Raw genomic sequence first — 72,089 nt, 5'->3', positions numbered from 1 at the left:
CCATGGACTCGGACTTGGAGGTGCTGATTCCCATCCCAGTCGCTTCACACTCGGCTGCGAACCGATCCAGTGAGAGCTGAAGATCTTGGCCAGATGAAGCCATCAGGACCACATCATCTGCAAAAAGCAGAGAATGAAACTTGTCAGACACTTATTTCAGTATTCAGTCAGTTAAAAGACATTCTTACAGAGATCTCTGGACAATTGACCACACACATGTCACCACGTTTGTTGGATCATGTGGAGGCAGGAGCGCCTTTGTTTAAAACTTATGTGTTTTTACTAGGGCTGTGAATCTTTGGGCACCACACAATTCGATTTGATTCTTGGGGGGTAATGATTCGATTCAGAATCAATTCTCAATTCATAATCAATACTTTAAATGAAATCGACAACCAGCTCTGATAAATGATAGTCACCTATCTGTACAGCATAAATGGGCATCTACGTCAACAATATGATTTGCCTGGCTGGAAAGGACAGATGAAAAAAACTATAAAAATCAATTTTTGATTTTCTTCGAAATCGATTGAGAATCGTTACAAATAAGAATCGCGATTCATTCGAAAATCAATTTTTTTTTGACACCCCTAGTTTTTATACCAAAGACAAAAAGTGGCAGTTGCATTGCGGTGTACGCACGGACTTTGCTTTGTTCATGAACGAACTTCACATACTTTGCTTTAGTCCAGGGATTTCAAAGTCAAATACATCAGAGGGCCAAAAAACAAATTTGCTACAAGCTGGACGGCCGGACTGGTTCAATGTTTATTAAAACATATTAAAATGATTGCACATAATCTATTGAACCAAGACCGTAACACATTTCAAGTGAAAACATTTTTCAACTGGCTCACAGACAAAAACAAGCTTCCTTCAAAGAAAATTCACATGTCCTGTACATTAAATGAATAAAGCAATATTTCATTGAGAGGCGGTACCTCTGGATTGGCAGACCGGGGTGGTGGTTCCTCTCTTTAAGAAGGGGAACCGGAGGGTGTGTTCCAACTATCGTGAGATCACACTCCTCAGCCTTCCCGGTAAGGTATATTCAGGTGTACTGGAGAGGAGGCTGCGCCGGATGGTCGAACCTTGGATTCAGGAGGAACAGTGTGGTTTTCGTCCTGGTCGTGGAGCTGTGGACCGGCTCTGTACTCTCGGCGGGGTCTTTGAGGGTGTATGAGAGTTTGCACAACCAGTCTACATGTGCTTTGTGGACTTGGAGAAGGCATTCGACCGTGTACCCTGGGAAGTCCTGTGGGGAGTGCTCAGAGAGTATGGGGTAACGGACTGTCTTATTGTGGCGGTCCTCTCCCTGTATAATCAGTGTCAGAGCTTGGTCCGCATTGTCAGCAGTAAGTCGGACCCGTTTCCAGTGAGGGTTGGACTCCGCCAAGGCTGCCCTTTGTCACCGATTCTGTTCATAACTTTTATGGACAGAATTTCTAGACGCAGTTGAGGGTATCTGGTTTGGTGGCTGCAAGATTAGATCTCTGCTATTTGCAGATGATGTGGTCCTGATGGCTTCATCTGGCCAAGATCTTCAGCTCTCACTGGATCGGTTCGCAGCCGAGTGTGAAGCAACTGGGATGAGAATCAGCACCTCCAAGTCCGAGTCCATGGTTCTCGCCCGGAAAAGGGTGGAGTGCCATCTTCGGGTTGGGGAGGAGATCTTGCCCCAAGTGGAGGAGTTCAAGTACCTCGGAGTCTTGTTCACGAGTGAGGGAAGAGTGGATCGTGAGATCGACAGGTGGATCGGTGCGGCGTCTTCAGTAATGCGGACGCAGTATCGATCCGTTGTGGTGAAGAAGGAGCTGAGCCGGAAGGCAAAGCTCTCGATTTACCGGTCGATCTACGTTCCCATCCTCACCTATGGTCATGAGCTTTGGGTCATGACCGAAAGGACAAGATCATGGGTACAAGCGGCCGAAATTAGTTTCTTCCGCCGGGTGGTGGGTCTCTCCCTTAGAGATAGGGTGAGAAGCTCTGTCATCCGGGAGGAGCTCAAAGTAAAGCCGCTGCTCCTCCACATCAAGAGGAGCCAGATGAGGTGGTTCGAGCATCTGGTCAGGATACCACCCCAACGCCTCCCTAGGGAGGTGTTTCGGGCACGTTCGACCGGTAGGAGGCCACGGGGAAGACCCAGGACACGTTGGGAAGACTATCTCTCCCGGCTGGCCTGGGAACGCCTCGGGATCCCCCGGGAAGAGCTGGACGAAGTGGCTGGGGAGAGGGAAGTCTGGGCGTCCCTGCTTAGGCTGCTGCCCCCGCGACCCGACCTCGGATAAGCGGAAGAAGATGGATGGATGTATGGATTCATTGAGAAATGTTGTTCTTAAACTGTTCGACAATTTGCTCACGCATTTGTTCACAAAGTGGTGACCCTTGCCCCAACCTTGTTTGCTAATCACTGACCATTTCATTGAAGCTGCTTTTATACCCAATCATGGCACCCACCTGTTCCCAATTAGCCTGTTCATCTGTGTGATGTTCCAAATAAGTGTTTGTTGAGCATTCCTCAACTTTCTCAGTCTTTTTTGAAACACGTCGCAGGCATCAAATTCCAAATGAGCTAATATTTGCAAAAAATAACAATGTTTTTCCAGTTCGAACGTCTTCTCAGTCTATTCAATTGAATATAGGTTGAAAAGGATTAGCAAATCATTGTATTCCGTTTTCATTTATGATTTACACAACGTGCTAACTTCACTGGTTTTGGGTTTTGTATATTAATTGTGTGTTTTTTTTTTTTTTAATGTTTAAGTGTATGCTCAGCAAAGGCTCACTCATCGCCTTCTTCCAGCAGACCTTGGGTGGCCGATGTCATGTGTGCATATTTGCGCCTGATTAAAAGCAAAAACAAAACAAAAAAACACACACCTCTGCTTTTTCTCTAAACGTATCAGCGTATGGTTTCTAGACCTCACAGAGTGCGCCTACAACAAAGTGAGAAACACCGAGGCTCTTGGAAAACCTCCGTTAAGGTCATCCGTGGCAGCTGGCATTCAACGCGGCCTACAATAATACACAATCCATCCCTCCTGATGGCCGTCCGTACACACTTGTACAGTCACGGCAGGGTAATAGCACACGCTTGCGCTGACATCTCCAGACAGTGAAAAATAAACGGAAAAGAAGGGAAAAAGAAGATACATAATGAATTCCAGCGCGCTGAGAGAAAGGAAAGCTGTTCCTTGACCATCGTACGCGACGACGTCCATGCGCCGAGTATTATCGCGTCAGAATGAACTCGCAGGGCCTCCTAAGTTGAGTCGTTGGCATCCCCGAGTGCCACTTTGCAACAGGACCATGAACACAGCGGTCGTTAAAATACCTTTGAGAATACGGGATGCTTATCAAATAATACGAACCACATTGCCCCGTAGTATGGGAGGGTTTCTGGTTTCTGGTTTGGGGTAGACAACTGTACTTTTTTTAGGTGTTCTTTGATGTCTGGACCATGCAACATATTTCTGGGAGACATACAGGTTAAGCACAGTGGAGCTTCGGCTTCTGTGTAATTCATAACCTACACTGGAAGCCTGGAATACAATCTTTTGCCGGTAGATTTATGCAACAGACCTTCCCTCCGTGTTGTTGCAGGTCCTGATTAGACCACAGGACGAACGCAGCGCTCTGTAAAAACACCAATCATCATTTCCTCCTAATAAACTGAAGAGACGGATGGTCGGGATGAGAAGTATTTTCCATTATGCTAAGACGAGGGCATCGGTTTATGAATTGGGAGCCAAGGTCATGCAAATCAGTTAATACTTCCTGGCCGTGTAGCATAATATTTTCATTCTTTGACTTAGACTGCATTTGTCTGAAAATTGGAGATGATAGTGTTATTGAAAAGGGTGGGTCGAATTTGAAAGACATCTCAAATTAATCATGCTCCTTGTTTTCATTCATAAGATTCACAGATTTTCTCAAAATTGAAACAACTCCAGTACTCACTTGATCTGTTTCCCAACTCCAGCTATGGAAACATGAAAATATCGACTCATTACAAAACTTATTTCCAAAATACAAAACACAGCAACATTTTTCTTGGTCACTTGTTGCTATGCAGAATACAATCATCTATTTTCCAAAGCCCTTGCATAGTTGCAGTTCAACCTGACCATGCAGGAACTGCTGATCAGGTTCTACACATCCGTCATTCAGGCTATCCATCACTCTCTGGTTTGGATCTGCAACCAGGCTGGACTGGCACAGACTGCAACGGATTTAGGACTGCAGAAAAGATCATCGGTGTTGACCGGGAGTTATCCCAGTCCAGGGTCAGGAAACGGGCAGGTAGCATCACTGCAGACCCCTCACACCCTGGTCACAAACTGTTCAAACTACCCCCCCTCACTGTATTCCAAAACAACCCAGTATAAGAACAGTTTCTTCCGCCAAGCTATCAATCTGACGAACACTGTGAAATATTCCTGGAACTAATCTGTCACTGTGAATGTACTAACTCAGGTTCACGTCATCACATCTTTTTGGTTTGCTCTATTGACCAATGCAGTATTATTTATTAGCCTTGCCAATATTAGTTATTTTAGGTAGTTGTTTATACTTTATTTCATCTTTAATATGTATTCTTTATATTGAACAAGAGAGCAGAGGGTCAACCAAATCAAATTCCTTGTGTGTGTATGTATATATATATATATATATATATATATATATATATATATATATATATATATATATATATATATATAAATATATGTATATATATATATACACATATATATATATACATATATATATATATATATATATATATATATATATATAAATATATGTATATATATATATATACATATATATATATATATATATATATAAATATATGTATATATATATATATATATGTATATATATATATATATATATATATATATAAATATATGTATATATATATATGTGTATATATATATATACACATATATACATATACATATGTATATACATATATATATATATATATATATATATATATATATATATGTGTGTGTATATATATATATATATATATATACAGTATGTATATATATATATATATATATATACTGTATATATATATATATATATATATATGTGTGTGTGTATATATATATATATATATACATATATATATGTATATATATATATATATATACATATACACAAATAATTTCATTTGAATTTATATATATATATTTACTATATATATGTATATATATGGGTATATATATGTGTATATACTGTATATATGTATATATATGGGTATATATACGTGTGTATATATATATATATACATATACATGTGTGTATATATACTGTATATATGTATATATATATATATATATATATGCAGAGGTGGGTAGAGTAGCCAGAAATTGTACTCAAGTAAGAGTACTGTTACTTTAGAGATTTATTACTCAAGTAAAAGTAAGGAGTAGTCACCCAAATATTTACTTGAGTAAAAGTAAAAAGTATGTTGTGAAAAAACTACTCAAGTACTGAGTAACTGATGAGTAACATACACACACACACACACACACACACACACATATATATATATATATATATATATATATATATATATATATATATATATATATGTATGTGTGGGAAAAAAAATCACAAGACTATTTCATCTCTACAGGCCTGTTTCATGAGGGGGGGGTTCCCTCAATCATCAGGAGATTTTAATGGGAGCATTCACATACCGTGGATTATATAGGGCACAGAGTGGGTGGGTACAGGCTGGTGTAGGGGCGTGGTGATTGGCTCATGTGTTACCTAGGAGGTGTTTCCGTCTGTGGCGGCATGCTGTTACAATTTCGCTGCGCTTGTTGAGGGATGACAGGTCTGGACGGTAAATAATAAACAGTTTTTCTTTCAAGCATAGGTTGCATCTTTTATTACCACTATTGTAAGGTGTGCTGGATGCAAGAATTTGCCATGTTATTGAATATTCAACATTATTGTCTTTGAGGTCCCAAATTTGTTTGCTGAGTTCTGTGGTATTCCGCAGGTTTTGGTTCCTGAAAGAAGCCTTGTGATTGTTCCATCTGGTTTTGAACTCTCCCTCAATTAATCCTACATATGTGTCGGATGTGTTAATGTCCTTGCGTGTTACCTTAGATTGGTAGACAACTGATGTTTGTAAGCACCCCCCGTTGAGAGGGCAATCAGGTTTCTTTCGACAGTTGCAACCTTTGTTGGTTTTGGAGTCGCTCTGTCCGGGGGCCGACGGCTCATTTGCAATTGTTTTGTTGTGGTTTGAGATGATTTGTCGTATATTGTTCATACAGCTGTAGCTCAATTTAATGTTGTTCTTGTTGAATACTTTTCTTAGGGTGTTGTCTTTGGGAAAGTGTTTGTCAATCAGATTGAGGAATTTGTGTCCAATGTTAGTTGAGACGTTTTTGCTGTATGGGGGGTTGTACCAGATGATGTCGTTTCGTTTTCTGTTCTTTTTCGGTTGGTTTCCTGGCGTGGGTTCATAGGTGAGGGTGAAATTGTATCCGCTTTCATCAAGGGCTTTTTGGTACGGGGGGGTTGCTTGGTCAAATTCAGCTTTGCTAGATGACAGCATCGATAGCCTTTTATTATTTCCGGTAGGTATTCTTTTCGTGGTGGTGGGTGGATGGTTGCTGTCATGGTGCACGTATTGGAGTGTTGTGTTGGGTTTCGTGAATGGTTGGTAGCTGTTATTTCTCAGGTTGAAAGTGACGTCAAGGAAGTTGACGGTTTGCTTGTTGGCTTCAATCGTGATCCGTAGGCCGTTCTCTTTGAAAATTTGGCATATGCGCTTCTTGGTATTCTCGCTGCTCCTTGGCGAGGCGCGACACACTGCCAGTCCGTCATCACGGTAAATACCAAGGTTCAGATTGAGGCTGGCGAGCTGGGAGAGGAGGAAACTCCCAATGAGTTCACACGTTTCTGCTCCGTCAAAACTTCCCATAGTGACGTCAAATGTTGCATTGTTCTTTTTTTGCCATGGTGTACTGTTGTGGATGAGAATGGAGTTTTTTGCGTGGATGATGATGTTTCTTTCGTTGCCTGTGATTGAGTCGTAGTCTGAGGCGAAGTCTAGTGCTTGAGTCAGTAGGTCTTGCGTGATGGAAGGGTAAAATTCTTCGATATCAAAGGAGATAAAGTTGTGCTGTTGTTTGTCTTGGATGTTGTTGAACCATTTGATTACTGCTGCTGTATTTCTCCATTGGTTGAGTGGTGTTTTGTCCTTGATTTTTGTGTTGACTCTGTCCAGGATTATTTTGCTGATTTTTCCTATTTCAGATTTAGTTGGGTTTATTAGTCGGCATGTTGGGTTATTTGCGAAGTTGGGTTTGTGGTCCTTCAATGTGATGAAGGCTTCCTTGTTGGCTGTGGCGTCCACCCTGTCCTCAATGTCCAGTTCAGCCGCGATCCTTTTATTTTCCAGGTGTATGTTCTGTAAGGTGTTGGGTTGTGCTTTTTTGTATGATTTGGTGATGCTTCTGTCCAGTAAGGTGTGATGTTCTGGTATGTCCATTCTGTAGAAGTTTGTGGTTTTATCGGCAGCTATGATGAGGTTGTTTACTTTCTTGATGCGCTCCTTGTCATTTTTCAGCTTGGTGAGGAGTGGGTTGCGGATTGGCTTGAATTTGACTGATTGTATCATTTTGAGCATGTCGTTCTCAAAATCCTTTAGTTCCTCGACTGTGGGTGGGTTCTTGGTAGATTTGAATCCGTAAGTTTTCTTTTGCGTTCCTTTTGTTTCAGGGTGGAGGAAAAAATGTGCTTTCCACCGCATCCTTCTTATATATATATATATATATACACACACACATATATACACATATATACACACATATATATATATATATATATATATATATATATATATATATATATATATATATATATATATATATATATATATATATATATATATATATATATATGAATACATTGATATATACAGTATATAATTTATATTTATTTATTTTGCCGTTTTTGTTTACATGTTAAAGGTGTTTTAATGAATATACATGCATGTTTAACATACAGATTCCTTTCTTTCATGAAGACAAGAATATAAGTTGGTGTATTACCTGATTCTGATGACTTGCATTGATTGTAATCAGACAGTAGTGCTGATAGCGTCCACGTTTTCAAATGGAGGAGAAAAAAAAGTTCCTCCTTTCTGTCTAATATCACATGAAAGTGGTTGGTTTTTGGCATCTAATTTGTCCAGCTTCCATATTCGTTTTTATACACTTTACAAGAAATACATTGGCGGCAAACTCCGTAGCTTGCTTGCTTGTTTGCGCTGGCTTTCGGAGACTCTTATTTTGAAAGCGCATGCGCGATGGAGCGGCACTTTTATTGTGAAGACAGGAACTGTGCAGTCAGTCTTTAGGCTTTTGACGGGAAGTACGGTTGAAATAAAAAAGGGTCTTTTTTCCTTCACAATTTTGATTGATTGATTGGAACTTTTATTAGTAGATTGCACAGTACAGTATATATTCCGTACAATTGACCACTAAATGGTAACACCCGAATACGTTTTTCAACTTGTTTAAGTCAGGTCATGTGACCCCTGGCTCTGTTTGATTGGTCCAACGTCACCAGTGACTGCATCTGATTGGTGGAACGGAGTGAACGTCACCAGTGACTGCATCTGATTGGTGAAACGCAGGCACTATGAAGGTCTGTCTGACAGACCAAAACAAACAAAGCGTGCATTAACAGATCGATAAAAATCAGTAGCGAGTAGCGAGCTGAATGTAGATAAAAGTAGCGGAGTAAAAGTAGCGTTTCTTCTCTATAAATATACTCAAGTAAAAGTAAAAGTATGTTGCATTAAAACTACTCTTAGAAGTACAATTTATCACAAAAGTTACTCAAGTAGATGTAACGGAGTAAATGTAGCGCGTTACTACCCACCTCTGTATATATGTGTGTGTGTATATATATATATACATATATATATATATATATATATATATATATATATATACAAGGCGCACATATTGCCAGCCTCTTCCAGTGATAGAAATAAAACTGCAAATGTCCCATGGCGCATAGCGTTAGTCCTGGACTTGTAAGAAATTGCACTGGGTTGGAATCCCAATCTGAGATGTGTCAGGAAGGTTTACAAGTTTACACTTTATTACGACTAAAGCTCGAACTTGTTCGATTATGCCCATCGTCGACAATCTACGGCATTTTAGTCAAAGAGAAATAAACAGGTTACTAGGTGTCAGTACGCCACATGGATGTATTGTAGTACATATACGGTGTATATTTTACAGTTTTTTAATTATACTTATAAAATAAATATAGTCCTTTAATAAAGTGAACAAAACAAAGATCTCATTTGCCACTTTTTCCACCTCAAAAATGGCTAAACAACAGTTTGTGAGGTCCTTGTCTCTGGCGCGTAGCACCAAGAAGACATTAAACTTGACTAAGTAAAAGTCGTAACAAAGTTTATGTATGTGAACCTGTGGAAGGATCAATACCTTAGTCAAAGCAGAGCTATGAGGCGGCATCCAATCTTCTGGCGATCAGTCCCAGCAGGCCGATAATATCAATAATATCACACCATTCAACTGGAAGATTGATAGACGAATCAGAGGACCTCCGAATCGATTAGCATGCTAGCTTTTCAGCTAATTTTGCAGGTATAAAACTCAGAATACGATATTTTGGTACAGATGCTAATAGTTATCATATGGACATGCTAAAATTAGCATGCTAGCTTTATGCATGCTTACTGTTAGCATTAGTATGTTAGCTTTTTTAGATATTTTTGAAGGCATACACCCCAGAGTCTTACTTTTTAGTACTTGACGCATGCTAACGCTTATATTTTTTATTACCTGACTCCATCTGGCTAGCGTGCTAACTGTTAACATTTCAGTTTCTTCCAAAATTGTATTTTCTAGTTGTTACGTGCTGTAGTGTGTTGGGTTTGTGTGTCCGACGTAACTGTAATGTTTCAGCAGCACAAATAAGTGTTTTGTTAAGACATGTGCTCCATTCTGCGCATCAAGGTATTTGTTAATCAAGTATTGCATACGCGGTATCTCTTTTAGCTACTTTTGCAGGTGTCATATATTTTGGTACTTAGCGCCTGCTGACTGTTAGCATGTTGACATTAGCATGCTTGCTTTTTTAGCAAATTTTGCAGGTATAAAACTCAGAATCTGATATTTTGGCACTTGACAGATGCTAATAGTTATCATATAAACATGCTAAATTTAGCATGTTAGCTTGATGCATGCTTACTGTTAGCATGCTAACGTTAATATGTTGGCTTTTTTAGATATTTTTGAAGGCATACACCCCAGAGTCAAACCTTTTTAGCACTTGACGCATGCCAACTCTTATATTTTTTGTTTTACATGACGCCATCTGGCTAGCGTGCTAACTGTGAACATTTCAGTTTTTTCCAAAATTGAATTTTCTCGTTGTTACTTGTTTGGTTTGCGTGTCTGATGTAACAGTAATATTTCAGCATTACAAATAAGTGTTTTGTAAAGACATTCTGCGCATCGAGGTCTTTGTTAATCAAGTATTGCATACGTGGTATCTTTTTTAGCTACTTTTTCAGGTGTCATATATTTTGACTGTTAGCATGTTGACATTAGCATGCTTGCTTTTTTAGCAAATTTTGCAGGTATAAAACTCAGAATCTGATATTTTGGTCCTTGACAGATGCTAATAGTTACCATATAGACATGCTAAAATTAGCATCCTAGCTTACTGTTAGCATGCTAACATTAGTATGTTGGCTTTTTTAGATATTTTTGAAGGCATACACCCCAGAGTCATACCTTTTAGTACTTGACGCATGCTAACTCTTATAATAGTTATCATATAAACATGCTAAAATTAGCATGTTAGCTTGATGCATGCTTACTGTTAGCATGCTAACATTAGTATGTTGGCTTTTTTAGATATTTTTGAAGGCATACACCCCAGAGTCATACCTTTTCAGCACTTGACGCATGCTAACTCTTATATTTTTTGTTTTACATGACGCCATCAATTTCAGTTTTTTCCAAAATGTTATTTTCTAGTTGTTACGTGCTGTAGTGTGTTGGGTTTTGTGTCTGATGTAACAGTAATGTTTCAGCAGCACAAATACGTAAGTGTTTTGTTAAATAAATGATAAATGGGTTGTACTTGTATAGCGCTTTTCTACCTTCAAGATACTCAAAGCGCTTTGACACTACTTCCACATTTACCCATTCACACACACATTCACACACTGATGGAGGGAGCTGCCATGCAAGGCGCTACCAGCACCCATCAGGAGCAAGGGTGAAGTGTCTTGCTCAGGACACAACGGACATGACGAGGTTGGTACTAGGTGGGGATTGAACCAGGGACCCTCGGGTCGCGCACGGCCACTCTTCCACTGCGCCACGCCGTTAAGACATGTGCTCCATTCTGCGCATCAAGGTATTTGTTAATCAAGTATTGCATACGCGGTATCTCTTTTAGCTACTTTTGCAGGTGTCATATATTTTGGTGCTTAGCGCCTGCTGACTGTTAGCATGTTGACATTAGCATGCTAGCATTTTTTAGCTAATTTTGCAGGTATAAAACTCAGAATCTGATATTTTGGCACTTGACTGATGCTAATAGTTATCATATAGACATGCTAAAATTAACATGCTAGCTTACTGTTAGCATGCTAACATTAGTGTGTTGGCTTTTTTAGATATTTTTGAAGGCATACACCCCAGAGTCAGAACCTTTTAGCACTTGACGCATGCCAACTCTTATATTTTTTGTTACCGGACGCCATCTGGCTAGCGTGCTAACTGTTAACATTTCAGTTTCTTCCAAAATTTAATTTTCTCGTTGGTACTTGTTTGGTTTGCGTGTCTGATGTAACAGTAATGTTTCAGCATTACGAAAGAGTGTTTTGTAAAGACATGTGCTCCATTCTGCGCATCGAGGTATTTGTTAATCAAGTATTGCATACGCGGTATCTTTTTTAGCTACTTTTTCAGGTGTCATATATTTTGACTGTTAGCATGTTGACATTAGCATGCTTGCTTTTTTAGCAAATTTTGCAGGTATAAAACTCAGAATCTGATATTTTGGTTCTTCACAGATGCTAATAGTTATCATATAGACATGCTAAAATTAGCATGCTAGCTTACTGTTTGCATGCTAACGTTAGTATGTTGGCTTTTTTAGATATTTTTGAAGGCATACACTCCAGAATCATACCTTTTAGCACTTGACGCATGCTAATTCTTATATTTTTTGCTACACAAATAAGTGTTTTGTTAGACATGTGCTCCATTCTGCGTATCAAGGTCTTTGTTAATCAAGTATTGCATACGCGGTATCTCTTTTAGCTACTTTTGCAGGTGTCATATATTTTGGTACTTAGCGCCTGCTGACTGTTAGCATGTTGACATTAGCATGTTAGCTTTTTTAACTAATTTTGCAGGTATAAAACTCAGAATCTGATATTTTGGTTCTTGACAGATGCTAATAGTTACCATATAGACATGCTAAAATTAGCATCCTAGCTTACTGTTAGCATGCTAACATTAGTATGTTGGCTTTTTTAGATATTTTTGAAGGCATACACCCCAGAGTCATACCTTTTTCGCACTTGACACATGCTAACTCTTATATTTTTTGTTTTACATGACGCCATCTGGCTAGCGTGCTAACTGTTAACATTTCAGTTTCTTCCAAAATCGCTGTAGTGTGTTGGGTTTGAGTGTCTGATGTAACAGTAATATTCCAGCATCACAAATAAGTGTTTTGTTAGATATGTGCTCCATTCTGTGCATCGAGGTCTATGTTAATCAAGTATTGCATAAACAGGTCCAGAGTCCAGCAGCCTGTCTGTCTTTGCCATTTCCCTCTGATGTTCTCAGTCGCCCCGCCCTTCAAATTCCTCTCACATGTCTCATTCCCTTTTGCTCTGGGCCAGGCTCGCTCCCCTGGGGCACATCTTCAGGAGGAAATTATTTTTCATTGCCACCAAAACACCGCGACTCTCGCCAGTTTGGCCTTACGCCCCGCGTGATAGTCCCCCTGGCTTGGAAGGTCGTATTTCCTCCTGCCCGTGAGGGGGGCGGCTGTGAAGAAACCCCCAACGTCAACCGTCAACTATCCCGCGGCTCCAGAGCCTTTCTTCACTCCACAGGGCAACATCGGGTTGTATGTCATTGTAAAAGCTTTGAGAGTGACTTCTTTAAAGCATGATCCATCTTCTCCGAAGCCACTGTTGAGTTACTCTTACAACATGATGACCCTGAAAGGTACTCTTTTTAGTGTCAATACGTTTTAGGGTTCTCTAATGCAGTGTTTTTCAACCTTTTTTGCAGAAATCATTAAAAAACGAAACTCAGTTGACAGTAAAAAGTTGTTGGATATGACTTTAAACCATAACCAACCATGCATCAATATAGCTCTTGTCTCTAAAATCACGACTTGTCACGTCCCGCCCTGACTTATTTGGAGTTTTTTGCTGTTTTCCTGTGTGTAGTGTTTTAGTTCTTGTCTTGCGCTCCTATTTTGGTCGCTTTTTCTCTTTTTTTGGTATTTTCCTGTAGCAGTTTCATGTCTTCCTTTGAGCGCTATTTCCCGCATCTACTTTGTTTTATCAAGCAATAATATTTTAGTTGGTTTTATCCTACTTCGTGGGGACATTGTTGATTGTCATGTCATGTTCGGATGTACTTTGCTCCACAGTAAGTCTTTGCTGTCGTCCAGCATTCTGTTTTTGTTTATTTTGCAGCCAGTTCAGTTTTAGTTTCGTTCCGCATAGCCTTCCCTAAGCTTCAATGCCTTTTCTTAGGGACTCTCACCTTTTGTTTATTTTTTTTTAAGCATTGGATACCTTTTTACCTGCACACTGCCTCCCGCTGTTTCCGACATCTACAAAGCAATTAGCTACCAGATGCCACCTACTGATATGGAAGAGTATTACATGGTTACTTTGCCGAGCTCTAGACAGCACCGACACTCACCAACAACACATCATTTGCAGACTATAATTACTGGTTTGCAAAAAATATTTTTACCCCAAATAGGTGAAATTAGACAATCTCCCACGGCACACCAGACTGTATCTCACGGCACGCACAGTGGTTGAAAAACACTGCTCTAATGAGCCATACATTTATTTTCTATACCACAGAGTTCAGCTGTGATGAAATGCATCACAGTTTACATATGGCACAGGTGTGAAACTCAAGGCCCGGGGGCCAGATCTGGCCCGTCACGTAATTTTTTGTGGCCCACGAAGCCTGGAAACAATGGCCGTTAATAAAGTACTTCAACTTTTTTACTAAATGTAATAGGGCTACAACGATTAATCACTTAATGAAAAAGCTTTGAATAATCATACAATAAGTGTAAATAATAAAAATGTATTTTGTATGTATTTAAATGAATTGCACGGAACTTTAAGTATGTGGAAATAGTTTCCACACGGGCGTTGCAATAGCAGCAATTCATTAATGCACATTTGTTAAAAGTGCAAGACAGACCACGAATACCACAACAAAAACAACAACAACAGAACTACATAAGCAAACATGATATTAAGTTAAAGTTAAAGTACCAATGATTGTCACACACACACTAGGTGTGGTGAAATGTGTCCTGTGCATTTTACACATCCTCTTGTTCACCCCCTGGGAGGTGAGGGGAGCAGTGAGCAGCAGCGGTGGCCACGCCCGATAATTTGTTTTTGGTGATTTAACCCCCAATTACAACCCTTGATGCTGAGTGTCAAGCAGAGAGGCAATGGGTCCCATTTTTATAGTCTTTGGTATGACTCGGCCGGGGTTTGAACTCACAACCTACCGATCTCAGGGCGGACACTCTAACCACAAGGCCACTGAGCTGGTTAGAGTGTAAATGTAAAGAAAAACAAATTAGTGAAGTAGATGATAATAACACAGCAATGGCAATGAACATTATTAAACTACGATTGAAATAATAATATTACCTATAGAAATAACATTACTAATAATGAATAATAATATAATTACCTCTAATATAAACATTACTATCCTTTCAAATGGGACAATACATATATATGTAATGAATACCGTATGTTTCGGACTATAAGTCGCAGTTTTTTTCATAGTTTGGCCGGGGGTGCGACTTATACTCAGGAGCGACTTATGTGTGAAATTATTAACACATTACCGTAAAATATCAAATAATATTATTTAGCTCATTCACGTAAGAGACTAGACGTATAAGATTTTTTCGGATTTAGCGATTAGGAGTGACAGATTGTTTGGTAAACGTATAGCATGTTCTATATGTTATAGTTATTTGAATGACTCTTACCATAATATGTTACGTTAACAAACCAGGCACGTTCTCAGTTGGTTATTTATGCCTCATATAACATACACTTATTCAGCCTGTTGTTCACTATTCTTTATTTATTTTAAATTGCCTTTCAAATGTCCATTCTTGGTGTTGGGTTTTATCAAATAGATTTCCCCAAAAAGTGCGACTTATATGTTTTTTTCCTTCTTTATTATGCATTTTCGGCCGGTGCGACTTATACTCCGGAGCGACTTATACTCCGAAAAATACGGTAATTGGATTGCAAACGAAACGAGAGAAAGAGAGTGCGTAAAGAAAGGAACAGACTTTTACATTGTTATTGATGTTTTATTTCAAAGCTAGTTATCCATATATATTACCTATAGAAATAACATTATTAATACAAAATAATAATATTTACCGCTATTGTCAACATTACTGTCCCTTCAAATAGAACAATACGTATGAATAATTGGATTGCAAAAGAAATGCGAGAAAGAGAGTGGAAAAAGAAAGGAACGGACTGTATCAACCTTTTACATTGTTATTGATTTTTTTTTATTTCAAAGCAAGTTATCCATAAATATTACCTAGAGAAATAACATTATTTAAATAATAATATTTACCTCTGGTGTCAACATTACTATCCCTTCAAATGGATCAATACATATGAATAATTGGATTGCAAAATGCATAACATTATTAATAACGAATAATTATACTTACCTCTATTGTCAACATTACTATCCCTTCAAATGGAACAATACATACAGTATGAATAATTGGATTGCAAAATAAATGCAAGAAAGAGAGTGGGAAAAGAACGGAACTGACTATATCAACCTTTTACATTGTTATTGATTTTTGATTTCAAAGCAAGTTATCCATATATATTACCTATAGAAATAACATTATTAATAACGAATAATAATATTTACCTCTATTAACAACATTACTATCCCTTCAAATGGAACAATACATATGAATAATTGGATTGCAAAATAAATGCGAGAAAGAGAGTGGGAAAAGAACGGAACTGACTATATCAACCTTTTACATTGTTATTGATTTTTGATTTCAAAGCAAGTTATCCATATATATTACCTATAGAAATAACATTATTAATAACGAATAATAATATTTACCTCTATTATCAACATTACTATCCCTTCAAATGGAACAATACATACATTATGAATAATTGGATTGCAAAATAAATGCGAGAAAGAGAGTGGGAAAAGAAAGGAACAGACTGTATCAACCTTTTACATTGTTATTGATTTTTGATTTCAAAGCAAGTCATCCATAAATTTGCACATGAAAAATATAATAATCCAATGCATAGGCAATCGTGTAATAGTATCGTGAGGTGATTATACATTTATATTTATACTGAAGGCACCCTTAACGTCGTAGGGTGAGAGGGACATCGTGGACTAATCACTAATGCATCGGTCTTTTTCGACACTTTTTTCCCCCCACCACATTTTGTCCCAATTAAAGACATTTTTACTGTTTTGCTTTGAGAATGCAATGACTCATCAAAGTTCTTACAATTTGTTTTCGGTGACTCAGCGGAGGATCCACTTCTTTGTTTATAGTTGCCGTGCAACGTGGACCAAAAAAATTATGATAATCTCAATAAAAAAAAACAAAAAAAAAAACAGATGTTTTCCTCAGTTAAAGGCAAGGCTTTTGAGAGATGAAACAAAACAAGAGGGTGGCGGAAAAGGAAGGTCAAAGAAAATACATTTCAGATACATGATGATACTTAAAATCAATGTTTTTCAGTCACGACCGCTTGATTGAAAGAAAACTCGGTCACGTGTTTCCTGTAAAAACCAAAGCAGACAATTAGAGTACGTGTCCATGGAATGTTCTGAACTCCACAAGATGAGCCCTGGACTTCTAACTTTTTGTTGTATCCTTCTCAGTTTCATGTTGCCTTCCTCATTACACCCACACTTCCACCTTCCTCTACTAAATGTTCAATCACAATGAATCATTGATTCTCATTTTTCGCTCACGTATGTTTTGTTCCAGCTCCTGGGAATCTAATTTCCTGTTTCTGCTCCTGTCAACTGATTGATGTTTATGTTTAACAATCTGTTTCTATTTTCCACTATTTAGTCCTTCTCTCCTCCAATTCCCCCTTTTTTTTTTGTCTTTTCCCTCAGTTTTGCTCGCTATTGTCTTCATAAAATGTTCCAAGGTAATGAAGGATAAGGGTGGGTTTAGTTTTTTGGCTGCACTCGAACCAGTTAGAAAATAATAACACCTCTAGCATGAGTCGCTAAATCCAACACACACATCAGGTTGGAGACTGTGAAGCCCTTGTTGATGAGCTGATTAAAGGCCTACTGAAACCCACTACTACCGACCACGCAGTCTGATAGTTTATATATCAATGATGAAATCTTAACATTGCAACACATGCCAATACGGCCGGGTTAGCTTACTAAAGTGCAATTTTAAATTTCGCGCGAAATATCCTGCTGAAAACGTCTCGGTATGATGACGCCTGTGCGTGACGTCACGGATTGTAGAGGACATTTTGGGACAGCATGGTGGCCAGCTATTAAGTCGTCTGTTTTCATCGCAAAATTCCACTGTATTCTGGACATCTGTGTTGGTGAATCTTTTGCAATTTGTTCAATGAACAATGGAGACAGCAAAGAAGAAAGCTGTAGGTGGGAAGCGGTGTATCGCGGCAGGTGTTGTGCCGGATAACGCACCCCCGCCGTAGAATGCACCCCTGACTGTTGTGCCGGATAACACAGCCGGTGTTTCATTGTTTACATTCCCGGAAGATGACAGTCAGGCTTTACCATTGGCCTGTGGAGAACTGGGACAACAGAGACTTTTACCAGGAGGACTTTGAGTTGGATACGCAGACGCGGTACCGTGAGTACGCATGCAGCTGCGGCTTCCAAACATTTGATCGCTTGCCCGTACGTGCGTGCCGCTATGTGCATGTCACGTACGTAACTTTGGGGACTTTGGGGAAATATATGTGCTGTATGAACTTTGGGGAGGTGAACGGTACTTTGGGCTGTGGGATTGAGTGTGTTGTGCAGGTGTTTGAGTTGTATTGGCGGGTTATATGGAAGGGAGGGGGGAGGTGTTTGTTATGCGGGATTAATTTGTGGCATATTAAATATAAGCCTGGTTGTGTTGTGGCTAATAGAGTATATATATGTCTTGTGTTTATTTACTGTTTTAGTCATTCCCAGCTGAATATCAGGTCCCACCCGCCTCTCACAGCATCTTCCCTATCTGAATCGCTCCCACTGCCCTCTAGTCCTTCACTCTCACTTTCCTCATCCACAAATCTTTCATCCTCGCTCAAATTAATGGGGAAATCATCGCTTTCTTGGTCCGAATCGCTCTCGCTGCTGGTGGCCATGATTGTAAACAATGTGCGGATGTGAGGAGCTCCACAACCTGTGACGTCACGCTACTCGTCTGCTACTTCCGGTACAGGCAAGGCTTTTTTATCAGCGACCAAAAGTTGCAAACTTTATCGTCGATTTTCTCTACTAAATCCTTTCAGCAAAAATATGGCAATATCGCAAAATTATCAAGTATGACACATAGAATGGACCTGCTATTCCCGTTTAAATAAGAAAATCGCATTTCAGTAGGCCTTTAAGATTCCATCTCATTTCCTGTCATTTTTCATTTGATATTAAGTTGTAGTAATGCTAGGGCAAAGTTCACTCTCAAGGTCGATATGTAAAAACACGTATCTCGTCAAGTGTCCTACGGTATACCCGTACTAATTAAAAACGGTACTATACTTCCATTGAAAAATGCTTTTGTTGCTGAGCCGAGGCGCATGTTGGGTGTGTCAGCACGCACACACTGAGCGCCTACAAGCAGAAACAGAGACAATTGTCGCGGAATCTATGTCGGGAAAACCAAAATATCTTATTTAAATAGTTTTTTTCTCAATTTTAACATTTTTTAAAACTAGAATAGACACATTATAATTGTTCATGCTAAAATTTTAATTATGATATAAGGCCAATGACTATGAATGAGTAAATATATCTTATAACTTGAGAAATGACGAAATTTCCGGTTGGTCGCTTTACCATCTGAGCCACGCCAAATGTTGCACGAATTTGCAGAGCTGGAAATAGTCTGTCTAGTATAATAGTCTGTCTAGTATAGACCCTGGATTGATAATTGATTAAGAGGCAAGTGCAAATCCTTTTGTACTAATGTTTTAGAACCACACATCAAAAATACATACAGCAGTCTTTAATCAAAATGTCACTACAATTATAGTTCTTTAAACTCATTGCTGATGCATGTTCCCCAGTAGTTTGTTTTGGTGGCGTAAGGGGCAATTGGCGGGGGGTGGGCGGTGCTCTCCCCCACTGCACTCATGGAAACCAGACGTTTAATTGTTCTCGGATGGCAAAGCGTTTGGTGCGAGAGGCAAAGTGTGACTTAGCTGTGCTCTCAGGTCGGACACAAACATTATGCCGATAAATCCAAACGTGTGCGCGTGTAAACGAGCTTGGCGAGGCATCAGGTCGAGGTCAGATACTTGTCGCATTGGTAACAAAGAAACTTCTGGTGAATGCGTTGCATTTTCTAATTGTTGAGTGCAAAACCTGTTATGAAGCCCATTAAGAAGTACATCACTGAGGCTGTGGGGGAGTTGCGCGCATGTTTGGAGACGACAGACTGGGAGGCAATTGGCGCGGCCTCGGACTCCAGAGTGTTTTGCTCTCAGTCACTTGGGAAGAGACGTTAATATTTTTGCATTTATTTAAATTTAAAGGGAAACTGCACTTTTAAAAAAAAATTTGCCTATCGTTCACAGTCATTGACGACGATTATATTTTGATGTAATGCATTTTACCTCGTAAATAAAAGTCCGCTTACAGCGGAGCCGATGGGAGGTACTCTATTCCGCCCATAAAACCCAAAAAATAACCATCCAAATACCGCCAACAATATTCCATTTTAATTTTGTGACTTGAATATTAACCAAGTATTAGTGATATTGTTATTATAAGCGCTAACGCAGACAAACTATTTAAAGCGACGCTGTGATTGCGAGCTTGTGTGCCAATGTTGACATGATCGACTGAAGAGCCGCTTCTATTTTTCCTTGCTCGTCAAACTTCTAGATCTTAAATAATGCCTCTCACCTGGAAAGTAGAATGATGAGGATGTATTCCGACAAGTGGGTACACTTTGACAGCCAATTTAGACGTGGAAATGGCGAGAACCACATGAAAAGACGCTTAATTCCAACCCTTTCTAATTCGCGAGAATTGCGAGTCATTCTCTTTTTAAATGGTAATATATGGACATTCCAGTAGTCGGCATCCTAATGACAGCAGACATTGTACAGTAAGTGATGCTTTATTATGTTTGTTGTATGATGGCAATATGACTCAAGTAAACAACACCAACCTGTATATGTTCCATTGAAAATATGGAACATTACACACGGCGCTGAAAAATCTATCAACATGTTTTAGTGCGACTTTGGTAAGCTATGAAGCCGCACTGCTTAATGGATTGTCGGCGCATTAAAGATACGAGTATTATTATGGTTGTATATAAGGTAAGACATATTATCTGGCATTTTGTTTTGCACTATTATGAAAAAATAAACTTTTCTTACCATCTGGTACCTGCTGATCTGTATTTGGGATCTGAATCCTGAGAAATTGCGCGCATCCGCCTTTGTAGTCCGTGGTCGATAAGCTTCTTTTTTTTCCTCTATCTTCTTGTTATGGGACATTCATCCTTTGCTGTTGCCACTTCTAATAAAAAGTAATGTAAAGTTCTTACTTATATCTGTCAGTAAACTTGCGATGAAAGCACTAAAACATACCGGTGTAGTGAGTTTACATTATTCACCCAAGGAACTTTAGTTATTAGAGAGTTCCGGACGGACTTCTTGTTGTTTCCGGATGAGAAGATGCTGCTCCGTTATTGATTTAAGTAAAGTCTGAATGTCATTAAAACAGTTTGCTCCATCTTTTGACACTTCTTCCACCCCCGTCCTTGCACGCTACACCGCTACAACAAAGATGCCGGGGAGAAGACGCTGTGCCGAAGGTGAGCCATGTAAATAAGACCGCCCACAAAATGGCAGAAAGCAACGTGAAGATGATCTGTAGAACATAATCTATGTAACATTTTGACCAAAGAACCACAATTACATGTTATGTAATTGTGGTTAGAATTTTTTAAATAAAAATATGACTCCTTTAATGCGCCTTATACTCCAGTGCGCCTTACATATGAAAAAAGATCGAAAATAGACCGTTCATCGGCAGTTTACTGGAAAATACGGTAATAATAAATTCCAAACGTGAGATGATGACAATTGGTATTGTACATTTGTACTATCAAAAGTAATCCAAACCTTGTCAATGCTCCCCTTTGCTGTGTGAAGGATCCACCCCATAGACACCCAACATCTGTCACCAGAATGGTCACATTCATCCGATGAGAATAAAAGAGATGATTGGATTATCGGATAATCCCCCAATTAACCAATGACAACATTGAAGAAGCTCCCAGTTTGTATTCTTTGTTTTGTCTCTTTGGTCCGGCAGCACTCGACAATGTAATCACCTCATCTATTCTATGTACCCTCTCCTCAATTCAACCCGAGAAACTTTGTTTCCTCACTTTAAATTAAAGAGACCGTACCCTACCCAGTACTCAGCCTTGTGAATGCAGATGGTCGTCAAAAGTGTGAAAACAGTCCCTTTCAGGGTCAAGTTCCATTCTGGACAGCGTCCTCTTAATCAGCCAGCAGAAAGACCGAATTGGTTGAAGTTTTGTTTCCTTTTGAAATCGTTAGTCTGAATTCAAACGAGAAGCACCTTGATGACCATCAAACCAGCGTCAGGGGACCAATGGAGATGACACCATGATAGAGATGGCAGCTGGTCCATTGGAGTCTGTGCAGTGACCTAAGACACCGTGGTGCACGTATCAGTGTGCATGTCAGTCCACATCCTTTTTACTTTAAGCAAAACACTGTCACAGCTAAATCCTTCAAATTGTCAATGTTCCAGATAGCTTTTGGAATAATTTGACTTATTTCTGTATTGCTTGGATTTTATTGTATTTTATTTAAAGACACTATTTCTATTTGAGTGACCATTCGGACTCATTCACTCTTTGGGTGCCATATTATCTTCTCTGGTACCTGTCATTACCTCTTATGACAATTAGAGATGTCGGATAATGGCTTTTTTGCCGATGTCCAATATTCCGATATTGTCCAACTCTTAATTACCGATTCCGATATCAACCAATACCATACTTGCCAACCCTCCCGGATTTTCCGGGAGACTCCCGAAATTCAGTGCCTCTCCCGAAAACCTCCCGGGACAAATTTTTTCCCGAAAATCTCCCGAAATTCAGGCAGAGCTGGAGGACACGCCCCCTCCAGGTTTATTGTTAGGCAGTTTCATTAACGTCCTCCCAGCGCGGCAACAACACACAACAACAGCAGTCACGTTTTCGTCTACCGTAAAGCAGTTTGTCTGCCGTAAACAGCAATGTTGTGACACTCTTATACAGGACAATACTGCCATCTACTGTACATACATATGTGACAATAACATCTATGGCTTTTAGAGAGTGCAGTGCACAACTGCGCACACAACAAGGAGACGAAGCAGAATGCATCATCAGAGAGGGTGTTCAGCATGGTTAGAAAAATAGTGACAGAGAATAGAACAAGGATGGACAATTCAACCCTTAACTCAACAATGAGTAGATGAGTGTTATGTGTGTGTATATGTGTAAATAAATGAACACTGAAATTCAAGTATTTATTTTATATATATATATATATATATATATATATATATATATATATATATATATATATATATATATATATATATATATATATATATATATATATATATATATATATATATAAAATAAATATATATACTGTATATATATAGCTAGAATTCACTGAAAGTCAAGTATTTCTTATATATATATATATATATATATATAGCTAGAATTCACTGAAAGTCAAGTATTTCATATATATATATGAAATACTTGACTTGGTGGATTCTAGCTGTAAATATACTCCTCCCCTCCCCAACCACGCCCCCCGCCACTCCCCACCCCCCACCTCCCGATATCAGAGGTCTCAAGGTTGGCAAGTATGACCGATACCGATATATACAGCCGTGGAATTGACACATTATTATGCCTAATTTTGTTGTGATGCCCCGCTGGATGCATTAGACAATGTAACAAGGTTTTCCAAAATAAATCAACTCAAGTTATGGAAAAAAAAATGCCAACATGGCACTGCCATATTTATTATTGAAGTCACAAAGTGCAATGTTTTTTTTAACATGCCTCAAAACAGCAGCTTGGAATTTGGGACATGCTCTCCCTGAGATAGCATGAGGAGGTTGAGGTGGGCGGGGTTGAGGTGGGGTGGGTAGCAGGGGGTGTATATTGTAGCGTCCCGGAAGAGTTAGTGCTGCAAGGGGTTCTGGGTATTTGTTCTGTTGTGTTACGGTGCGGATGTTCTCCCGAAATGTGTTTGTCATTCTTGTTTGGTGTGGGTTCACAGTGTGGCGCATATTTGTAACAGTGTTGAAGTTGTTTATACGGCCACCCTCAGTGTGACCTGTATGGCTGTTGACCAAGTATGAATTGCATTCACTTGTGTGTGTGAAAAGCCGTAGATATTATGTGATTGGGCCGGCACGCCCCCAATATTGTAGTCTGGGTGGAAATCGGGAGAAATTCGAGAGAATGATTGCCCCGGGAGATTTTCGGGAGGGGCACTGAAATTCGGTAGTCTCTCGGGAAAATCGGGAGGGTTGGCAAGTATGATTGGGAGACGCAACTGCTCTGTACTTCTCCCTACGTCTGTGTACCACTCCGTACAGCGGCGTTTTAAAAAGTCATACATTTTACTTTTTGAAACCGATACCGTTAATTTCCGATATTACATTTTAAAGCATTTAATATATCGGCAGTCCAATATTATCGGACATCTCTAATGACAATCATTAGTTTTTGTTTTGGGTTTTATTTCCTGTCCAGCGCTTTTATTTTTGTTCCATTTCCTGTTTGCCTCCTCTTTTTTTTGATACCTTTACATCCCTAGTCTATACCATTCATTGTTGTTCTTAGCAACAACCTTTGACCAGGATACTGTAACGTTTCGGTCTAGGTGTTGTTGCTCTGGACCCCAGAAAGCTGAGGCAGCATGTGAAGTGTAGGCAAAATGTATTTGATGACAAAAATAAAAATAGTGCACACAGGAAGTTCCATTTGCTTAGTGGTCTAGTGGTTAGAGTGTTCGCCCTGAGACTGGAAGGTCGTGAGTTCAAACCCCGGCCGAGTCATACCAAAGACTATAAAAATGGGACCCATTGCCTCCCTGCTTGGCACTCGGCATCAAGGGTTGCAATTGGGGGTTAAATCACCGAAATGATTCCCGAACGTGGCCACCGCTGCTGCTCACTGCTCCCCTCACTTCCCAGGGAACAAGTGGATGGGTCAAATGCAGAGGATACTTTCACCACACCTAGTGTGTGTGAGACTATCATTGGGACTTTAACTTTTAACTTAACTTTTGCCATTACTTCTGTCTGATCACTGGCTCCCTCAACTGTACCTGATTGGCAACCAGGACACACTCCTCCTGGTTGCCAATAAGAATGTTTTCTTATGCCATTTCCTCTCTGTCATTGAATGTACAGTCGCGGTCAAAAGTTTACATACACTTGTAAAGAACATAATGTCATGGCTGTCTTGAGTTTCCAAACATTTCTACAACTCTTATTTTTTGTGATAGAGTGATTGGAGCACATACTTGTTGGTCACAAAAAACATTCGTGAAGTTTGGTTCTTTTATGAATTTATTATGGGTCAAAAGTATACATACAGCAATGTTAATATTTGGTTACATGTCCCTTGGCAAGTTTCACTGCAATAAGGCGCTTTTGGTAGCCATCCACAAGCTTCTGGTTGAATTTTTGACCACTCCTCTTGACAGAATTCAGCTAAATTAGTTGCTTTTCTGACATGGACTTGTTTCTTCAGCATTGTCCACACGTTTAAGTCAGGACTTTGGGAAGACCATTCTAAAACCTTAATTCTAGCCTGATTTAGCCATTCCTTTACCACTTTTGACGTGTGTTTGGGGTCATTGTCCTGTTGGAACACCCAACTGCGCCCAAGACCCAACCTCCGGGCTGATGATTTTAGGTTGTCCTGAAGAATTTGGAGGTAATCCTCCATTTACTCTCTGTAAAGCACCAGTTCCATTGGCAGCAAAACAGGCCCAGAGCATAATACTACCACCACCATGCTTGACGGTACATGTGGTGTTCCTGGGATTAAAGGCCTCACCTTTTCTCTTACAAACATATTGCTGGGTATTGTGGCCAAACAGCTCAATTTTTGTTTCATCTGACCACAGAATTTTCCTCCAGAAGGTCTTATCTTAAAACTCATTTGTATATTCTAGCCCTTAAATAGACCCGCTTTTTAGACCAGTTGATCTGACGTTTCTTTTCTTTTCTCCTCCGCCCCCCTCTCCTTTGTGGAGGGGGGGGCACAGGTCAGGTGGCCATGGATGAAGTGCTGGCTGTCCAGAGTCGGGACCCGGGGTGGACCGCTCGCCTGTGCATCGGTTGGGGACATCTCTGCGCTGCTGACCCGTCTCCGCTCGGGATGGTCTCCTGCTGGCCCCACTATGGACTGGACTCTCACTATTATGTTAGATCCACTATGGACTGGATTTTCACAATATTATGCTTGACCCACTCGACGTCCATTGCATCCGGTCTCCCCTAGAGGGGGAGGAGGGCACCCACATCTGCGGTCCTCTCCAAGGTTTCTCATAGTCATTCACATTGACATCCCACTGGGTTGTGAGTTTTTCCTTGCCCTTTTGTGGGATCTGTACCGAGGATGTCGTCGTGGCTTGTGCAGCCCTTTGAGACACTTGTGATTTAGGGCTATATGAATAAACATTGATTGATTGATTGATTATCTTTGTCCATGTGATGTCAGATGAAACACAAATTGAGCACGACAACATGACTGCACATTGTTCGTTGCCTCTCTTGGACTGCTTTTGTATGTGTGCACGCGCTCCCTGTTGACGGGACCGAGTGAGTGACCGCCGTGAAAAATATGGACCATTTTCAAAAAAATGTGTCCTGTTAAACCACTAACGGTAGCTAGCCGGTGGTGTTCTTATTATGTTTTTTTGCTTTGGAAAAATGTCGCATTGAAGAAGTTGCAAACAGCCTCTTTAACTCTTTGTTTTGATGAATATATTTGTGGCGGTAAAGGGAAACGTATAATGTTGCAGTTTGATCTAAAATAGTGGTTCTCAACCTTTTTTCAGTGATGTACCCCCTGTGAACATTTTTTTAATTCAAGTACCCCCTAATCAGAGCAAAGCATTTTTGGTTGAAAAAAAGAGATAAAGAAGTAAAAATACAGCACTATGTCATCAGTTTCTGATTTATTATATTGTATAACAGTGCACACATATTGCTAAAAAGGGATGTTTGGATAAATAAAAATGGTTAAAATGACCGCCGTTCGTGTCTTCCTTAGACACGTGGTCTTTCTTGAACTATTTGGAAAAAATATATAAAAATAACTAAAAACTTGTTGAAAAATAAACAAGTGATTCAATTATAAATCAATCAATCAATCAATCAATCTTTATTTATATAGCCCTAAATCACAAGTGTCTCAAAGGGCTGCACAAGCCACAACGACATCCTCGGTACAAAGCCCACATACGGGCAAGGAAAAACTCACCCCAGAAATAAAGATTTCTACACATAGAAGTAATCATCAACTTAAAGTGCCCTCTTTGGGGATTGTAATAGAGATCCATTTGGATTGATTAACTTAATTCTAAACATCCATCCATCCATCCATCTATCTTCTTCCGCTTATCTGAGGTCGGGTTGCGGGGGCAGCAGCCTAAGCAGGGAATCCCAGACTTCCCTCTCCCCAGCCACTTCGTCCAGCTCTTCCCGGGTGATCCCAAGGCGTTCCCAGGCCAGGCGGGAGACATAGTCTTCCCAACGTGTCCTGGGTCTTCCCCATGGTCTACTACCGGTCGGACGTGCCCTACACACCATTTCTTCAAAAAAAAAAGAAATCTTTAACATCAATATTTATGGAACATGTCCACAAAAAATCTAGCTGTCAACACTGAATATTGCATTGTTGCATTGTAATGAATGGAATAGCCTACTTGGTTTGGTGTTCAGTTTATGAACTTACATTCATATTTTGTATTCAAGTATTATTCAATAAATATATTTATAAAGGATTTTTGAATTGGTGCTATTTTTAGAATATTAAAAAAAAAAAAGGCATACCTTCAAGTACCCCCAGGGGTACGCGTACCCCCATTTGAGAACCACTGGTCTAAAATAGCACCTGTTAAACATGTTGTATATGTGGTTTTATCAAAGCGAGGGCTGCAATGACATTCAGCACTTAGCTCTTTTGCAAGCCCAAAGAGAGGGTCTGGTGCACCCTGGAGGGGCTGTTTGCTTTGGGCCCACTCATGATGCTTTTAGCAGACCTGTGCCTGAAATGCAGACAGGAACGAAAAAATAGCGATGCCGCTTCACTCTATTCATTTTATTGAAGTCCACCAGAATTGTTGTCAGCCCGTCAGCGTAATTAACCCCTGCCATTGAATCAAGGCTTTCTCAACACATGTTTTTCATGACTCAACACATACTGCTCGTTGAATCGCCGTAATAGTAATCGTCACGGTGACGGCCTCGGCCTATCTGGATCTCAATCTCACTGTACGGTCAAGGCTAACTTGTCCTAGTAGCTCTCGCTTCAATGTGCCGTGACACTCTGATGGCTGAGTGCGGATCAAAGAGCTGTTTTCGAGGCCCGCAAATTACACTTGACTGCTGTGGCTCTCGCACGGCTGCCAGGACCGATCCCAGAGGCCTTCGGAGCCGCGATGATTATCGTCCTGGTGCGCAAACAAACAAGTTGCGCATCACTGAACAGAACCCTGGAATGCATTTCTGTTGTTGGTATTGCGGCGAGGTCAAGAGGACGACGCTTATGTGAGCTTGTATGTGTGTGTATCGGCTAATATTTTTGTCATTCTTAAAGGGGAACATTATCACAATTTCAGAAGGGTTAAAACCATTAAAAATCAGTTCCCAGTGGCTTATTTTATTTTTTGAAGTTTTTTTCAAAATTTTGCCCATCACGCATTATCCCTAAAAAAACTTCAAAGTGCCTGATTTTAACCATCGTTATATACACCCGTCCATTTTCCTGTGACGTCACACAGTGATGCCAATACAAACAAACATGGCGCATAGAGAAGCAAGGTATAGCGACATTAGCTCGGATTCAGACTCGGATTTCAGCGGCTTAAGCGATTCAACAGATTATGCATGTATTGAAACGGATGGTTGTAGTGTGGAGGCAGGTAGCGAAAACGAAATTGAAGAAGAAACTGAAGCTATTGAGCCATATCGGTTTGAACCGTATGCAAGCGAAACCGACGAAAACGACACGACAGCCAGCGACACGGGAGAAAGCGAGGACGAATTTGGCGATCGCCTTCTAACCAACGATTGGTATGTGTTTGTTTGGCATTAAAGGAAACTAACAACTATGAACTAGGTTTACAGCATATGAAATACATTTGGCAACAACATGCACTTTGAGAGTGCAGACAGCCCAATTTTCATCAATTAATATATTCTGTAGACATACCCTCATCCGCTCTCTTTTCCTGAAAGCTGATCTGTCCAGTCCAGTTGGAAATGCATCTGCTTTGAGTGTCGCAGGATATCCACACATTCTTGCCATCTCTGTCGTAGCAAAGCTTTCGTCGGTAAAGTGTGCGGAACAAACGTCCAATTTCTTGCCACTTTCGCATCTTTGGGCCACTGGTGCAACTTGAATCCGTCCCTGTTCGTGTTGTTACACCCTCCGACAACACACCGACGAGGCATGATGTCTCCAAGGTACGGAAAACAGTCGAAAAAACGGAAAATAACATAGCTGATTTGACTCGGTGTTTGTAATGTGTTTGAGAAAATGGCGGATTGCTTCCCGATGTGACGTCACGTTGTGACGTCATCGCTCCGAGAGCGAATAATAGAAAGGCGTTTAATTCGCCAAAATTCACCCATTTAGAGTTCGGAAATCGGTTAAAAAAATATATGGCCTTTTTTCTGCAACATCAAGGTATATATTGACGCTTACATAGGTCTGGTGATAATGTTCCCCTTTAAAGGCCTACTGAAATGCGATTTTCTTATTCAAACAGGGATAGCAGGTCCATTCTATGTGTCATACTTGATCATTTCGCGATATTGCCATATTTTTGCTGAAAGGATTTAGTAGAGAACATCGACGATAAAGTTGGCAACTTTTGGTCGCTGATAAAAAAACCTTGCCTGTACTGGAAGTAGCAGACGAGTAGCGTGACGTCACAGGTTGTGGAGCTCCTCACATCTGCACATTGTTTACAATCATGGCCACCAGCAGCAAGAGCCATTCGGACCGAGAAAGCGACGATTTCCCCATTAATTTGAGCGAGGATGAAAGATTTGTGGATGAGGAAAGTGAGAGTGAAGGACTAGAGGGCAGTGGGAGCGATTCAGATAGGGAAGATGCTGTGAGAGGCGGGTGGGACCTGATATTCAGCTGGGAATGACTAAAACAGTAAATAAACTGGTGCCTATCTCAGCTGCATTCGGGCGGAAGGCGGGGTACACCCTGGACAAGTCGCCACCTCATGGCAGGGCCAACACAGATAGACAGACAACATTCACACTCACATTCACACACTAGGGATAATTTAGATTCTAGTTTAAATTCTAGTTAAATAAGCTCGCTTTCCTTTTTGAACATGTCTAAGTGTGAAAGAACTCCAGGAATTCACGCTTTTCCAAAACCCATTTTCTTTTCTTCCTGCATTTTTCAACCATTTTTGATTATTTCACCTTCAAAACCTTCCTCTTAGTTGAGACAACAAATGCTCCTATAGTCTTTTTTTAATAAAAATTCCTGGTTTTCCCAAAATTCCAGGGATTCCGAAATACCCATTCTCAACTGTTACTATGTCAACATTTTTCAACCGATTCCAAAAATTCCAACACCAACCCATTCATATCAAACGAGGACAATTGTGCTAGTATCAATATTTTCAAAGATTCCTGGTTTTCTTGAAATTCGCAAATTTCCAGGAAATTCCTATTCAAATGAATGGACGTATTCATAGTTCTACAATGCCTTGAATTGTCAAAAACATTTTTAAAACCGATTCCTTTCAACCATCCACCCACACTACTCTTCTGATATATTCAACGCAAAATTCCATTTTCCAAAATTCCCGGTTTCCCCGGAATTTCATAGAATATTCTCCCCCATTGACAATGAATGCATATTCCACATTTCTCATCTGATTTGAACCGTCCTAACATCTACACACTCCCCTCACCTTGGAAAATCAAACAATCAAGTTAAAAAAAATTCCAGGAATTTCCGGTTTTCCTGGAAGGTTTTCACAGTCTGCATTTTACAACCATTTTTGATCCTTCCACCCTCAAAACCTTCCCCTTAGTTGAGACAACAAATGCTCCTATTTTTTTTTCATAAAAATTCCTAGTTTTCCTAAAATTCCAGGGATTACGAAATACCCATTCTCAATTCAAATTGTTACTACGTCAACATTTTTCAACCGATTCCAAAAATTCCAACACCAACCTATTCATGTCATCAAGGACAATTGTGCTATTATCAATATTTTCAAAGATTCCTGGTTTTCCCGAAATTCCGAAATTTCCAGGAAATTCCTATTCAAATGTATTCATAGTTCTACAATGCCTTGAATTGTCAAAATGTTGAAACATCTTCAAAACCGATTCTGACCTTTCAACCATCCACCCACACTAATCTTCTGATATATTGAAGGCAAAATTCCCTTTTCCAAAATTTCCGGTTTTCCCGGAATTTCATAGAATATTCTCCCCCATTGACAATGAATGCATAATCCACATTTCTCATCTGATTTGAACCATTCTAACATCTACACATTCCGCTCACCCTGGATATTCAAGCCAGCATGTTTCCCGGTTCCGAAAATTCCCTGATTACCCGGAATTACCAGGAATTTCCCCCCACTGAAAATGAATGGGCAACAAACAAAAGTCTCCAAATCCCACATTTCTCAACCGATTCGAATCGTTCTAACATCAACACACTCCCCTCACCGTGGACATTAACTTTAACATTCAAGCGTTTCAGTTCCAGCCACGCGTGTCGGAGGTTTGGTGTGAAACTGTAATGTACTACAATGTAACCTGTAGGCATGATGGAAAAAAATAAAACCATAACTGTGTTAAAATGTTATTGGAAAATCCCTGTTATTAGTTCATTAACATCTTACAGTACAAACCCTGTTTCCATATGAGTTGGGAAATTGTGTTAGATGTAAATATAAACGGAATACAATGATTTGGAAATCATTTACATTTATATTTACATCTAACACAATTTCCCAACTCATATGGAAACAGGGTTTGTACATACGCTTCTCCAAATATTGAGGAGTGTTATTATCAATATTGGAGGTCACATCTATGTTTATTTTCACAAGTATCTTTGTTTTTTTATTGTCATACAATTTCCTTTATTTATTGATAGTGAAAAAAATCATGTTAAAAGTATTAGCAATATTGTCCCAGTATTTTTTTTTAGCTCGAACAGATGGAATAGATCGCCCAACCCTATTAAGTGGCAACATGAACTCCTTGGTCCTCCAAGGCACTTTTCACTTTATATTACATTTCTGTCTTTAGTGTGTTTAATATAGCAAAACGACAGGCGTGTATAGAGTTTATAACAGTTTTTTTTTTGCACAAAAGCAGCCCTTCAGAGCTAATGAATGTGGTGCAAACAATGAGGAGACAGGCCAAAGCCAACGTGGAGCGTCAGCTGGGAGGAAGATGGTTTTGGCAGCTCGGAGGCAGAAGGTTGTGACAGGGAGGAGGACCACTTCTCCATGCTCCAATCTGTGCGCCGCTCTTACAAAAGCATTCAAACCGGCAAAGACGTCTTTAAATGTGTCAAGCCTATAAAAGAGACGCTAATATTATAATTCATGGAATGACAGTTGTTTGAACTTTTAATGACCATTTAAAAAGTTCAAATAGCTCCGTTTAGTTAAATGCTATTTTTTTTGTTTTCAACTTTGTCTGCCTTTGGGATCAAAGTGGGTTGTCAAACTATCACATATGTTTGTCAACTCCACTAAAAGCACAATTTAAGTATCTTATAAAATGAATTTTAAATAACTGATTTGATATTTTATTTCAAATATGCTTGAAAGTACATCACATATTTAAAATTCAAGGAAGAAGCGAAGTTTATTCAACCATACCCCTTCTCTACGTCTTAACATGGTAATTTTTCCACTTCATAAATTGAACATATGCCTTGTTACTAATTGTTTTTAATAGTGAAAGAAAAGGATACAATGTGTTGTAGTAAAGTTACAGTGCATCTGGAATGTATTCACGGCGCTCTACTTTTTCCACATTTTGTTTTGTTCCTAATTTTGTCCTCAAAATTCTACACTCAATACCCATAATGACAGTTTTTTTTTATTTTAATTTTTTAGAATTGTTTACAAATGTATTAAAAATTAAAAACTAAAAATGCACATAAGTGTTTACAGACATTGCTCAATACTTTGTTGATGCACCTTTGGCAGCAATTGCAGCTTCAAGTATTTTTGAATACAATACCACAGTGTGTAAAAGATATCACCACATGGGCTTAGGAACACTTCAGAAAACCAACTGTCAGTAACTACAGTTGGTCGCTACATCTGTAAGTGCAAGTTAAAACTCTACTATGCAAAGCGAAAGCCATTAATCAACAACACCCAGAAACGCCGCCGGCTTCGCTGGGCCCGGGCTCATGTAAGATGGACTGATGCAGAGTGGAAAAGTGTTCTGTGGTCTGACGAGGCCACATTTCAAATTGTTTTCCGGAACTGTGGACGTCGTGTCCTCCGGACCAAAGAGGCAAAGAACCATCCGGATTGTTATAGGCGCAAAGTTGAAAAGCCAGCATCTGTGATGGTATGGGGGTGTATTAGTGCCCAAGGCATGGGTAACTTCATCATCCTGTTATATATTTGTCTTTCCTTCAGAGATATTAAATCGGATTCAAAGCTCTGGCTTGGCCACTCAAAGTCATTTACAGAGTGAAGCCACTCCGTTGATATCTTGGCTGTGTGCTTAGGGTCGTTGTCCAAGATGAACCCTTTGAGTTTGTCAGGTTCAAACACTGATGACATTTATTAATCAGACAAGAAGCAAGGAATCACGCAGAGACAGAGTTCAATTTAGCTCATGAGGAGAACGCATGGATCTGCACACTTATTCACAGTCTCGCCCTACGCTCTAAGGTACAGCTCCCGCGTCCCTCTATTTATTCAGGAGTTCCCCTGTCAACATCACTGAGGCCGCCTCTAAAAGGAGTGGTCAGATATATCATGCAAAGCAGCTCCAGTACGCACAATACGTGACGGAATGTGCTGGGGGCCTTGTGATCTCGCCTTGTCTCTGCTTCGTCTGAGTGCTGTCGTCTTATCTTCGTTGAGGTCCTTGAAGTCCTTGGCTGTTAGCGGGCTAAAACAAAGATAACGTCTGCGACTGAGGCCACCCCTCAGACAAGAAGTTTTGTCCTTGCACAGACAGAAAAAGTACAGCTTGAGCACAATAGCTAATAACTATAGCAACGGACTTTAAGCATACTAAAGTTGTGTGATAATATATATATACATGATTTTTATAACAGAGTTCAAGAGCACCCTGGAGCAGATTTTTTTCCAGGATGTCTCTCTAGTTTACTGCATTCATCTTTCCCTCTATCTTTTTCACATTGTTATTATGGGATATTGTTTGTAGAATTTTAAGGCCAAAAATTAATTTATTCAAAAGTGAAATGATGTGAATACTTTCAAGATGCACTGTAATTGGGTCTGTAGATTGGACCGTGGTACTTCAACTTAAGTGCCTAATTGATTCCTTGGCACAGTTCGTAACTCAAAACACTTGTATATCAAATAAATCTCCCAATTATTTCATCGATCTCGGCACACCAAGCACAATTGTAACATGTAACATGCTTTTTTAAAAAGAACAACTTATTTTCAGATAAGGAATATTGTATGGAATAGACTGTAGTACTAACAATTCAGGGTGCATAAAAAAAAATTGATTCACATTTGAATCGCGATTCTTATTCATTCCGATTCTACAGTAAATCGATTCATAATTTAAAAAAAAATCTATTTCAAATGAAAAAAAAACTTAAATTAACTTTTAAAAATATGTTTTTAGGCCATCTCCATGCAAGCAGAGATAACTTTTCTAACCTGTAACCTGAAAAAGGGTCATTGTAATTATTATACCAAATAATATATTGTGAGTGAACCAAGAAACGTGTTGTACAACGAAATCACATTTTTAGCACAAACCTGCAGTTAGAGCAAGGGTGTCAAACGTACGCATCGGGCCCACGAGCAGGTTTTATCTGGCCCGCGAGATGAGTTTGCAAGGTATAAAAATGAGCCAACATTTTTGAATGAAAGAAACTGCTGTTCTAAACGTGTCCACTAGATGTCGCAATAGCAATTCTTTGCATCTTTGTAGATGATGCTACATATGTAAAAAAACAAAACAAACACATGATGTTAGTGCACCAGTCATGAATAACATCCTGTAATTCAGTGTTTTTCAACCACTAGTGTGCCGTGAGATACAGTCTGGTGTGCCATGGGAGATTATCTAATTTCACCTATTTGGGTTAAAAATATTTTTTGCAAACCAGTAATTATAGTCTGCAAATGATGTGTTGTTGTTGAGTGTCGGTGCTGTCTAGAGCTCGGCAGAGTAACCGTGTAATACTCTTCCATATCAGTAGGTGGCAGCCGGTAGCTAATTGCTTTGTAGATGTCGGAAATAGCGGGAGGCAGCGTGCACGTAAAAAGGTGTCTAACACTTAAACCAAAAATAAACAAAAGGTGAGTGCCCCTAAGAAAAGGAATTGAAGCTTAGGGAAGGCTATGCAGAACAAAACTAAAACTGAACTAGCTACAAAGTAAACAAAAACAGAATGCTGGACGACAGCAAAGACTTACTTTGGAGCAAAGTCGGTGTCCACAATGTACATCCGAACATGACATTACAATCAACAATGTCCCCACGAAGAAGAATAAAAACAACTGAAATATTCTTGATTGCTAAAACAAAGTAGATGCAGGAAATATCGCTCAAATGAAGACATGAAACTGCTACAGGAAAATACCAAAAGAAGAGAAAAGCCACCAAAATAGGAGCACAAGACAAGAACTAAAACACTACACACAGGAAAACAGCAAAAAAGTCAAAATAAGTCAGAGTGTGATGTGACAGGTGGTGACAGTACACCTACTTTGAGACAAGAGCTATATTGATGCATGCTTGGTTATGGTTTGAATTCATATCCAACAATTTCGACATCAATTTTTTTTACGTCAACTGAGTTTTTTTTTTTTTTTATGATTTCTGCTGGTCGTGCGCCTCCGGATTTTTTCAACGCAAAAAACTTGCCTTGGCTCAAAAAAGGTTGAAAAACATTGCTGTAATTTGATTTTGATATTATTTTTTTATCTTGATCGATTGAAAATGAACACCAACGAGTCACATAATTTATTTATAAAGTATAAATAACAACAACTAAAGGTAGAATACTATTAACCGCAACATGTAAGTGTAAAAAACCCCAAAAACAACATCATTATGATTTCTACATTTTCAGAATGTGCTTGTTGTATTTTTAAACAAAGAAAACAATCTGAAGTTAGGAAAAAAGAAAAAAGGTAGGAAAAATGGTAAACATTGGGGTGACAGGAGGAGAAAAAAAAGCTAGTCCCAAATTAAACTCCTGACCAGGAAAAAAAAGACCTCAAGCATAACACTCGTACATATTACGACCATACTTGCCAACCTTGAGCCCTCCGAATTCGGGAGATGGGGGGTGGGCAAGGTTGAGGTGGGCGGAGTTTGGTGGTAGCGGGGAGGTGTATATTGTAGCGTCCCGGAAGAGTTAGTGCTGCAAGGGGTTCTGGGTATTTGTTCTGTTGTGTTTATGCTGTGTTACGGTGCGGATGTTCTCCCGAAATGTGTTTGTCATTCTTGTTTGGTGTGGGTTCACAGTGTGGCGCATATTTGTAACAGTGTTAAAGTTGTTTATACGGCCACCCTCAGTGTGACCTGTATGGCTGTTGACCAAGTATGCTTGCATTCACTTATGTGTGTGTAAAAAGCTGCATATATAATGTGATTGGGCCGGCATGCTGTTCGTATGGAGGGAAAGCGGACGTGACGACAGGTTGTAGAGGACGCTGAAGGCAGTGCCTTTAAGGCACACCCTCAATATTGTTGTCCGGGTGGAAATCGGGAGAATGGTTGCCCCGGGAGATTTTCGGGAAAGGCACTGAAATTTGGGAGTCTCCCGGGAGGGTTGGCAAGTATGATTACGACATACAACTCCAGACTTGCAACAAGGGGAGAGGAATGTGCATTGGGTCAATTCGGAATCGAACATCACCCCAGGAGTCGAGGGTAAGTTGGCATTTCCAAAAGTACACAAGCGTGTCTGTGTGATGTTTGTCGTTAAGGTGAATGACTGCAAACGGCTTCAAAACCCACTTTGGAGAATATTTACTTGTGAAATTAATCTTTTCATGTGTTGATTTGAAACAGCAGGAAAATCAGTGTCATTGAAGAAGAATGCTGGTGTAATTATAGTTTATCTTTCCATTCTTCATTGTTCAATCTATTTATTGTCTCTTTGTATTTATTGTTTTCTATTGAGACAATGCAGCTTTTATCTTTGTCTGAAATAAACTTGAATAAAACCCACATAAATAAAACAACTCTACGCTTAAGGAATAAATCGAATAAATCTGGCTTCCCCAATGAAAAACATTATCAAAGATATCAACATGTAAACAACGTGGGCTTTCAAACGTGATTTTCTTGTCATGAGTTTCACCTGTTTTTGTTTGAGTCAGCTGCTTCCTCTTCTTTCTTTTTTTTTTCAACTGCAAACAGACTTACTGTCAACAAGCGTTGTGGAGGACTTGGTCAAATTGAAAAGACTTGTTAGGCAAACATCCATCCTTGTTCAGTCACACTTCACGCAACCTCACATGCTGAATGGTGCACTTTGTTTGCTGCAATTAGGTGTAAATGTGTTCTGTTTTAGACCTTTACCAGTAATGTCATCACAAATCATACATGTGTTGATAGATCTTAATTATGTGGAACAAATGATAAACAATACGCCTTTGTATTTTTTGTATGTGCACTAAGTGTTGAGAAATACTATATCTGACACCAAGTAAATACGGAGCCTATGCCGCAAATACAGATATTGTATGCTTGCAATCCTTTAACTTTCTCAATCCAAAATATACCGTATTTTTCGGACTATAAGTCGCAGTTTTTTTCATAGTTTGGCCAGACTCCAGTGCAACTTATATATGTTTTTTTCCTTCTTTATTATGCATTTTCGGCAGGTGCGACTTATACTCCGGTGCGACTTATACTCAGAAAAATACAGTAATCAGAATACAACACAGGACACATATTAGGCAAACAAAAATATTTGTATCAACCAACCTTTTTTGAGCAATTTAACAATACATATAAGGTATATCGCATTTTTCGGAGTATAAGTCGCACCGGAGTATAAGCCGCACCAGCCGAAAATGCATCATAAAGAAGGAAAAAAAACATATATAAGTCACACTGGAGTATAAGTCGCATTTTTGGGGGAAATTGATTTGATAAAACCCAACACCAAGAATAGACATTTGAAAGGGAATTTAAAATAAATAAAGAATAGTGAACAACAGGCTGAATAAGTGTACGTTATATTAGGCATAAATAACCAACTGAGAACGTGCGTGGTATGTTAACGTAACATATTATGGTAAGAGTCATTCAAATAACTATAACATATAGAACATGCTATACGTTTACCAAACAATCTGTCACTCCTAATCGCTAAATCCCATGAAATCTTATACGTCTAGTCTCTTACGTGAATGAGCTAAATAATATTATTTGATATTTTATGATAATGTGTTAATAATTTCACACATAAGTCGCTCCTGAGTATAAGTCGCACCCCCGGCCAAACTATGAAAAAAACTGCGACTTATAGTCCGAAAAATATGGTAGAAACAGCAATAAAAGACACTGCAACAATATCAACAAGGTAATAATAATAACAATACAATTACTTTAAATAATAATACCCTTTTAATACATACAATTGAGAAAAGAGTGCAAAATAGGTAATCTATATATGAGCAAAATCGTGCAAAATATGGAAAAATAAATACCGTATTTTCCGCACTATAAGGCGCACCGGATTATTAGCCGCACCTTCTATGAATTACATATTTCATAATTTTGTCCACCAATAAGCCGCCCCGGACTATAAGCCGCGCCTACGCTGCGCTAAAGTGAATGTCAAAAAAACGCTGCGCTAAAGTGAATGTCAAAAAAACAGTCAGATAGTTCAGTCAAACTTTAATAATATATTGAAAACCAGCGTTCTAACAACTCTGTCCCAAAATGTACGCAAATGTGCAATCACAAACATAGTAAAATTCAAAATGGTGTAGAGCAATAGTAACATAATGTTGCTCGAACGTTAATGTCACAACACACAAAATAAACATAGCGCTCACCTTCTGAAGTTATTCTTCATTCGTAAATCCTTCGAATTCTTCGTCTTCGGTGTCCGAATTGAAAAGTTGCGCAAGCGTGGTATCCAAAATGGCCGGTTCCGTCTCGTAGAAGTCATCGGAGTCAGTGTCGCTGTTGTTCTGTGAATCCTGCCTTCCGGAAAGCTCGGACCACAGTTGTGACCGAAATATCTGCCCAAGCATTTACGATCCACTGGCAAATGTTGGCGTATGTCGTCCGAGGCTGTCTGCCCGTCTTAGTGAAGGTGTGTTCGCCTTCGGAGCTGTGTGAAAAAAGCCACCCGGCCTCTTCGCGTAAACTTCCCTTAACCACTCGCTCATCTTTTCTTCATCCATCCATCCCTTCGAGTTAGCTTTTATGATGACGCCGGCTGGAAAGGTCTCTTTTGGCAAGGTCTTCCTTTTGAATATCACCATGAGTGGAAGTTAGCATGGCAAGCTAGAACCACAGTGAAGGATGACTTCATTCCCTGTGGTGCGAATATTCACCGTACGTGCTCCCGTTCCACAGTGCGGTTCAGTTGCTGTGAAATACGGTAGTAATCCGTGTGCGGATGGAGAGATTGCGTCTTTTTATGAACCGGATCGCTTAGTAGGAGCCATTTTGTGGTCTTTACAGATGTAAACAGGAAATGAAACGTACGGTGATATCCGCGCGTTTTTTCTTCTTCTTCCGGGGGCGGGTGAAGCGCTTCCTGTTCTATGGGGGCGGGTGCTTTCCTTGGCGGTTGCTTGCGTAGAAGAAGAAGCGCTTCCTGTTCTACCGGGAAAAAAGATGGCGGCTGTTTACCGAAGTTGCGAGATCGAAACTTTATGAAAATTAATCGTAATAAAGCGCACCGGGTTATAAGGCGCACTGTTAGCTTTTGAGAAAATTTGTGGTTTTTAGGTGCGCCTTATAGTGCGGAAAATACGGTATATATATGTATATTTATAATGTTTTTTGTCATGCTGCGTCTACATTATGTTTCAGTTTTCAATAACTGTGTTTTAAGTGCCTTGTACTGAACTTTATCTTTTTTTTTTATTTATTTTTTTTTACTCCGGGTACTTTTGTACTCTTACTTTTGTTTTTTGTTTTTGTTTTGAGTGACAGCAGGGGTAGGGGATGAAGAGGGTTTGAATATGTTGTTAATATGAATGTGAAATCAGTAGCAATCGCAAAAGTAATATACCCATCAGGATTGTTATTGATGATACACCAATAGAATATGTCCAACAAAATTCATTTTTAGGAGTGGTAATAGATGAAAATATATCATGGAAGCCTCATATAAATTACCTGAGGACAAAAGTTGCTAAATGTGTTGGAATGATGAGGAGATCATGTCATTTATTGAACATCAATGCTCTGCTGTTATTGTATCATTCATTTATTATGTCATATTTAAACTATTGTGTTGAAGTCTGGGGAAATTGTTATAAATCTCATCTACAGCCTTTAGTCACTCTGCAGAAAAAGGCCATTAGGATTGTGTCCAATGTTCACTACAGACATCATTCAAATCCACTATTCATGGAGTTAAAGCAACTTAAACTACACGATGTGATCAATTTTAAAACTGCTCAAATTATGTTTAGAGCATCTCAAAACTCTCTACCATCCAATATACAAAACCTATTCCAGGATAGAGATGCTCACCATAGTTACAGTCTAAGAGGAAACAACAAATTATCCATCCATCCATCCATTTTCTACCGCTTATTCCCTTTTGGGGTCGCGGGGGGCGCTGGAGCCTATCTCAGCTACAATCGGGCGGAAGGCGGGGTACACCCTGGACAAGTCGCCACCTCATCGCAGGGCCAACACAGATAGACAGACAACATTCACACTCACATTCACACACTAGGGCCAAATTATATTTGCCTAAATTTAGAACAACTTTAAAATCAATGTGCATTTCAGTGCGTGGAGTCAGTCTGTGGAACAACTTAGGGGAAGAGTTAAAAACCTGTTCTAACATGATTACATTTAAAAGACTGTTTAAAAAAGAAGTACTGAAGAAGTACGAGGAGGAAAGAGAGTGATGCCCTCAGCACGGAGCGATGAGAGAGAGGTGTATGGTCAGAGAGTGTTTGGGCCTGTGTGTGTGTGTGTGTGTGTGTGTGTGTGTGTGTGTGTGTGTGTGTGTGTGTGTGTGTGTGTGTTTTGTCTCGTCTTGTCTTGTCTCATAGTAAGTGGTACTATTGTATTGTTAGTGTACAGGAGCTTTTCTTGTTTTTGTTTGTATAGTATTGTTCTTGTATTATATTGTTTATGTTAAATGTGGAACGAGTGAGAGGGGTTGGGATATTATAAGCTTCTGCTTCATCCAACCCCTTTTCAAGCCCTGCATAAATGTCCCTGCCAAAATGTAAAAAAAAAGTGTTGTTGTATTATGCAGGTTTGAAATAAATAATTCAATCAATCAATAAAAAGAACTATGAAAGAAAATATGGAAAAAATAAAAAATAAAAAATAATAATAATATATATTTTATTTTTTATTTTTTTCATATATATATATATATATATATATATATATATATATATATATATATATATATATATATATATATATATATATATAATATACAGTACAGGCCAAAAGTTTGGACACACCTTCTCATTCAATGCGTTTTCTTTATTTTCATGACTATTTACATTGTAGATTGTCACTGAAGGCATCACAACTATGAATGAACACATGTGGAGTTATGTACGTGACAAAAAAAAAGGTGAAACAACTGAAAACATATTTTATATTGCTTTGCACACTGGTGGCATTCTCTCAATGAGCTTCAAGCACACCCGTGAAGTGAAAACCCCTTGTAGCTCATCGAGAGAATGCCAAGAGTGTGCGAAAAAGTAATCAGAGCAAAGGGTGGCTATTTTGAAGAAACTAAAATATAAAACGTGTTTTCAGTTATTTCACTTTTTTTTTTTAAGTACATAACTCCACACGTGTTCATTCATAGTTTTGATGCTTTCAGTGACAATCTACAATGTAAATAGTCATGAAAATATAGAAACTGCATTGAATGAGGAGGTGTGTCCAAACTTTTGGCCTGTACTGTATATACAGTATGACACATACATATACATACATATACATATACATATATATATACATATATATATATATATATATATATATATATATATATATATATATATATATATATACATATATATATATATATATATATACATATATATATACATACATACATTTATATATATATACATATATATATATATATATATACATATATTTATACATATATATATATATACATATATATATATATATATATATATATACATACATATATATATATATATATATATATATATATATATATATATATATATATATACATATATACATATATATATATATATATACATATATATATATATACATACATTTATATATATATATATATATATACATATATATATATATATATATACATATATATATATATATATATATATATATATATATATATACATATATATATATATATATATATATCCATCCATCCATTTTCTACCGCTTATTCCCTTTGGGGTCGCGGGGGGCGCTGGAGCCTATCTCAGCTACAATCGGGCGGAAGGCGGGGTATATATATATATATATATATATATATATATATATATATATATATATATATATATATATATATATAAATTGTCAACAACAGAAGGAGATAACGTCCGCAGGAACCTACCACATAGCGAAGGACATACACAATTTGATTTCCTATTATGCAGCTAATTTTTTATTTTGACAGTTTTTGAAACATCTTGTGTAACATCATGCACAAAAGTGCACGTTATTTGTTTTAAACTATTGTAGTGGCGTTCTGTACAAAAAGTTCACTTTAATTTAATGTTGTTTTGATATGTCATCTTAGTGACATCATGCACAAAAGTGCACTCATAGCTTGTTTTAAAATGTATCTGACAATCTTGCACTTTCTGTTTCGGAAATGACGTGAATGTTTGTGCCACTGCTTAATAAATACAGTTTTGGTAAATTGACTTAGTTGTGATTTCCCTCTCTGCATGAAAGTGTAAAATGAGCATATAATAATGCAGTATGAACAAGAATGTTTTAGAGTAGACACATAGAATCATCATACTGCTGTGATATGCATCAAGTGTTCATTCAAGGCTAAGGCAAAATATCGAGATATACAAACCCTGCTTCCATATGAGTTGGGAAATTGTGTTAGATGTAAATATAAACGGAATACAGTGATTTGCAAATCCTTTTCAACCCATATTCAATTGAATGCACTACAAAGACAACATATTTGATGTTCGAACTCATAAACTTAATTTTTTTTTGCAAATAATAATTAACTTAGAATTTCATGGCTGCAACACGTGCCAAAGTAGTTAGGACAGGGCATGTTCACCACTGTGTTACATGGCATTTCCTTTCAACAACACTCAGTAAACGTTTGGGAACTGAGGAGACACATTTTTTAAGCTTCTCAGGTGGAATTCTTTCCCATTCTTGCTTGATGTACAGCTTAAGTTGTTCAACAGTCCGGAGGTCTCCGTTGTGGTATTTTAGGCTTCATAATGTGCCACACATTTTCTATGGGAGACAGGTCTGGACTACAGGCAGGCCAGTCTAGTACCCGCACTCTTTTACTATGATTCCACGTTGATGTAACACGTGGCTTGGCATTGTCTTGCTGAAATAAGCAGGGGCGTCCATGGTAACGTTGCTTGGATGGCAACATATGTTGCTCCAAAACCTGTACGTACCTTTCAGCATTAATGGCGCCTTCACAGATGTGCAAGTTACCCATGTTTTTGACACTAATACACCCCCATACCATCACAGATGCTGGCTTTTCAACTTTGCGCCTATAACAATCCGGATGGTTCTTTTCCTCTTTGGTCCGGAGGACACGACGTCCACAGTTTCCAAAAACAATTTGAAATGTGGACTCGTCAGACCACAGAACACTTTTCCACTTTGTATCAGTCCATTTTAGATGAGCTCAGGCCCAGCGAAGCCGGCGGCGTTTCTGGGTGTTGTTGATAAACGGTTTTTGCCTTGCATAGGAGAGTTTTAACTTGCACTTACAGATGTAGCGACCAACTGTAGTTACTGACAGTGAGTTTCTGAAGTGTTCCTGAGCCCATGTGGTGATATCCTTTACACACTGATGTCGCTTGTTGATGCAGTACAGCCTGAGGGATCGAAGGTCACGGGCTTAGCTGCTTACGTGCAGTGATTTCTCCAGATTCTCTAAACCCTTTGATGATATTACGGACCGTAGATGGTGAAATCCCTAAATTCCTTGCAATAGCTGGTTGAGAAAGTTTTTTTTTAAACTGTTCAACAATTTGCTCACGCATTTGTTGACAAAGTGGTGACCCTCGCCCCATCTTTGTTTGTGAATGACTGAGCATTTCATGGAAACTACTTTTATACCTAATCATGGCACCCACCTGTTCCCAATTTGCCTGTTCACCTGTGGGATGTTCCAAATAAGTGTTTGATGAGCATTCCTCAATTTTATCAGTATTTAATGCCACCTTTCCCAACTTCTTTGTCACGTGTTGCTGGCAACAAATTCTAAAGTTAATGATTATTTGCACAAAAAAAAAAATGAACATCAAATATGTTGTCTTTGTAGCATATTCAACTGAATATGGGTTGAAAATGATTTGCAAATCATTGTATTCCGTTTATAATTACATCTAACACAATTTCCCAACTCATATGGAAACGGGGGTTGTATATGGTGACATGGCCTAAAAAATATCGAGATATTAATAAAAGGCCATGTCGCCCAGCCCTTATGACAGATGCAATTAATGCAGTGCAATTAGTCAATTCGTATGACATAATTAGTAGAGGCAAACATCCATTCAGAAGCCTGCTGTGTCTTATAATGAGCTGCATGAGGCCCCCATGAAGTAAATAGTAAATAAATAGAAAGTAAGTGTTTTTGGTCAATATTAGCGGACTACTTGGAAGGAGGGGTCCAGGGGGGGGGGGTCTATAATTGGACACGTGTTTTTCCTTCTTTTTGTCATCTGGAGATCAACCGATTCTTTTGTAATTGCTTTTTTTTTTCTTTTTCTTTTTTCTCCCCAGCAAGGAGCGATGAGAGTAAAGAGTTCTTAAGAGGCTCCTTTCAGACTTGAGAATGGAGGCAGAAAACATGGAGGCCCCGCAAGTATTTAACGCGAGGCACACCCGCACCGCCGCAACAGAACCATGGAGGACGTGCTGTTTGACCTGGACCAGGACGTCGCCGCGGACTTCGCCTTTTGGGGTCCGACGGACCAGAACGCGCAGTTCCAGACCCAGCTGGACACCTTCCTGCTGGACTGCACGGCGGCCGGCGAGCAGCTGTCGCCCTGGTCCTCCCTGGGCTGCCAGTCGGTGTTCCCGGAGGCCCAGCTCACCTTCACCGACCTGGACGTGCAGTCCCCGGCCGCCGCCGCCGCCGCCGCCGAGTCGGACGACTTCTCCGGGGACGACAGTGCGCCGCTGGCGGCCAAGCGCCACCACGGCCGGGCAGCGCACCGGCTGCAGGTGTTGCACCAGCCCTACAAGGTGCAGCGCCACGCCGCCAACATCCGGGAGAGGAAGCGGATGCTGAGCATCAATTCCGCCTTCGAGGAGCTCCGCTGCCACGTCCCGACGTTCCCTTACGAGAAGCGCCTGTCCAAGATCGACACCCTCAGGCTGGCCATCGCCTACATCGCCCTCCTCCGGGAGATCCTCATGTCGGGCTCCGACCCCAAGTCGTACGTGGATGAATGCATGAAGAACGGATACAAGAACCAAACCAACGCCATTTGGAACACCAGCGGTGAGCCCAGCGAAAACATTTTTTTACCAGCACAAACGTGGCCATTAATTTACAGAGCAGGTCCGGGCCTAGAGTTTTTGTGGCCCTAAACCAGGGGTCGGCAACCCAAAATGTTGAAAGAGCCATATTGGACCAAAAATACAAAAACAAATCTGTCTGGAGCCGCAAACAATGAAAAGCCATTTTACATATACAGATAGTGTGTCATGAGATATAAATTGAATTAAGAGGACTTAAAGGAAACTAAATGACCTCAAATACACCTACAAATGAGGCATAATGATGCAATATGTACATATAGCCATTGGCGTTGTTAGGCCTATTTTAGGGGGGCTCAAGCCCCCCTAAAATGTTCTTAAGCCCCCCTAAATAATTTGGTGTTATATATATATATATATATATATATATATATATATATATATATATATATACATATATATATATATATATATATATATATATATGCAGGGGCGCCGCTAGGGATTTTGGGCCCCATGAAAAGAATCTTTACAGGGCCCCCAACACAGTGTCATTATTTTTTCTGTATTATAATTTCATCATCATTAGGGGCCTCTCTGGGCCCCCCTCCATCATGGGCCCCTAGAATCCGTCTCCTTTACCCCTCCTTTTCGGCGCCCCTGTATATATGTCCATCCATCCATCCATCCATCTTCTTCCGCTTATCCGAGGTCGGGTCGCGGGGGCAGCAGCCTAAGCAGGGAAGCCCAGACTTGCCTCTCCCCAGCCACTTCGTCCAGCTCTTCCTGTGGGACCCCGAGGCGTTCCCAGGCCAGCCGGGAGACATAGTCTTCCCAACGTGTCCTGGGTCTTCCCCGCTGCCTCCTACCGGTCGGACGCGCCCTAAACACCTCCCGAAGGGAGGCGTTCGGGTGGCATCCTGACCAGATGCCCGAACCACCTCATCTGGCTCATTATATATATATATATATATATATATATATATATATATATATATATATATATATATATATATATATATATATATATATATATGGACGGCGTGGCGCAGAGTGGCCGTGCCCAACCCGAGGGTCCCTGGTTCAATCCCCACCTAGTACCAACCTCGTCATGTCCGTTGTGTCCTGAGCAAGACACTTCACGCTGGTTAGCGCCTTGCATGGCAGCTCCCTCCATCAGTGTGTGAATGTGTGTGTGAATGGGTAAATGTGGAAGTAGTGTCAAAGCGCTTTGAGTACCTTGAAGGTAGAAAAGCGCTATACAAGTACAACCCATTTAGTATTTATTTATATATATATAACTTTTTTTTTTTTTTTTTACAAATACATGCCGACATATTCATTATAAAGTGGCCCGAATATGAGTTTAAATAAATTAATCATATAACCTGTCATTATTCACTCAGTTTCCCCTCACTTCATAGCGTAAATCACCAAAAATTATTCCTGGGTGCGGCACCGCTGCTGCCCACTGCTCCCCTCACCTCCCAGGGGGTGAACAAGGGGATGGGTCAAATGCAGAGGACACATTTCACCACACCTAGTGTGTGTGTGTGTGTGACAATCATTGGTACTTTAAGGGAGAGAGCCCCTTTAGTGTGTCGGTATCCAATCCATTCCACTTGTTCATATAGAAAATGCCCACATCACTCAAAATCCAGTCCGCATTTTCTCTGCGACCTTGCCTGCGGTCCTTGGATTGTTCATATAGAAAATGCCCACATCACTCTTGTAGAATCTATATCAAGTAATATACATTAGTCTAATGTTAAAACAATGAAAAAAACATTAAATATATTTGTTTTATTGTATTGTTACATTAATAGCTGTTGTATTGTTATAGAAGGGCTTGTTAAACATTTCATAGGATTTTCAGAGGGAGGAAAAACCAAGATATTTAATATAAAATGTCAAATTAATAAATACATTAAAGAAAAAGAAAAAAAATGGTTAAAAGCCATTGTCCCGGGGAGCATTTCATTTCGTCCCGTGCATTTTTAAAATAATACTAATAACAATGAATCATTTCTAAGTCTTTGTTAGCCGTTTGTGAAGTTTTGTGCTCGTGCGCTACGTTCGCTCGCGTCCTGTGCATCTCCTGGGGGCTAAGCCCCCCTGTCCTTAAAAGCTAGTGACGCCCCTGCATATAGCTAGCCTAAATAGAATGTTAGCATCGATTAGCTTGCAGTGACCAAACATGTCTGATTAGCACTCCACACAAGTCAATAACATCAGCAAAACTCACCTTTGTGCATTCATGCACAACATTAAAAGTTTGGTGGACAAAATGAGACAGAAAACAAAGTGGCATAAAACACATCCTAGCAAGTCTGAGAAAGTTATACATGAAAACAAACTACGGTCAGTTCAAGGACCGCCAAAATTAGTAGGACAAAACGCCGTTTGCTAAATACTCGAATCACTGAAGCATGTTTAATATAAACAGTGTGATTTATAACAATTAGGGAGGTTTGTGTCATGTTTGTCCTCCCACAGAAACCATATTAAAACAAAAAATATATTTTTTTCCCCTCATCTTTTTCCATTTTTCATACATTTTTGAAAAAGCTCCAGAGAGCCACTAGGGCGGCGCTAAAGAGCCGCATGCCGACCCCCGCCCTAAACAAAGTTTGTGGCCCCACTTTGGTCTTTTAACGCAACCATGTGAGTATTAAGTTGTGTTTAGTAGGGAGGTGCTGTCAAATTATTATTTTCTTTAAAAGCAGATTAATCACACTTTCTTGAATTTGGATTAACAATGATTAATCGCAGGTTAATACTTGCCTGCATAATTAAAATTAAATTATATTTTTTTAAATTTTGCCTATCATTCACAATCCTTTTGAGAGACAAGAGAGTACAGGCCAAAAGTTTAGACCAGTGGTTTTTAACATTGTAGGAGGTACCGAACCCCACCAGTTTCATATGCTTATTCACCGAACCCTTCTTTAGTGAAAAATAAAATGTTTTTTTTCTTAATTTAATCTTAATTTATAAATATTAATCATGAAATTATGTTGTTATATTAAATACATACTAATAAAGATATATTTTACAAACAGAAAGTTACAGGAATGTACACATGATCCCATGTTTACATCTCATTGTGCAACATGTGAATGTTTAAGTGGGAACTAAATGTGATATCTGAAAGGGGTACAAATTATTTCCAAAGCAGGACCCCCACCCAGACATACAATACTAGTACACAGCTCCTGAAAAAACAATATGTTTTGTTATTGTCATTGTAAGTGGGCCAAAACACTTATATTAGAAAATAATCTCATGGAAATGACTGTTGTCATTTGATTATAATAATAAAACATTTAACTTGTTATTTAGTCAGGTTTGGGACAGGTGTGCTGCAGGCGTTGCCACAGTGCATGTGCATGTGCACGTCTGACGTCGCTCACATGTGCTCCACTGAATGCTCAAGGATTTTTTGCGTTTGCTCACGCATATGGAAAATTAGAGGGGACATTGTTTGGGGGTATCCATAATACGCCTATAGGGAAAAGTTGTTATTTACACGATGAGTCGGGTGTGTCTTGACCTCCGCGGTGGAGGCTCCGCCGAACCCCTGAGGCCAACTTACCGAACCCCTAGGGTTCGATCGAACCCAGGTTAACAACCACTGGTTTAGACACACACAAAATATTTGTATCAACAAACCTTTTTTGGAGAAATTTAACAATACATATAAGGTGTAGATATAGCAATATAAGACAATGTAACAATATCAACAAGGTGATAATAATTACAATACAATTACTTTAATAATAATAACGTTTTATTACATAAAATTGAGCAAAACAGTGCAAAATAGGTAAGCTATATATGAGCAAAATCATGCAAAACAAGGAGGGAAAAAAAAAAAAGTATAATGTTTTTTTTTTAATATATATATATATATATATATATATATATATATATATATATATATATATATATATATATATATATATATATATATATATAATATGGTACAGGCCAAAGATTTGGACCCTCCTTCTCATTCAGTGCGTTTACTTTATTTTCATGACTATTTACATTGTAGATTGTCACTGAAGGCATCAAAACTATGAATGAACACATGTGGAGTTATGTACTTAACAAAAAAAAGATGATATAACTGAAAACATGTTTTATATTCTAGTTTCTTCAAAATAGCCACCCTCTGATTACTTTTTCGCACATTCTTGGCATTCTCTCGATGAGCTACAAGAGGGAGTCACCTGAAATGGTTTTCATTTATTGCATGTTAACTCGTAAATAAAAGTCCGCTAACAATGGAGGGAATAGGAGCCATGATGTCATGTTGCTCATAAAACCCACTAAAAAACATCCAAAAAGCATCAACAACACCCCATTTCCATTTTGTCACCTGAATATTAACCAAGTATCAGCAATATTGTTCTTACAAACGCTAATGTTAAGGACCTACTTTTAGGTCAGGGAGCTAACTAGCTCATGCTGCTATATTGACATCATCAGCCGATGAGCTGCTGCATCGCCTCTGAGCTGGTGAAAGTCAGTTCTAAATTAAAAATATTGCCTGTCAGCTGTATAGTAGAAAGTTGAGGCCATAGACCGAGATGTTGGTCGACCTTGACATTCAATTTATACCCCGGTGATGGCAATAAAGACACAAAAAGACAATCGTTTGCAACCACCTTTTATTGAAAATTATGATTATTGTTATTATTGTTCATCTAAATGGGAAGACATAAACATCCATCAGTCAGCATCCAAGTGAGAGCAGACAGTTTACAGTAAGTGATTATTTTATTATGTTTGTTGTCTCTCATAAAATCTGCCATGAGTAGTAGTGTTGTTGTTGAAGGAAAAGCAAAGGTGATGCGTTTTATTTTCATGACTATTTACATTGTAGATTGTCACTGAAGGCATCAAAACTATGAATGAACACATGTGGAGTTATGTACTTAACAAAAAAAAAGGTGAAATAACTGAAAACATGTTTTATATTCTAGTTTCTTCAAAATAGCCACCCTTTGCTATGATTACTTTTTCGCACACTCTTGGCATTCTCTCGATGAGCTACAAGAGGTAGTCACCTGAAATGTTTTTCACTTCACAGGTAGCTCTTTGAGAGAATGCCAAGAGTGTGCAAAGCAGTAATCAGAGCAAACGGTGGCTTTTTAAAAAAAAATAGAATATAAAACATGTTTTCAGTTATTTCACCTTTTTTTTGTTAAGTACATAACTCCACATGTGTTCATTCATAGTTTTGATGCCTTCAGTGACACTCTACAACGTAAATAGTCATGAAAATAAAGAAAACGCATTGAATGAGAAGGTGTGTCCAAACTTTTGGCCTGTATTGTATGTCTTTCTTATTAATTGCATGTTAACTCGTAAATAAAAGTCAGCTAACAATGGAGCTAATAAGACGTCATTGTGCCCATAAAACCCACTAAAAAGCATCAACAACACCCCATTTCCATTTTGTCACCTGAATATTAACCAAGTATTAGCAATATTGTTCTTACAAACGGCTTAAGGACCAACATTGATCACAGAGAGTTAACTAGCTCATGCTGCTATATTGAAATGGAATATATTTAGAATATAACATAGAATAGAATAAAATATACAAACGTTTGTAATATATATAGAAATGGATGGCCTACAAAGCGCCCTAAAAAACATCCAAACACCTCCATCATTGTTTTATATAAATGCTGTAAGTATATATGTAATGTAGTAACAAGCAGATACTGTAGTATTAATATAATTTGCTCATTTTAAGCATATGTTCACTACTTCCTTCAATAACAACACTACTAATCATGACAGACTTCATGACACAACACACATAATAAAACAATCACTTACTGTACAATGTCTGCTCTCACTGGGATGCCGACTGATGGGATGTTTATATCTTCCCGTTTTGATGAAGAATTAATCATAATCTACACAAAGGGTTAAAAAAAACAAGCCGGGGCCGCAAATGAGCGCCTTTCTAGCCTTTCTCCGGGTATAAGTTGAATATCAAAGTTGACAAAATTCTCGGTTTATGGCCACAACCTTCTACTATCCAGGTAAGAAGCATGACTAATAATCTAGAATTAACTTTCACCAATTTAGACACGATCATGATGCAGAAGCTCAATATGTCAATATAGCAACACAAGATAGTTAGCTCTCTGTAAAACTAGTTTGCCTGCGTAAACACCTATCATAACAATGTTGCTAAAACTTGGTTAATATTCAGGTCAGGAAATGTAAATGGGGAATTGTTTGCGTTTTCTGGATGCATTTTTAGAGTGATTTAGCGGCAAAATGGATTACTCCCACAAGCCCCATTGCGAGCCACAAAGAACGAGACGATTATTACAAATTAGAATGCATAAATAAAGAAAAACATGTGTTCTTCTCCGTCATAAGGATTGTGAATAATATGCACAATTAAAAAACAAATGTGCAGTTCCTCTGCATTTGACCCAACCCCTTGTTCCACCCCCTGGGAGGTGAGGGGAGCAGTGAGCAGCAGCGGTGGCCGCGCTCGGGAATCATTTTGATGATTTAAACCCCAATTCCAACCCTTGATGCTGAGTGCCAAGCAGGGAGGCAATGGGTCCCATTTTTATAGAACTCACGACCTACCAATTTCAGGGCGGACACTCTAACCACAAGGCCACTGAGCAGATTTTTTTTTTATTTATTTGTATTATAATGTAATGTAGCCTCCAGAAGTAGTCACAAAAAGTCTGACACTCTTTTTAACTTTTATTGCAAATCTTATGCTAACAATTAGCTCAATTCCAACACATATTCACTCCCAGAGTCACAACACTTCCTCACTCTCTGCCAACATGGTGTGTTCATGACTATGGGAACAATGAACATTAATAATAAACTAACCTAACATTAACACCAGCTGGTGGTTATAGTATGAATAGCGATATATAGCCTTTTTATTTGCGCACTATTGACTAGTGATGCACCGAAAGAGAAAAAGGCTCACAGCAGAGCGAAGCAAGCGTGACGTCGGTGAGTGTTTTTGGAAAGTAGGGCTCGCTGTTCGTCGAGTCCAAGAGGGACAGAAGAGTCTCGAAACACGAGTGCAGTCTACAAAAAACACCGGAAAAAGATGCTAGATTTGATGCTAGTCGTTTTTAGTAAAGAAAAAGGCACAAAAAAATTGGAGAAGTCTCTAGAACTCATTTTAGATCAGGGGCCACATGGAGAAAAATGTACTCCCAAGTGGGCCGGACTTGTAAAATCACGGCACAAAATAAAGACAACTTCAGATTGTTTTCTTTGTTTAAAAATAGAACAAGCACATTTTTAAATTGTACAAATCATAATGTTGTTTGTTATGTTTTTTTTACAATTACCTGTTGCGGTTAATAGTATGTATACTTTATTTGTCGTTATTTATATTTTCTGAATAAATTATGTGATAATGTTCATCAGTCAACTCATTGGTGTTAATTTTCAATCTATGAAGATACACAAATTATATCAAAATCAAATTACAGGATGTTATTCATGTAGTTTGATAGTTTTCCTCGACTGATGTACTAACATCATGTGGTTTATTTTGTACATATTGAATTGAGTTGAAGTATTTATTTCAACAATGTAGCATCATCTACAAAGATACAAATAATTGCCATTGCGACACATTTAGAACAGTTGTTTCTTTCATTAAAAAAATTCTGGTTAATTTTTACACTTACCAAACTCATCCCGCGGGCTGGATAAAACCTGTTCGCTGGTCTGATACGGCCCTCGGTCCTTACGTTTGACACCCCTGCTCTAGAAACTTAAAATATTCTCAACAAAATACAGTAACGAGCAACAATTGAAAAATCGAGCAAAACGATATAAAAAAAAACAACAACTATATATTACCAATTACTAATAACACATATTTGTTTTAAAAGTACATATACATTTATTTTAGCCTTTTTGGGAAATGATATGAGTGCTAGCAATTTATGCAAATTATATGATGATGTCCTGATGACTAAGCCCCCGTAGTCACGCCCCAACCGCCAAAGGTACCCCGGCAATCAAGGGAAAACCCTGCATATAATAGCAATTTTAACCTACGGGCTTTTGAATGGATGTGGCCGCGATGCTGCGGAACCAAACTAAAACTATTACAAAGGACATGTTGACTCACTGCCGAATAAAAGTATAGCAGAGACAAAGTATAATTGTATCCATGAGGTCTTTAGGGCCATCAAAGTAGAACAAACAAACTCCTGCAGAGCACGGTGACCATGTGGATGATCAACTACTGAGTGTTCATGCCAGGCCTCTAATAAGAGATCCAATCCAAAACAGTGTTTATCGGGCCAATGAAGGCACATATTTTACGTGACAAACATTTCATGAGCACCAAAAATCTGGGCCCCTATACACAAGACTCCTGAAGGGCCCCTCATCCCCTCCTAAACCTAACATCGCTGACCCATACACACACACTTGGTATTTGTTTACATGCACTAAATACAAATTATTGCATGGATTTGACTTTTTAAAGATGGGATTAACATATCTAGAACATATCTAGATAACCTCCTAAATAATTTGGTTTTGTTTAAAACATATTTTTTCAATGTATTAATGTATTTATTTTTCAAAAAGTGCAAACAAATTTAATATGAAGTAGCCAGAATATTAATTGAAATATTATTCACTTAAATATGATTAGAAATCTGTCAAGTTTTCCTTTACTTCTGAGTGTAAAGTATAGATTATCTGATACACCTATAGAGGATTATTATCAGTGGGTAATGCAAATCATAATAAAATATAATAATTCTAAATGGATTATTATTAGTCCATAGTTAAGTCTCCCCCTGTGTTTAGAATCTAGTGATGCCTCTATATCCAACTTTATTGGGGGTTTTTGAATGCGCCACAGTTATCTGCATGAAGATTCAAAAGTACATAACGTTGTGCCATGCTTCCACAGATAAATGTATTATATTTTTATTTTCTATTATGTTATTAGGGCTGGGAATATTTGGGAAACACGATTTGGATTGATTCTTGGGGATAACGATTCTCGATTCAAAATCAATACTTTTTTTTGATAACATAGTTAACCATAGTAGTTAACTTCTATGGTTAACTACTGATAAATGTATATATTACTTAAAAGAAAACTGGTTTTGTTTAAAAAAAATTATACCCCGACATTAAATAAAGTGACTGTACAGGACTGATTAATAAAATTAAAAAAAAAAAAAAAAAAAAAAAAAAAAAATATATATATATATATATATATATATATATATATATATATATATATATATATATATATATATATATATATATATATATATGTATTTGTTAGTTCAGGAAAAAACACAGAGGTTATTTCATCCCTACAAGCCTGTTTTGCAGGCTTGTAGGGAGCAGAGTAGGGAAAAACTTGCGAAACAGGCTTGTAGGGATGAAATATCCTCCATGTTTTTCCGAATTTTGCCAAAGCTAATGTTTACAAACTGTGCGTAGAGCCCAGCGGTCAATGGGGGTCCCGGTTTTGCGTGAAGAAGCGCATACAAAAATGTCAATTAATAAAAGACAGGGCGTTTCATATACCATTTTTTACCACAAACGTAGTCCTGGCCCCTTCCTGCTCCATCACTGATAAGAATACAATGGCAGCTTTCTCATCGAATGCTCAGCTCCGTGATTGTGATTGTTATATGCAAGGCAGAATGCACTGTGTTCAAATCCCAGTTGGAGTTGAGATAGGAAGGTTTATAAATATATGTTTTAGCCATTGTTATTTTGCACAAAAAATATATATATTATCAAGCAATTTCTTTCCCATTTATTGGTTTTAGTACAAAACATATTTCAAATTGTGTTTGGAAGTTTTATTAAAAGATTAAAACATATTTAAGGTATAACAATTTAGACATTTAAAAGTGTAAAAATATTTTGTAATGCAGGGGGAAGGGGGGCTCCAACTAAAATTCTGCGCGGGGCCCCAATTTAGTTAGGAGTGGCCCTGGATCTACTGTGTGCCACTGCAAACTAAAGCCACAATATATCAGCAAATATTGATGCAGAACCTTATAAGAATATCAACAGTCGGTTTTTTTTGTATGTCAATTAATTCTGCAAATGGTCTTAATGTTGTGCCACCAGGGAAAAATGTTTTATTTTATTAATAATAATTTTATTAAACATGAATGTATTTTATTAGAATTTCTAAAAAAAATAACAGAAAAAAGACTGCTTTGATATTTGATCTTCAGCAAAAACATCTAATAATTCCAAAGTAATTGATAAGGTATTTTAAACACACATCTCAGCAGTGTTGTCAAATGAAAGGCCATTTATTTCAAAATAAATTGGAAAAAAATGGCAAAAGAAAATGATCATCCATTTCAGTGTTTCTCAAACTGTGGTACACCAAAAAAAATCACTTGATTAAATATTCAAACACAGTGTTACTGTTCAAACTGTGTGTAACGTCACAGTGGCCCAAATATTAAATGTACTTGTTAAATAAAACTTCTGCCTTGTTTTAATGAATACTTAGGCCTACTACACTACTGTGTTTTCATGTTGGTCTTTATGGTGGTACTCGGGGAGCCGAGTGTCTTCTGTGGTGGTTCTTAGTGAAAGAAGTTCCATCTAAAAGCTTCACTTTGCAGAAAAAACATTCCGACCAACATAACCCCACATGGGCAAACACTTAGCCAGCAACTCGAGGGTTCCAAGTTCGATTCCAATCATTGCTCCCAGTGGCGCCTACTAGGGTTGTACGGTATACCGGTATTAGTATAGTACCGCGATACTAATGAATCATTTTCGGTACTATACCGCCTCTGAAACGTACCTCGCGCCCGCGTCAAAGTCACATCGTGTCATTGCTGGTTTACGAGCAGAGGAGCATGTTCGGCAGCGCACAATCCCAGAGTACTTACAAGCAGACACAGTGTGTAGACAGAAAAGGAAGAATGGACGCATTTTGGCTTAAAAACTAACGATAAAGGTGAAGTTATAACACTGAAACACCCTCAGGAAGAGGTGCTTTAAGACATGGCTACCTAGCTTGCGGCTAACGTCCATCCGCCGTCGGCAGTGTTTTAGCTACTTCTAAATCACTAATCCTGGTCTCCATGGCGACAAATAAAGTACGTTTCTTACAAGTATCATCCCTGCAGAGACGAGGAATAGCTAAACATGCTTCACTACACACTGTAGCTCACCGGCATCAAAATGTAAACAAACACCATTGGTGGATCTACACCTAACATCCTCTGTAATGATATCAAGTACAGGCACATATCGAGTCCATACTACTATTATTACGTTGATATATTTTGGCATTACAACAACTTATTTCGTTTTTTTTAAATGTATGTATATAAACTCGGGAAATATGTCCCCGGACACATGAGGACCTTGAATATGACCAATGTATGATCCTGTAACGACTTGGTATCGGATTGATACCCAAATTTGTGGTATCATCCAAAACTAATCTAAAGTATCAAACAACAGAAGAATAAGTGATTATTACATTTTAACAGAAGTGTAGGTAGAACATGTTAAAAGAGAAAGTAAGCAGATATTAACAGTAAATGAACAAGTAGATTAATAATTAATTTTCTACCACTTGTCCTTAATAATGTTGACAAAATAATAGAATGATAAATGACACAATATGTTACTGCATATGTCAGCAGACTAATCAGGAGCCTTTTTTTGTTTACCTACTACTAAAAGACAAGTTGTCTAGTATGTTCATTATTTTATTTAAGGACTTAACTGCAATAATAAATATATGTTTAATGTACCCTAAGATTTTTTTTGTTAAAATAAAGCCAATAATGCCATTTTTTGTGGTCCCCTTTTTTTTAGAAAAGTGCCAAAAAGTATCTAAATAATTTTATTACCGGTACCGGTACCAAACTATTGGTATCGTTACAACACTAGCGCCTACACAGGTGTATGAATGTGCAGGACTCCCTTGAGAAAGAGATTCCTAATCTCAATGAGACCTTTCCTGGGTAGTAAATAAAGGTAAAAAAAACCAACAACTGAACAGAACCCAGGCTTGAGCTTAAGACACAACGTAGAGGAACAGAGCATAGCTCGAGGGTTGTCAGAAAAGAAATCGGTCTAAGCCTGTGCCCCTGGAGAGGGGGTCCAGACTAAAGGCCAGGGGAAAAAACAACTCATAGCCATAGCACACATCCCTCTTACATGTATTATACACAGCATTATTCACATGTGAATGATATAAATACAGTCTATTATACAGCATTATTCACATGTGAATGATATAAATACAGTCTATTATACAGCATTATTCACATGTGAATAAAAAGAAAAATCAATAAATTAGCCGCATCGTTTTATAAGCCGCAGGGTGCAAAGCGTAGGGAAAAAGTGGGACTTGCTTTTACTGTACGTACGATGAGCAACAACAGTTACAAAGCCCAATTTTAGCCTGCTTGATGCAGAGAATGTACAAACCCCGTTTCCATATGAGATGGGAAATTGTGTTAGATGTAAATATAAACGGAATACAATGATTTGCATTTGAAATCATTTTCAACCCATATTCAGTTGAATATGCTACAAAGACAACATATTTGATGTTCAAACTGATAAACATTTTTTTTTGTTGCAAATAATCATTAACTTTAGAATTTGATGCCAGCAACACGTGACAAAGAAGTTGGGAAAGGTGGCAATAAATACTGATAAAGTTGAGGAATGCTCATCAAACACTTATTTGGAACATCCCACATGTGTGCAGGCTAATTGGGAACAGGTGGGTGCCATGATTGGGTATAAAAACAGCTTCCCAAAAAATGCTCAGTCTTTCACAAGAAAGGATGGGGCGAGGTACACCCCTTTGTCCACAACTGCGTGAGCAAATAGTCAAATAGTTTAAGAACAACGTTTCTCAAAGTGCAATTGCAAGAAATGTAGGGATTTCAACATCTACGGTCCATAATATCATCAAAAGGTTCAGAGAATCTGGAGAAATCACTCCACGTAAGCGGCATGGCCGGAAACAAACATTGAATGACCGTGAACTTCGATCCCTCAGACGGCACTGTATCAAAAACCAACATCAATCTCTAAAGGATATCACCACATGGGCTCAGGAACACTTCAGAAAACCACTGTCACTAAATACAGTTCATCGCTACATCTGTAAGTGCAAGTTAAAGCTCTACTATGCAAAGCGAAAGCCATTTATCAACAACATCCAGAAACGCCGCCGGCTTCTCTGGACCCGAGATCATCTAAGATGGACTCATGCAAACTGGAAAAGTGTTCTGTGGTCTGATGAGTCCACATTTCAAATTGTTTTTGGAAATATTCAACATCGTGTCATCCGGACCAAAGGGGAAGCGAACCATCCAGACTGTTATCGACGCAAAGTTCAAAAGCCAGCATCTGTGATGGTATGGGGGTGCATTAGTGCCCAATGCATGGGTAACTTACACATCTGTGAAGGCACCATTAATGCTGAAAGGTACGTACAGGTTTTGGAACAACATATGCTGCCATCTAAGCGCCGTCTTTTTCATGGACGCCCCTGCTTATTTCAGCAAGACAATGCCAAGCCACATTCAGCACGTGTTACAACAGCGTGGCTTCATAAAAAAAGAGTGCGGGTACTTTCCTGGCTCGCCTGCAGTCCAGACCTGTCTCCCATCGAAAATGTGTGGCGCATTATGAAGCGTAAAATACGACAGCGGAGACCCCGGACTGTTGAACGACTGAAGCTCTACATAAAACAAGAATGAGAAAGAATTCCACTTCCAAAGCTTCAACAATTAGTTTCCTCAATTCCCAATCGTTTATTGAGTGTTGTTAAAAGAAAAGGTGATGTAACACAGTGGTGAACATGCCCTTTCCCAACTACTTTGGCACGTGTTTCAGCCATGAAATTCTAAGTTAATTATTATTTGCAAAAAAAAACAACATCAAATATCTTGTCTTTGTAGTGCATTCAATTGAATATGGGTTGAAAAGGATTTGCAAATCATTGTATTCCGTTTATATTTACATCTAACACAATTTCCCAACTCATATGGAAACGGGGTTTGTACATTTTGTCGCCATTTCAAGCAGCTCACAGTCCATTTGCTGCACACTTCCACTCCCAGGTGTGTTTCCTTAGTGGACCCGAGCTCTCGTGTGCCTTTCTGGCTCCACCTACTCAACCAAAGCTGTGGGAATCTGGTCTGAAGTCTCTTCATGGGGACTATTCAGGATCAAGTGGCCATTCTAAGGCCCATACACAACTTGTTAAATAGTCATTAAAATGTATCAAAACTCATGCGTTTGTCCCGCTTTTGTTGTCCCTCTCTGCCCCCAGATCTGACAGCCCGTCTCTCGTGGATAAAGTGGGATTAGTTCAGGAGCTCGGGGCACCCCCAATGAGGAGATCCCTCTCCATGTCAAAGGCAGGCGGGCCGCCGGCATGATCGACATCTGCAGACTTCTCACTGGGTCGCGCACCTCGGGCTCTCTCAACCCCCCAGCCCCCCGAGCACTCCTTTCGCCGCCCGTGTCTTTGAATATTCTAATTTATTGTTGACAGGTCATTGGCAGCTGTTGCCAGTGGGGCTGGGGAGGAGGAAAGGGCGTCGGTATTGTGTGCCCAAATGGATGGCACTTGTCACGCCGCGGGGAGGGGGCACTGGCACGAGACTCAATGACTTCCAGGGCTCCTGCATCCAGCGTTCAAGTGTTTTGATTCACGAGTCTTCATGTCAATGTGTGAGAAAGAGCCTTGATCATGTAAATGAGACGATGTGTTTTAGAATGTCAGGTGCGCTTTGCAAAGGCACCGACGTGCCTGCTTGTGTACAGTTTATTTATGTATTTATTTATTTATGTATTTATCGAGCTCTGATCTTCTATTTATTTTTTTGGCCAAAAAAAAAAAAAAAAGTGCACATGTTGTAATTTATTGTTCTGTTAGTGACAAAATTGTGATGATTTTTGCATATTTGTAAATGCTGATACACTGACTGACCCGATCTTATTATGACTGCTTGCACAATTTCATGAGATCCACTCCATTACTGTAATAAAAAACATTCTGCCTTAAACAAGTGATGGATTGACAGTCATAAAGGGAAATATGTCACAGACGGCACAATTTAAACCTCTAAACACTGTTAACGAAGGCAGAATTTATAGTCCTACGCTTTGTACCCTGCGGCTTATAAAACGGTGCGGCTAATTTATTGATTTTTTCTCTGCTAACAGCCATAACTGTCATGACGGGGGCGGGGGGGTCGCAGCTTACTGCGAGGTTTGTTCTCCCGGGAAGCAATCAGACTATTGAAGGCGTGAAGGTAGGAACATATTTAATTATTCAACTAACACTCAACGAAGTACAAAAAAACAGAAAACAACCCGAAGGCAAGCGTGCCTATCGCACGCGGAAGCTACGGCATAAAACTTAGGACATGAAACATGAAACTATAGACATGAAAACAACTAACCAAACTATGGCATGGAGCAACTAGCATAACGATGGAATCAGACATGGAACGAGCAGCATGAACTAAGCAATGGCGCCAGGACGACTGACTGGCAAAGACAGGCTTAAATAAGAGTCTTCTTGATTAGAGCAAGTGCGTGTCCCGAACACTAGAGGCAGGTGAAACTAATAAGTCGCCATGGTAACTAAACAAACAAGGGAGCGCAAACAGGAACCAAAAGAGTCCAAAACTAACAAAAAATAACAAAAACATAATCCAGACCACAGATCATGACAATAACGTTTTGTCTTCAACAAATAGTTTGGTGACACTTTAGTATGGGGAACATATTAATTATTAATTAGTTGCTTATTAAAGTAACAAAGACTTAATTTAGAGTTATTTGGACACTAGGGGAACATATAAGGGTTAGGGTTAGGGTTATTAATAAGCAATAATTCTGAGGTTATTGAGGGAAGACTCTTAGTTAATGGCTTACTGGTTATATAATAAGGCCATGCAGAATAATGCATTAATAAGTACTTAATAATGACTAATTAAAAGCCAATATGTTACTAATTTGCATGTTAATAAGAAACTAATTAACGGTGAATATGTGTTCCCCATACTAAAGTGTTACCAATAGTTTTTTTAACAGACACTGAGAAGGTGTGCTATTAGTTGAGCTATGGTGCCATTTTTTGGACGAGTTCGCTCACTGTTGCGAGTTGAAAATGCACTTCCTGTTTTAATGCCTTGGAGTAAAGCCGTCTATAGCGGGTCTGCTCGAAAAAATTGTTCATTCGTCACCCCAAGCAACGTTTGTACGTTTTACAATATAACTACAACAATTCATACTTTCTAAATTATCAAATGTGTAATCGTAATATAATAAAGCTAGCGTCCTTAGCGTTACCAAATATGATAACACGTTTACAAGTGTCTGTGTTAGTATTATAAACTTACAATTACATTATTTTTGCCTGTAGTCCAGACCTGTCTCCCGTTGAAAATGTGTGGCGCATTATGAAGCCTAAAATACGACAACGGAGACTCTGGACTGTTGAACAACTTAAGGGGGAACATTATCACAATTTCAGAACGGTTAAAACCATTAAAAATCAGTTCCCAGTGGCTTATTATATTTTTCAAAGTTTTTTTTAAAATTTTACCCATCACGCAATATCCCTAAAAAAAGCTTCAAAGTGCCTGATTTTAACCATCGTTATAAACACCCATCCATTTTCCTGTGACGTCACATAGTGAATATAAACAAACATGGCGGAAAGAACAGCAAGATATAGCGACATTAGCTCGGATTCAGACTCGGATTTCAGCGGCTTAAGCGATTCAACAGATTACGAATGTATTGAAACGGATGGTTGTAGTGTGGAGGCAGGTAGCGAAAACGAAATTGAAGAAGAAACTGAAGCTATTGAGCCATATCGGTTTGAACCGTATGCAAGCGAAACCGACGAAAACGACACGACAGCCAGCGACACGGGAGAAAGCGAGGACAAATTCGGCGATCGCCTTCTAACCAACGATTGGTATGTGTTTGTTTGGCATTAAAGGAAACTAACAACTATGAAGTAGGTTTACAGCATATGAAATACATTTGGCAACAACATGCACTTTGAGAGTGCAGACAGCCCAATTTTCATCAATTAATATATTCTGTAGACATACCCTCATCCGCTGATCTGTCCAGTTTTGGAGTTGATGTCAGCAGGCCAGGGAAGCTAGGGTCGATATTTTTCCCTTGATCATCTTCGGTGGCATAAGGGACTGTGTGAGCCAAGACATCCAGGGGGTTTAGCTCGCTCGTCTGCGGGAACAAACTGCCGCCATTGCTTGCCTTGCTACCGAGGTCCTTTGTCCCTGAATTGTTCACACACTCCGGCAGATTCAATGGGGGTCTGGCGGCAGATTTCTTTGACTTTATCGTTGGAAATGCATCTGCTTTGAGTGTCGCAGGATATCCACACATTCTGGCCATCTCTGTCGTAGCATAGCTTTCGTCGGTAAAGTGTGCGGAACAAACATCCAATTTCTTGCCACTTTCGCATCTTTGGGCCACTGGTGCAACTTGAATCCGACCCTGTTCGTGTTGTTACACCCTCCGACAACACACCGACGAGGCATGATGTCTCCAAGGTACGGAATACAGTCGAAAAAACGGAAAATAACAGAGCTGATTTGACTCGGTGTTTGAGAGCGAATAATAGAAAGGCGTTTAATTCGCCAAAATTCACCCATTTAGAGTTCGGAAATCGGTTAAAAAAATATATGGTCTTTTTCCTGCAACATCAAGGTATATATTGACGCTTACATAGGTCTGATGATAATGTTCCCCTTTAAGCTGTACATCAAGCAAGAATGGGAAATAATTCCACCTGAAAAGCTTCAAAAATGGGTCTCCTCAATTCCCAAACGTTTACTGAGTGTTGTTAAAAGGAAAGGCCATGTAACACAGTGGTAAAAATGCCCCTGTGCCAACTGTTTTGCAATGTGTTGCTGCCATTCAATTCTAAGTCAATGATTATTTGCAAAACAAATAAATAATGTTTCTCAGTTTGAACATTAAATATCTTGTCTTTGCAGTCTATTCAATTGAATATAAATTGAAAAGGATTTGCAAATCATTGTATTCTGTTTTTATTTACGAATTACACAACGTACCAACTTCACTGGCTTAGGGTTTTGTACTGAGTTTTATCACCTGCCTGCCTTGGTACACAAACATGCGCACATAGTGCGAGACAAAAAGTACATATTACAAACAAAAGTGAGACAACACAATATTTGTGTACTATTGTACTTCCCCTCAAAATGAGAGCTTTTTTCATCATCAGTCCACAGACACTGCAGGTGAGCCAGCTTGATGGATAGAACAGACCAAGAGAGTAACCGACGTAATCATTCATTCTCGTGCACGTGTTATTTTAGTGCCACTAATGGAGCCCTTAGGAAACATTCAAAAAGCAGGCCAGATTTCATAGTGGATTATGTACGGCCAGGGCCGTGGTAGGGGAAAAGGTGATGACAATTCTAAGGGCCACACATAGCCCCTAGTAGCCTCCATGACAAAATGATATGCATACACTGGACTAATATACTGTATATTCATATGAATGAATATTAATTAAAACAAAGACACAAGTCACACAATATTCTAATTTGATCATTTCAATAACCCTCTTGGCCCCTTCTGAAAAAATGCTCCCGCTAAGGTGCCCGCCTGCGCAATTGCGCACTGCTCCCTTGTCCTACGCGAACGGAAATATATGTAGCGCACAAAATCCAAATTAAACCGAAGAAAATAAACACATAACAGATTATTCTGTATCATTTTTTATACGTATATATATAAATGTATATATATATATATATATATATATATATTTTTTTTTTTTATTTGTTTATTTATTTTAAGTCTTATATAAATGTTATAATGAAGGCAACACATGATGTAAGTGTCTATATTAGCTATAATAGCCTACTATCAAAATGACAATGTGCCGCAGGCTGAAGCAAATCTTTGTTGACAGAAATGTTGAAATGTAATATTTATTCTACACATTTTTACAACATTGTAAAACATTAGTAAATCAGAAGCTACTCAGAAGGTGAGATAACTCCTGGAAATTACTGCCTTTTAATGGCTAAAGGTATAGATGTGTGTGTCCAAGTTAAAGGAAACAGCAGGCTGTCTTCTTTTAATATACTTATTACAATCTTTGGCACGCTAGTTAATGTTTGCTGTGGTCTGGAACAACATGGCACACAAACAACTATCAGAAATGCACCCAATATTACATACATACAGTATAATATGTCATGAGACATGCAAAACTAAATTATATACAAAGAGGATAAACGTAAAGGAAATTAAATGAGCTCAAATATAGCTACAAGTGAGGCATAATGATGCAATATGTACATAAGGCTATCCTAAATAGCATGTTAGCATTGATTAGATCGCGGTCATGCACTGACCAAATATGCCTGATTAGCACTCCACACAAGTCAATAACATCAACAAAGCGCACCTTTGTGGGAATTCGGTGCCACATCCCTGAATGTGTATTCAAGAATCTGTTTAGAATTTTGAGCAGTTTGGAATGAAGATTCAGAATATTGACATACTTTACATCTAAATATACATGCAGCTCTTTGCATTTTAGAGAACAGACAGCACACAATGACCTCGTTGGATCAGATACAATTCAGTCAAGAGGAAAGTGTTGGTGGCCAGAATGAGTAATCTCTTTCAATCCTGCAGGGATTTTTTTTTTCATCCTCTAGTTTATTTATTGATTTAACATCCGACAGACTTGTACTGACAAACACCGCTGGGCAGGTGTGTTTATCGTGTCAGCGTGTGACTCTGGAGTCTGCACCCTGCACTTGTAAATACAATTAGTGCCTCACATCCTGCTGGAACAATTTACATGTCTGCTTGGAAAATATGTCAAACAGACCCGCTGTAAGGTCACATCTCAGTTTGCAGTCTGACTTAAATGTTTAGGTTTTCTCCTTAATCTGTGGTTTTTATATTATATCTTTTTTTTCTTCTTCCCCAAAGTAACAGTAAGGAATAATTCTTTGAGGTTTTCACCACACATGTCTTCACTAACGGTGCAGTGGAACTGTACAATGAAACTAAATAGGTGGTCCAACAATATCCTAAGGCATCAAATCTGTGGTTACGAATATACTGTTAGAAAATGTATTTTCTGAAATAGACAATAAAACATGTTTTAATATCAATAACAAGCAAAGGCTTAGAAGGCCACCCCCACTAATTATTAGGGGTGTCCCAATACAACTTTTTCACTTCATTTTGCAGCCTCAAATATTAGCCTAACAAAATCAAAGCTTTATATAAGTGTTATTCAAGTGTCTATATTTCCTATATTAGCGTAACCATCAAAATGACGCAAACTTAATTGACAGAAATGTTTAAACGTAATATTTATTCTACACATTTTTGCAACATTGGAAAACATTAGTTAGACGGAGGCTTCTCAGATGGTGAGATAACTCCTCGAAATTACTGGCTTAGAATGGCCAAAGGTATAAATGTTCGTGTCCAAGTTAAAGGAAGCGGCAGGCCGTCTTCTTCTAGGGGATTTATTACAATCTTTGCAAGCTGGGTTACGTTTGCTGTGGTCTGGAACAACATGGCACACAAACAACTATCAGAAATGTAGCCAATATTACATACAGATGATGTGTCTAGTAAAGGAAATTAAATGAGCTTAAATATACCTACAAACGAGGAAAGCTGGGTTACGTTTGCTGTGATCTGGAACAACATGGCACTGAAACAACTATCAGAATTGCAGCCGATATTACATACAGATAATGCGTCTAGTAAAGGAAATTAAATGACCTTAAATATACCTACAAACGAGGCAAAATGATGCGATATGTACATACAGCAAGCCTAATTAGCATGTTAGCATCGATTAACTTGCAGTCATGCAGTGACCAAATATGACTGATTAGCACTCCAACAAGTAAATAACATCAACAAAGCTCACCTTTGTGCATTCACACACAGCAAAAAAAAGTTTGGTGGACAAAATGAGATGAAGAAGGAGTTGCATAAAACACGTCTTTCTGTGGCAGCGTTGGAGAAAGTTGTGCATGTAAACAAACAACGGTGAGTTCAAAGACGGCCAAAATTAGTAGGACAAAACGGCTTTTGCCAAATACTCTCATTAGTTTAGCCTGTTCAATAAAAACAGTGGGATTTCGAACAATTACGAAGGTTTGTGTCATGTGTGTCCTCCTACAGAAACCATGTTAAAACAAACAAAAAAAAATTCCCTCATCTTTTTTCCATTTTCATACATTTTTTAGAAAGCTCCAGGGAGCGACTAGGCCGCACTAAAGAGCCACATGCTGCTTAAGAGCCGCTGTTTTGTTGACCCCCGACCTATACTGATATGACATACATATGTATCATACATACATAGTTAGAATGCATTTAAAAAAAAAGGTATGTGTTCTTGTCCTACATAGGTATTGTGAATGAAGGACACAATTCCCCCAAAAAGTGCGGTTCCCCTTTAAAGAAAAACTGATTCATTAGTTTTTAACCAATGGATTACATTTTCAACTATAAGAAGAAAAATATTGTACAATTGATAAAACTGTTTAAAATTACCACCGACATGGGTAGGTGATAGGGAAGTGCGTTATTGTTATGTGTACAGGAGGAGCAGATGGCACAGACAGGAGGGATGTCGTTTTAGCTCTATTTATTGATATATATGCACAATATATATAAATAATACAATGAAGTGTGTGTGTGTGTGCGACTATGTGTGTGAGTTAGCTGTTGTGTGTTACCGGAGTGTTCCGGAAGGGAAAGACAGGCTCGAATGTCCGTGAGACAGGCAGGTAGTCGGGGCAATAGCGAGGCGTCAGAGGTCCGAGTCCAGGCGGGAGGTCGAGATCCAAGAGGCTAGCCAGGGAAGCAGGGGGAACGCGGGAAGACGAGACACACAGCTCGTAAAGTGGGAACGAAGGCAGGCTGCGGGGACGACAAGGAGGACACGAGACAACAAACGCGACGGGAGAGAAAACACAGAGAGCAAAGGGTGCACATAGAGCTTGACCATTAGGCTTACTGTACGGGAACAGATGACTACGTTCTGGCGCGGGATAGCAGGTTGTGCAGGCTTATGAAGGCAGGTTCTCTGATCAAGTGACAGGTGCGCTGATTGCTGGCGATTGATTGCAGCTGCTTGCTGCAGCCGGACTGACACGCGCCTGGCACACATGAATACACACGGGCCGTGACAGTTATGGCCTAAAATCCATATTGAAATACATACAGAAGGGACAAGATTCATAAGGGCCCGTACCTTTTCTTGTTTGTTTGTTTTTTTACATTCTTTTTCTTCATACTTTATTGTGTAGACCAGTGCTTCTCCAACTTTTTTCACCAAGTACCACCTCATAAAAAAACGTGGATCTCCAAGTACGGCCATAATGACCGACATTGCATTGCAATCAATCAATCAATCAATGTTTATTTATATAGCCCTACATCACAAGTGTCTCAAAAGGACACAGCCCTTTGAGACACTTGTGATTTAGGGCTATATAAATAAACATTGATTGATTGATTGATTGCAAGCCATAACGACATCCTCGGTTTAGATCCCACATCAGGGCAAGGAAAAACTCAACCCATTGGGTTGACAATGAGAAACCTTGGAGAGGACCACAGATGTGGGCGACCCCCATCCCTAGGGCAACTGGTGCTATGGACGTCGAGTGGATCTAGCATAATATTGTGAAAGTCCAGTCCATAGTGGATCTAACACAATAGTGAGAGTCCAGTCCATAGTCCAGTCCATAGTCCAGTCCATAGTGGGGCCAGCAGGAGACCATCCCGAGCGGATGTAAAATCTACACTCTTTGGTTTAACAGTGTGTGGAGGGGGGCGTGGTCTGTGGGCCTGCCGCGGAGTGGGGTGTGTAAGGACCGGCCTCGAAGCACAGCTGGCAGATGATTGGATTACCCAGCTGGGGCTTCATCCAATCACCTGCCATGCTTATTAGAAACAGCCGGGCCGAGACACCATTGTTGGGAGTTGGAGTTATGCAGCAGACGCACACTTGACATTCAGGGACTGAAAAGTCGCCGAGCAGAGTTGTGACCTGGTGTGTTAGCACAATAAAAGATTGTTCAACCCAGGCCCCCGGGCTTCCGAGCAGATCTATTTCGGTCAGGAGAACCCACAAGAGGGAATCCTCTCCACAGTGCATTACTGTAAATGGAAAACTGATACCCAGGATGATTTTACGGTAGATTTCTGGCAACTGAGCTGTCACTATTTTACAGTAAAATTTACTGAATTTTTGACATGCCAACTTTTGTGCAGCTTGAAAGAGGTGGATATAAATGTGTATTAAACTTGGCAGCCCCCCTAGGCTGGGCAAACAAAATGAAACGGCGGGGCAAATTTGCCCGCAGCATTTTAGGCATTCCTAAAATTGTGATTAATATAATTGAGGCGTTCCTCAAGGGACCCCTTTAAGTCCTCTTTTTTTCCACTTAATCCACCAGATGGCAGTGGAGAGTTGAATATCTCAAAATGTGTATTGTGACAATTCCAACGGCTATGTAGAGTGGCGCTTTCCATCATTTTCAGCAGACTGCATTGCAAACTTACTCAGTGGCCCAGTGGTTAGAGTGTCCGCTATGGCGTCACATTAGTGCCAAAAATCCGAGCGCATAAAAACTGTTATCGCGCGCTGATTCTCCACTTCGTGCGCGCGCGCAACACCCTTTTGCGCGCGCGTGGTGCCTTTTTGCGCGCGCGGTGCCTTTCTGCGCGCTCTCTGTGTACTTCTGGCATCTCTCCTCGCGCTGTCATGTTTCTTTTTGGCACTTTGGGGGCTGGTATGCTTAGACGGCCCCTTCTATCTGATTGGCTGTGAGCATTTTTCAAATGACCAATGATTCTCCAGCGTAGCAACGTTGTAGCCATCTTACCTCGGACAGCTAGCCTCAATCATTACATTGATGTCAAAGGTACATGTACTAATTAAATTACCATAACTTGCTCGATTTTCGACCAATTTACAAACGGTTTGCCTTGTTACAAATCTTATTACATGTAGATATGACATAGGATGCTGTACCTGTTGAAATTATCTCTTTCGCTTTAAAAAAAAAAGACTTAATTGTGCAACATAGTTGTGTAGGGTCAGTTTTAGTCAGTTCTCTGATTATTTTAAACCGTTTCAGAATACATTATTAAAAGGCTATTTTTAACATTTTAAAAACACAATTCAAAGATTATTTCATTAATTTTATGGCTGAATCAAAAGAAATTCCATAAATTAGAAAACAAATGTTCAAGAAGAACTGAACATATAAAATAATGTTATGGTTGGATGTCATTGCTGGTGGACCAGTTCTGGCTGAAAGATGTGATTATGGTGTTTGTTGTCTTATTATTTATTTGGGTCACATTTTGTATTACCCTGTATTGTGTTTATGTGGTATGAAATAACCTTCATCAATAACCACTTCTTCCTCCGTAAATTTTGATACATATTGACGATGACCCGCCCTGCTATACTTCTGATTGGCTCTGAGCATTTTTCAGCATTTTTCGCCTGACCAATCATAAAGAAGGGGCCGTCTAAGCATACCCGCCCCCAAAGTGCCAAAAAGAAACATGACAGTGCGAGCAGAGATGCCAGGAGTACACAGAGAGCGCGCAGAAAGGCGTCGCGCGCGCGCAGAAAGGCACCGCGCACGCGCTAAAGGGTGTCGCGCGCGCGCACGAAGTGGTGAATCAGCGCACGATAACAGTTTTTATGCGCTCGGATTTTTGGCACTAATGTGAGGCCATAGTCCGCCCTGAGATCGGTAGGTTGCGAGTAGAGATGTCTGGCAACTGAGTAGAGTTAAATGCGTTAAAATGTAATATCGGAAATGATCGGTATCGGGTTTTTTATTATCGGTATCGTTTTTTTTTTTTTTTTTTTTTTTAAATTAAATCAACATAAAAAACACAAGATACACTTACAATTAGTGCACCAACCCAAAAAAAACCTTCCTCCCCCATTTACACTCATTCACACTCATTCACACAAAAGGGTTGTTTCTTTCTGTTATTAATATTCTGGTTCCTACATTATATATCAAAATCTATCAATACAATCAATTTGATTTTATTGTTGTGATTTTGCACGGTGTCCTTGAGTGCCCAGAAAGGCGCCTTATAAATAAAATGTATTATTATTATTATTAATACAGTCTGCAAGGGATACAGTCCGTAAGCACACATGATTGTGCGTGCTGCTGGTCCATTAATAGTACTAACCTTTAACAGTTAATTTTACTAATTTTCATTAATTACTAGTTTCTATGTAACTGTTTTTATATTGTTTTACTTTCTTTTTTATTCAAGAAAAGCCTTTTTATTTATTTATCTCATTTTATTTTATTAATATTTTTTTAAAGTACCTTATCTTCACCATACCTGGTTGTCCAAATTAGGCATAATAATGAGTTAATTCCACGACTGTATATATATCGGTTGATATCGGTATCGGTTGATGACTCTGGACAGCCAGCACTTCATCCGTGGCCACCGGACCTGTGATCCCCCCCTCAACGGGGGAGAGGGGGGAAGATCAGAAAAGAAAAGAAACGGCAGATCAACTGGTCTAAAAAGGGGGTCTATTTAAAGGCTAGAGTATACAAATGAGTTTTAAGATGGGACTTAAATGCTTCTACTGAGGTAGCATCTCTAACTGTTAGTGGCAGGGCATTCCAGAGTACTGGAGCCCGAATAGAAAACGCTCTATAGCCCACAGACTTTTTTTGGGCTTTGGGAATCACTAATAACCCGGAGTTCTTTGAACGCAGATTTCTATGGTACAATACAATCAGCAAGATAGGATGCAGTAGCATAGTAGGCCTTAATAATCATTAAAAACAAGACTGAGGTTTTACTTGACAATAATTATATTTTTGGCCACTGTTTAAACAGTAACACTGTGTTTAAATATAGGAACATAAAACACTACTTTAATTAAGTGATTCTTTGGCCTACCACTAGATGGAGCCCACATACCAATAGTGGTAGACGTACCACAGTTTGAGA

At 39.0% G+C, this 72,089-nt stretch overlaps 1 protein-coding gene across 1 annotated transcript; it reads left to right on the top strand.

The window, feature by feature from the left end:
* Positions 1 to 45,030: 45,030 nt before the first annotated feature.
* Positions 45,031 to 61,140, top strand: LOC133574374 (uncharacterized). The gene is made up of 3 exons (XM_061926542.1): positions 45,031 to 45,113; positions 45,273 to 45,996; positions 60,325 to 61,140. Exons 2-3 carry the CDS (start codon positions 45,396 to 45,398, stop codon positions 60,360 to 60,362), a joined length of 639 nt encoding a protein of 212 aa, XP_061782526.1. The 5' UTR covers positions 45,031 to 45,113; positions 45,273 to 45,395; the 3' UTR covers positions 60,363 to 61,140.
* Positions 61,141 to 72,089: the final 10,949 nt, after the last annotated feature.

This window comes from Nerophis lumbriciformis, linkage group LG31 (genome assembly GCF_033978685.3).
Source record: "Nerophis lumbriciformis linkage group LG31, RoL_Nlum_v2.1, whole genome shotgun sequence".
In the NCBI taxonomy this organism is placed as follows: Eukaryota; Metazoa; Chordata; class Actinopteri; order Syngnathiformes; family Syngnathidae; genus Nerophis; species Nerophis lumbriciformis.
Note: the sequence above shows the minus strand (reverse complement) of the source record. Positions and strands in the feature narration are given on the sequence as shown.

Coding starts and splice junctions, on each gene's coding strand:
- LOC133574374 (XM_061926542.1), top strand. CDS start 45,396: ATGGAGGACGTGCTGTTTGACCTGGACCAGGACGTCGCCGCGGACTTC. Junction 45,997..60,324: donor CGCCATTTGGAACACCAGCG/GTGAGCCCAGCG, acceptor CTCTGCCCCCAG/ATCTGACAGCCCGTCTCTCG.